General features: G+C 37.6%; 6 protein-coding genes across 9 annotated transcripts in view; 3 read left to right on the top strand and 3 right to left on the bottom strand.

Moving 5' to 3' along the window:
* The first annotated feature begins 1,504 nt into the window (after positions 1 to 1,504).
* On the top strand, positions 1,505 to 2,443 carry LOC127794312 (uncharacterized). Its single transcript, XM_052325295.1, has one exon. The coding sequence runs from the start codon at positions 1,505 to 1,507 to the stop codon at positions 2,441 to 2,443; it is 939 nt and encodes a 312-aa protein (XP_052181255.1).
* Positions 2,444 to 3,539: 1,096 nt separating this feature from the next.
* LOC127794860 (uncharacterized) lies at positions 3,540 to 17,090 on the bottom strand. 2 transcript variants are annotated; one of them, XM_052326124.1, is made up of 9 exons: positions 16,408 to 17,090; positions 15,415 to 16,070; positions 15,124 to 15,329; positions 14,338 to 14,418; positions 7,626 to 7,712; positions 7,330 to 7,462; positions 7,160 to 7,231; positions 6,003 to 6,140; positions 3,540 to 3,923 (listed from the first exon to the last, which is right to left on the bottom strand). In XM_052326124.1, exons 1-9 carry the CDS (start codon positions 16,794 to 16,796, stop codon positions 3,805 to 3,807), a joined length of 1,881 nt encoding a protein of 626 aa, XP_052182084.1. In that variant the 5' UTR covers positions 16,797 to 17,090; the 3' UTR covers positions 3,540 to 3,804. The 2 variants fall into 2 exon arrangements, with proteins under 2 accessions (XP_052182084.1, XP_052182083.1); XM_052326123.1 differs by having other exon boundaries at positions 3,540 to 3,926; positions 16,408 to 17,085.
* An 8,199-nt stretch (positions 17,091 to 25,289) lies between these two features.
* LOC127794180 (high-affinity nitrate transporter 3.1-like) lies at positions 25,290 to 26,778 on the top strand. Its single transcript, XM_052325113.1, has 2 exons — positions 25,290 to 25,562; positions 26,179 to 26,778. The coding sequence occupies exons 1-2, from the start codon at positions 25,430 to 25,432 to the stop codon at positions 26,661 to 26,663; spliced, it is 618 nt and encodes a 205-aa protein (XP_052181073.1). The 5' UTR covers positions 25,290 to 25,429; the 3' UTR covers positions 26,664 to 26,778.
* A 1,634-nt stretch (positions 26,779 to 28,412) lies between these two features.
* Positions 28,413 to 46,022, bottom strand: LOC127795157 (quinolinate synthase, chloroplastic). Its single transcript, XM_052326650.1, has 7 exons — positions 45,137 to 46,022; positions 34,947 to 35,231; positions 33,883 to 34,101; positions 33,580 to 33,759; positions 29,316 to 29,831; positions 28,829 to 28,990; positions 28,413 to 28,740 (listed from the first exon to the last, which is right to left on the bottom strand). Exons 1-7 carry the CDS (start codon positions 45,875 to 45,877, stop codon positions 28,657 to 28,659), a joined length of 2,187 nt encoding a protein of 728 aa, XP_052182610.1. The 5' UTR covers positions 45,878 to 46,022; the 3' UTR covers positions 28,413 to 28,656.
* A 5,675-nt stretch (positions 46,023 to 51,697) lies between these two features.
* On the top strand, positions 51,698 to 53,554 carry LOC127794302 (lysM domain receptor-like kinase 4). Its single transcript, XM_052325281.1, has one exon. It carries the CDS (start codon positions 51,698 to 51,700, stop codon positions 53,552 to 53,554), a length of 1,857 nt encoding a protein of 618 aa, XP_052181241.1.
* A 3,263-nt stretch (positions 53,555 to 56,817) lies between these two features.
* LOC127795268 (serine/threonine-protein kinase AFC2-like) overlaps positions 56,818 to 60,458 on the bottom strand; it is a 4,026-nt gene continuing 385 nt past the window's right edge. Inside the window, exons 2-12 of one of the 3 annotated variants that reach the window (XM_052326843.1) lie at positions 59,520 to 59,712; positions 59,110 to 59,136; positions 58,848 to 59,001; positions 58,684 to 58,732; positions 58,476 to 58,590; positions 58,178 to 58,269; positions 57,767 to 57,923; positions 57,600 to 57,664; positions 57,414 to 57,511; positions 57,224 to 57,326; positions 56,818 to 57,128 (exon numbers count right to left, since the gene is read on the bottom strand). In XM_052326843.1, the coding sequence (XP_052182803.1) occupies positions 56,973 to 57,128; positions 57,224 to 57,326; positions 57,414 to 57,511; positions 57,600 to 57,664; positions 57,767 to 57,923; positions 58,178 to 58,269; positions 58,476 to 58,590; positions 58,684 to 58,732; positions 58,848 to 59,001; positions 59,110 to 59,136; positions 59,520 to 59,712 (1,209 nt within the window). In that variant the 3' untranslated portion in view covers positions 56,818 to 56,972. Of the gene's footprint in view, positions 57,129 to 57,223; positions 57,327 to 57,413; positions 57,512 to 57,599; positions 57,665 to 57,766; positions 57,924 to 58,177; positions 58,270 to 58,475; positions 58,591 to 58,683; positions 58,733 to 58,847; positions 59,002 to 59,109; positions 59,416 to 59,519; positions 59,713 to 60,458 lie in introns of those variants that run through there. The other 2 variants (XM_052326844.1, XM_052326845.1) reach the window with 2 other exon arrangements.

Genomic DNA, 60,458 nt, shown 5'->3' with positions numbered 1-60,458 from the left:
TTGATAAGTAACAAGGGGTCAGTAGAGAGACCCATCTTAGATATAAATATAATTGGAATGAGAATGAAATTTTAACAGTATTGAGTAATAATTTATTTATTTTCAGATTGATTCATCACAAGGATATAATACATTTCTTGTTAGGTAGTGTTTGTTAAAATGAATAAAATAAATCTCTATCAAAATAATTTATCTATAAAGTGTAAAATAAATTATCTAAAATGAGAGAAAATATAAACTTATCCTAAAAGTTTAAGATAAAAAAATTATGTGATTTTTTTTTCAAAAAATTTAACAAATATAATAAAAAATATTTTTATTTGAAATACTTTTTATACCCCATCTTTTTTTTTTTATATATATATATCTTAATTAACACTACTTTAGCAAACTATTACAACTCATCCTGGTCTTCCAAGGTTATGTATAGTTGTTGGAACAATGAAATGAGTAGGGATGTGTTGTTGGTGGCCTAACCACTAACCAGAAGAGAGAGGCTGCCTTGCCCTTTGCCCTTGCCCTTTCCCCTTGCCCACTCCCTCCTTTTGTCGTCGTCACTCACATGGAGGTCAGACCAACACCAAGTGGCTACCACCTTGATTTATTTTTTCTAGCTCTTTCTAGTAATTTTTAAAGTTACTAAACACATATATAATAGGCGCATAAATCTTATTAAGTGCGTACATAAACTCTTAACAAAATTTTCCTAACTCTCTTTAAAGGGAAAGAAAACTATAATGTCTTGTTATCGTTTAGAAATTTGTTCTAAACTAAAGTGGGTCGTGAAAAAATGATAGAAAGAGGGCTTCGGACATTGGAGCTACAATGACATAACATTCTTTAAAGTAGATTAGAAAAAGAAAGCGGACACCATGGCCATGGGAAAGGCAAGTCTTTGGTCTTCACAATAATAGTTTTGACCAATCTTCTTGGCCTTGCATGTGCAGCCATGCTACCAAGGCGCCTTTGTGAACGCGGAAATCTAAACTCCAAATCTGGTGAAGAATGGCTTTTCTGCTTTTAATCATGCATGGGGAAAAGTAAATTTTAACAATAACAGAATCAAAAGTACCATGGATTCAAAAAAGCTGTTGTCTACAAAAAAAGAATAGCACTCCACAACATATCCAAGTAAAAAACAAAGACAAACGTTTTAAAAACAATAATAATTAATGCTCAAAAGTAGAAGATAAAGCCAGCTAAGTGAACATAAGCAAATGCTGCAGATAATTGGATATAAAAAGGTTGGCCCTTCACTCACTCTCACCCATCTCCATCTATATGCCAGTTTGGAAACTCACATATACCGGTCCCTTCTCTCTCTCTCTCTCCCCGCGCACCCCCCCCCCCCCCCCCCCCCCCACCACCCACACACACACACACATATATAAATAACCCTCATATGTATGTTGATATACCAACCCCAACTGGTTCATCATCATCATAATCCTCATCTTGTTGACAAGTTCTTCTTTGAAGGGCTCTGCCCCAAAATTATTCAGTGATGATGCAAGATCCAATTGGGATTCCAGCTTGCTTCACTTCAGGGGAGAAGGTAGCTGAAGATCTAGCCACAGTAACCAGGTCAGGACAGAGTGTGTTCATGTCCATGTACAGAACAAAAGTCGCGGATCGATGTCGCTTGATCACCATAACATGGTGCAAGAATTTGCTGCTCCATGGCCTTTCTGTCTCGGTAGAAGGGCCTGAAGGAGAGAGCCAGTATACCTGCAAAGTTGAGCTGAAGCCATGGTACTTCTGGAGGAAGCAAGGTTCGAAGCGCTTCGTGGTGGAGGAGAAGCCTGTTGATGTCTTCTGGGATCTCAAGGCTGCAAAATTCAATGGAGAAACAGAACCAAGCTCAGATTTCTATGTTGCTGTTGTTTGTGATGAAGAGGTGGTGCTGCTTCTTGGAGATCTGAAGAAAGATGCATATAGAAAGACAGGCTGCAGACCAGCTCTGATTGATCCCATCTTGGTTTCCAGAAAAGAACACATATTTGGGAAGAAGAAATTCTTCACAAAAGTAAAGTTTCACGAGAAAGGTGGGATTCACGACATCTCAATTGAGTGCAAGAACAGAACAAACTCCAGTGGGAGCCAGAATGACAGCAGTACTTGCCTTGGTGGGGCTGATCCAGAGTTGGAGATTAGGATAGATGGCAATTTGGCTGTTCATGTCAAGCACCTGCAATGGAAATTCAGAGGCAATGAGTGTATTCCTGTCAACAAAGTAAAAGTAGAAGTATACTGGGATGTCCATGACTGGCTGTTTAGTCCTGGTTTAAGGCATGCACTGTTCATCTTCAAACCTACTCCACCATCCACATCAACATCAACGCCATTGCCATCTCAGACAGGGAGCTCTGGTGCAGCAGAGGGGTGCAGTTCAAGTGGGTCATCACAGTTCTGCCTGTTTTTTTATGCTTGGAAGGTTGAATGAAAGTATCATAATTAAGAAAATGGTAATAATGAAACCTACCCAGTTTTCCTATGAGATAGTCATCATCAAAGCCAAAGAAAAGTTGCAAGGGTGGGTCAGTCTCTGCATCATTTGCCAATATTGCGTGTGTTAAGGATGGAGATTAGGTTTGTGTGCTGGGGAACAGAGGACGAGGAAGCACATGGAGGATGTGGGGACAAAGAGAGAGAGAGAGAGAGATTGGAAGCTTTTACAGCTGGGATTGAACAACTGAGCATATTTAGACAGGACAGATTGGATCACATATACAGGCCCAATAATTGCCCATCTGGAGGCATCTCTGTTTCTTGATCTGATCTTGATAAGTGAGCTTTTATCTTGCATATGTATGTTTTTCCCTATTCAATGTATAGAAAAGACTAACGATATTAGGAGGATAGTTGACAATAAATTCGTAGCTCATGGAATGTCTGTATGGCGTCAATGAGTATAAAACTACAACTAGCCATAACTGTGTGAACCATAAAAGGTATGCGCATCTCTGCCTTTCTTAATTAATTTTCTCTTTTTTTAATTTTTCTGTTATTTATTGGTTAAAGATGATACTACTTTCACGCAAATAAACTTTATTTCTACTTGGGCAATAGCCACATAGAGTTGTGGGAAAAAAAAAAATCATTACTGAGGCAAACTATTAGCACTCCCGTTAGTTATATTTATCGAAAACGTAAAAGGAGAGAAACAACAGAGAAGTCAGAAAAAATGATTTAAAAGCAAAATAATTTCTAATTCAATTAGGGAAAGAATATCCATTCACGTAGTTATAGAATGAGGATTACGTATAAAAAGAGAGAAAAAAAGAGAGAGCGAGCATCGAAATTTTTTTGAAAGAAATGAGAGAGATAAGACCCTCTCGAATAGGTTAATTTTGTTTTTTCTTTGCTTGTATGCGTTCTTAGTTACTGACATAAACCTTGTAATCAAATAATTTCCTACTATTCTATTACTGAATTCAATCATAAGTACAAGGGTTCTATCACAAACCAGCAAAAAAACACACGTGAACTACTACTGTGATATCATCCAGTAATTAAAGCAACAATATTGCAGAAAAAAATTTAAAAAAGTGCAGCAAATACCATTTTATGAGGGAATATAATAATAATGTCACGATACAATTAAGTTCTAATAAAATTGTTGAGCTATCACCATTATTTGTTGATACAAAATTAATGACAATATGAACACTGACCATCCCTAACAACAGTAACAATTCAGGTCACCAGGTTGACTAAGTTTACAACCATGCCAATAGACATATCCACAGGAAGCTTTAGCATTTATAGGATCAGTTAACTAGTCAAAGTATAGAGTATGTCCCATCATTTTGAACCAAAACCAAACCACTTTGCCAGGAAGAACTTATTTTTCCCACGAGGAGGATTGGCTGCTTGTGCTGGTGCTGGGGAAGAAGCTTGTGCTGGATCTGATTTAGGTTTAGCTGCTGCAAGAAAATGGCGTCAAACTCATTAAGTAATTCTGATCCACATAAATGATGTACCAGAGAAAACTTTCAAGTAAAACAATGATCATTGATTAATGACAGTTGTACAGAGTAAAGTTTTGCAAAAAGTAAGTCATTGCTCTTAACTTATTTATAAATGTATACATTATGTGATAAACAAGTAGCTAATTTCACTGATCAGCTTCCAATTTTGAGGACAGCAGTAGATGCCTAAACATATAGAGGGGAAGTAGCAGCATTGTTGAAATGCTCATATTTTCTGCACGATGAACTTGACATGGATAAAAGTTCCAACCTATTCTAGTAGCCAACTTCAATGAGCTGAAGGCTTTTCAGTGATAGGAATATAGGATGCACCAATTATTGTGGAAACTCACTCAAAGGGCACGTTTTCACACAGAAACTGCAGTGTTCCATCATATGTAATGAATGTGTGTGTGTTTCTATGTGTATAGTATGCACATCCCCAACAGTATTTACTCTATGTTCCATATATAAATCCAGTATTGAGAGTGTAGGTAAGTAATAAATCTTCTATTTGAAGATTGAAAGAATTTGTCTGCCAATGATTATTTTAGATATCTTGGACCAGTTCTTCAGAAGAAAAAAGGAGATTACTAAGTATATTGCTCATAGAATCAAGGTAAATGGTTAAAGTAGAGAATTGTGCCTATCATTTTATGAAATCGTAAAATCCATTTAAAGCAAAAAAGGGAAGTTCCATCAGATAGTTAATATCAGCTTTATTTGTATGGCTCAAAAACTTGAGAAGTACCAACATGTGCAAAATAAGATTGTAATTGAGTTGAGTATGTTACGATGGATGTACAACCATATGAGAAAAAATAAAATAAAAAATGCGATTATATGTAATAAGGTTTAAGTGGTGTTTATTGAAGATAAAATTCAGAAGTGATTAAAATGGTTTGGTTATGGGAGAAGAAGACCAATAAGACCACATGTGAAATGAGTCGATAAAATAGATGAAGTTTGTAGCAAAAAAGATAAGAGAGAGATTAAAGAAAATCTGGTCGGAAACCCTTGTAGAGGATATAATAGCATTATAGAGGATATGGCCATGAACGAACAAAGATGCCTAGAGGTCCAAGATTCATGTAACTGACTGCACCTAGTGGGATTAAGACGTGGTTATTGCCTGCCAGCTACTAACTTATGACAAACTGCAGTTCACATTGATATGCTTCATCAACTAGTGGCAACATTGAATAAAAAGTAAAATTTCCCCAACTGGTGGCAACAATGAAATCAAAGAGAAATTTCTTTGCAGTAAACATTGGAATGCGCTGCCACTATATTCATTTACTCCACAACCAACCTATTGGGTATGGCTCTAACGCCAGTAGTTAGGCAATGAATCAAACACAGAAATAAATTTTGTAATACCCACACAAGATCAAAATTAGAGAGACAGATTTAATGTAACTTGGCAACAAACCTACATCCATGGGAGGAGGAGGAGCTAAAATTCACCATGTGAATAATATGATATGGAAGAGAAACTATTTCACTCAACTCCAATATCCCAATAAATCCAAACTCACAATCTCACTGAAAATCTATAATAATTACTGCATAATGCCCTGCCACAATCTGGAAATCAGATATGCAAGTCTATTTATAGAATAAAAAAAAGAGGTGTTAAAATCCTAAACTTACTGAGTTTTGGATTAGAAATACAAATCTTATTTCTATCATACTTTGGGCTGGGTGAACTGAATTTGAATTCAAGGCGGTTTCAAAGCAAACAGTTTGTAGACATTTTATTTCTTAATTTGACTATGATATTGAGTTCTGTAAAACTGAAAAAAAAAAAAAACTTTTCTACTTTTGATTTGCAAGAGAAGAAAAACAGGAAGCAAATAAACAACTTTGAGGGAAAAGATAAGATCCATAGCACTAATTATCATTGTGTTATTTCTGACTGATTGGCTAAAATAGAAACTCGAACAACTTGATTAGTTTTTTTGCATGATGTTACTTTCCAAGTAATTTTGCATCCAAAGTGCAGATAAATGGTACAAGCTAATAAATTACCTGACATAGGCAAAGCCATGTTGGATTTTGTACTTCTCATATCACTGGAACTTCTATCTGAATTTTGCGAGCCTGCTTTATACTTGGACTTTCTCTCTTCACCCGTGTGCTCTATTGGTTCTCCAGAATCAGAGCCACCTATGATTATGGATAGATGAAGAAAGGATAAAGGTGCAATACGTATGATGCAAATAGAGATGACTTTCAGATGTGTAGAAGCTGATGAAGACTAAAAATTATCTGGATTCATGACCATTATTCTTTAGGTACATTTACAGGGCAATTTCAAAACTGAAATTCAGAGATTACTGTACATCATAGCTGTATGTGAATTGTGTAGTACTCAAACCCAAAGGAATAATGGGCGTGCAAGAGATGAATAGAAACCAAGGAATAGACTAGAAAGGAAGACAGGAAAAGTGTTTTCAAGCATGACTTCAATTTTATGTCCCACTTGGGACATGAATTCAACTATAGATCTCTAAGGGATGAATTTCATCTTTTGAAAGGGATCCATACACTAATTGTTTTCTTAATCAACACAAAATCTTTGACAAATGTTCATACCAGAATTGGTGGATTATTTTATCTGGTGGTTCCTATTTATTGAAGCATATTCTTACATAAAATACACAAGCTACTTATTATCATCTCATTCTTCTTTGTGCTCTTCTATTTTAATGTACTTTTCCTTGGGCGTTGAGCTGAGTTCAAAGCCTCGTTGACAAGTGCACAATAAAGTTCAGGTGTTGTGTTCAGAAGGACAACTGCTTAGAGCCATCTGCAAGTGTTCAACCTAATGGACATGAAATCATTCCAGAAGTATATAGGATTACTTCCTGCGACTTAGCTTATAATGATCTCTTTGCTCCAGTTTCTTTCAATTTCCCTGCCTCAGCTTCTATAGACAGAAAACTAAAACAAAGCCTTTCTCCAACTGCTTGGAGAAGAAGAGTATCGTTCATGTAGACCTTGTGAAAACCATCAAGTTGATCATTGACCATGCTACATCTCAATTACAGAAGAAGAACAAAATCATACAAGTTAAATGGTAACAAAAATGCATGAAAACCGGAGGGGGTCAGCACCAATGCTCAAGAGTACATTTCAGAGAGCAAGGCAATCCAATTACAATTTAAGCAGCACAAATAGCTTACCCTCATTAGGAGGCTTCCCATAGTTGTACCGCAAGGCTTCAAAGAGAGAACCATCTTTCTGATCCTGCATCACTGAGAAGAAAGAACAAAAAATCATATGCTTCCATTGATGATACCTGTATAACATTGCAACATTTTTTCTGTCCATCAAGAGAAAATGAAAAGCATACATTGATCATAAAGAGCACTTTGGTAATTTGGGGTACAGCCAACTGATAGCAACTGAACTGCTTCTGTATCTCTAGTTGTGGACAACATGCCAGCCAAGTTTAAATTTTGTGTGTCCAATAAAATGCCTGCAAGCTGTAAAATAGTATGGATGAGAACTCCGACAAAGCAAGCAAATGTTCAAATGTTTAGGGTAAAAAAGTTCTTTTTGACTTCTACATTAACTTTTGGATTGTGAAGGAATTGGTTAAAAAAGAAAATAGAATATTAAAGCTCAAGAAAATTTTAACTCAATTACCAGAAGCTTTTTCAGGATTGGAGACTGAAGTAAGTCATAAGCATCCTCGCAGTAATTGTCTGTAAGAATGGTGCACTGAGATCCAACCTAGAGAAGTCATAGAAAAATTGTACAAAGAGATCATTTGGGAACAGCTTTTTTATTAAACTTTTCTTTTTCTTTTTTAGCGCAAGGAGATAGGTTGCTCCTTTGTCATTGAAAGGCCAAAGATAGAAGTTGTGGAATGACCTTTTTGTAAAGTGTTAGAATTTGAGCAGGAAAAACATAATAATCTTATTCTAAGGATAAGTCTCAATATATACAGTTCTTTGGAGAGTCAACAAACCACTTCCCTAAAAATAGAACACTAAAACCACCTAATCTTAAACTTTTAAAATTAGAGATATGAGAGATAAGAGAATAAGTCTAATAATGGAATGGCTTTGACTACAACCTCCTATTCAAAGGTAAGATAGGAAGACCGGATAGAATAGGATAATATGCTTATCTCTCAACACTTCCCCTCAAATTGGTGAATGGATATATTTAATTTCCAACTTGTTAGTTATCTTCCGAAAAACAGCACCATGGAGTCCTTTTATGAGTATATCTGCAAGATAATTTCCTGTAGACACAAACAGAGTGCAAATTAGACCACTATCAAGTTTTTCTTTTATAAAATGTCTATCAACTTCCACATGTTTGGTGTCATGGCCCTAGGGTTTGAATAGGAATTTAGAAGGAGAAGAAGAAGAACAGAATGGGGAAGAAAACAGAACAAGAGGAGGGGGAAATTGAGAAGGAAAGGGGAAGGGTTTTGACGGAGAGAGAGAAAGATGAGAGTGAGAGGGAAATAGACTGATTCATTCAATTCATTGATATCCTCTATTGAGAGGGAAGGCCCCTTTATATAGAACCCCCAGCTACTGTTACAACTGTACAACTGCACCTAACAACCTATTGTTATTTGTTACACTATCAGCTACGGTTATGACTTCCCCTACAACCGTTTAAACCTTCTAACCATCCTTAACCAACTGTTGGGTCCTGACAATTACCCCCCAGTGCAGAACTTTCTTGTCCTCAAGAAAGCAAGAGAAGCCTACCAATCTTAGCTCTTTTCCTTCTCTTCCCCAGCTTGATTGGAGCAAGCTTGTAAAACTTCTGTAAGCCCGAAAATTTGTCAAAAGCTCTCATGTCCTTGTCGGTTGGAACAAAACTAGAAGCAACCACTCTCTGATTGTTGTAGTTAGCAGCTGAGACCGGCCAACCGCCATTCACACAAAATTTCCACCTCACCATCCCTTCAATGTTGGCTGTTTCATGAACTTCTTTTTCAAAGGAATCAGATTTTTCCTTTGTACCTGCTGTCCAAACCACCAGATCAATATAGTTTCCCTCTAGATAATGTTTTTCACCGACAATATCTTTTCTGGTATTGCAGTCATCCTCCTTGGCAATACTACCAAAATCCGAACACTTCTTCTGCTCAAAATCTAAAGTAAGCAGTGAATCATGTCTCCATAATCTTGACTTCTCCTTAGGCTGTTCCATCTTAAGGAACTCTTGAGACTGTAGTGCATTATTAGCAACTTCCTTCTTACTACTGTTTTCTTCTTTAGACATTCCAAAGTCCTCTTTCACTATTATAGTTTCACATCTCTGAGTTAAACTCTGAGATTTGACAATGGAGCTTCGATTCCATGGACTGTTCTTGGAATTTTGATTCCATGGACGATTAAGGTTTGAAGCTCCAACAGAAACAAGATCTGATCCATTTCTTTAAGGAGTGAGGATTTCCATTCCTTATACTAATGGATTAGCATTTTCTCTGGGAAACAAGCAAACAGGTAGTCTAACCTGATTCCGCCCACAAACATGAGCACAAAGCTCTGCAATTGGTCCTTCACTTCTTGAAATTGTCTAGAAAATTCCTCCTGTAGGTTTGCTATCGCGTGATCCATCTTACAATCAATTTTCTGCTCGATCTTCCGTTCAATCACCTTATCAATGGCTGCCATTTTTCCTTGGATGCCCGCTACCATCGACACCCTTTCTACAATCCGAACACCCCAACGCCTACTGTTACCACAAAGTCGCCTCTGTATCCGCTTCCAAGTTGAACTTGATTCGGAAGCGGAAGAAGTCGCACGGTTACAGCGACTCTGATCAGTCTTCAAGAGTCGCCTGTGCCTCCTTGTTTGACTCCACGGCGATGGACCCAATTGAGACCGTCCAATTCTTGGGTCGAAGGAATTCAGCCTTATTCAAGGCTCAATCTTGGTCCGTTCTCCTTAGGATCTAACAGGTCTTCTGTTATCCAATCACTTCGCTGAACACCTCTTGAATCTGTTTCACCTTCCTTGTTCGTCTTCAAGATCCGATCGGAACTGTTTGGTCTTGTTTGCCCACAGCACCAAGTCGGTTGCACCCCCAGATCCGTTCGTGGACCTCGTTTAATGCCAAGAACACTACTGGCCTTGCTGGTCTCACCGTGCTGGACCCAAATGCTATTGCCCAGTTCTTGGTTGGAGGAATTCGGCCGGAATTCTCTGGGTCTGCCTCGTTTTCTTGCTCTGGAAAGAATCGCCCGCCACAATTCTACCTGGAGTCCTGCGGAATTTGGGCTGGGTTCTGATCGCTTCAAGCTCGCCCTTAAAAGTCGTCAGAAGCACCGTCGGAACGCTTGACCAAGTTGTTTCCCACAGTCGCACAACAATTTCTGGTCGCTGCTCCGCTTAGCCTTCAAGACTCAAGCCAAGAATTACTTGTTCAAGTTTGCCGGAATCACCGCAATTCACCGACCGACCTTTAATTGCCAGTACTTCGCCCGGCCCGGCCTATCTTGCTACCGATATCGCTAGAGAACTTCCAGGAATCACAACTAAGGAACGTGGCTCCGCGTCAGATCTTAACAGCGTCGGAAAATGAAACCGAATCGTCCGAATTACTACTCGATTAATTCCACCGATAATCGAATCAAAATCACAGCAAAGGATTGACTGCTCTGATACCATGGCCCTCGGGTTTCCTAGAGTTTGAATAGGAATTTAGAAGAAGAAGAAGAAGAACAGAATGGGGAAGAAAACAGAACAAGAGGAGGGGGAAATTGAGAAGGAAAGGGGAAGGGTTTGGACGAAGAGAGAGAAAGATGATAGTGAGAGGGAAATAGAATGATTCATTCAATTCATTGCTATCCTCTATTGAGAGGGAAGGCCCCTTTATATAGAACCCCAACTACTGTTACAACTATACAACTGCACCTAGCAACCTAATGCTATTTGTTACACTATGAGCTAAGGTTAAAACTTCCCCTACAGTCGTTTAAACCTTCTAACCATCCTTAACTAACCGTTGGGTCCTGACACGGTCATATTGCACTAGATTGTGTGCAATATTAATGGTTGGCTTATTATCATAATAGATCTTTATGAGAGTCTTTCACTTGACTTTTAGATATTCTAAATTATATTTAATCACAATAACTCACAAATTTTGAGAGTCATTGACTTAAATTCAGCTTCTACACTAGAATGTGTTACAACACTTTACTTCTTACTATTCCATGTCACAATATTTTCTCCTAGACATTGACCTTCTGTCAATTACTGACCAAACATAGTCAGTATTAGTATAAACTTCAAGAGTTAACTCTTGTCCCCTTTTGAACAAGATTCCTTTACTTAGTGTACCCTTTAAAAAATATAGAATTCTGTGAACTGCTTTCAAATGTACCTCTTTAAGATTATGCATAAATTGGTTGACAGCACCAACAACAAATGCTATGTCTGGCTTGGAATGTGATAAATAGACAAGTCTCCCAACTAACCATTGGTAGAAGCTCTTATCTGTTGCTGCATTTTCTGGGTGATCACCAAACTGATGATTAGATTCAATGGGAGTTTCAATAGGTCTACACCCTAGCTTACCTGCATCTGTTAGTAGATCTAGGATGTACTTTTGTTGAGATATGAAAATCCCTTACTGAAAATGTGCCACTTCAATACTCAAAAAATACTTCAGCTTGCCTAACTCCTTAATCCCAAACTCCTTTATTAAATATTTCTTTAGACTTTCCATCCCTTCCAAGGCATCCCCTGTCATTATGATGTCATCCACATATACTAACAAAATAGTTACTTTCCCTAAAATAGAGTGTCATATAAACAAAGTATGATCACCTTGACTTTGTTTGTATCCCAAACTGTGGATAACTTTGGTAAATCTTCCAAACCACACTCTTGGAGATTGCTTCAAGCCATATAATGCCTTCTTTAGTCTACATACAACGCCTTCTCCTGCATTTGGACATAACCCAGGTGGAATCTCCATACAGATCTCTTCCCTAGGTCACAATGTAAAAAGATTGTTTTTACGTGAAATTGTTGCACTTTCCAATCAAGATTAGCGGCTAATGACAACAATATTCTTATAGTGTTAATTTTTACAACTGGAGCAAAAGTTTCAAGATAATCTACACCATAGGTTTGAGTATAACCCTTAGCAACTAACCTTGCTTTATATCTTTCCAATGACCCATTCAATTTATATTTAACTGTAAATATCCATCTACATCCCACTAGTTTTTTCCCTTTAGGCAAGCTCACCAAGTCCCATGTCTTGTTTTTTTTCAAGTGCCTCCAACTCCACCTTCACAGCATTTTTCCAATTCTCATCACTTAACGCCTCAGATACAGTTTTTGGTATTGGAATGGAATTTATGTTGGTAAGTAGGGTTTTACGGCTACGGGACCCAAGTAACTGTTTTAGCTTAGTAATTTCTTATTAAAATCAATTAGTGACTCTTGAGAATCCTCTTCCCCAATTTGCTATGTGTTTGCCACATACACCTGCTCTTGTCTTCTTGGTTTTCTTGATGATGCTTTGTTCTCAGCTTGAGGCTTACCATGGAGCTTCCAACATTTTTCTATGGTATGTCTAGGCTTTTTACAATAAGTACACCATAAGAAGTCTTTGTTTGACCGAGATCCATTGATTACCTTTCTAATCTCCCTTGATTGTTGTTTTAAACTAGGATGTTTCATAGTCACTCTTCTTGTCCTTAAAGTGGAGCAAATCCATTTGCTGTAGGAGTTTCAAGCATAACTCTCTTCCTTCCTTAGCACGAACAATAGCTATGGTCTCATTTAGAGATTGCAAGTCTTCTTTTTCAAGTATTTGTACCCTTGTTGCATCAAACTCAATGTTGAGTCCAACGAGACATTCATAAATTCTATCCTTCTCAACAAACCTTTTGAGAAGAGTTGCACCCTCACTGCATTTCATCTAAATACACTTATAACGATCTGTCTCTTGCCATAATTATGACAGAAGATTGGAGTATTCAATGATTGACTGGTTCCCCTAGTTTGTAGCCAAGATTTTAGTTTTAATCTCGTAAATCTAGGCAGCATCCCAAACTTTAGAATATATTTGTTTAACGGCATCCCAAATCTCTTGAGCCGTATTTAAAAACATGACCATGTCACTTATTTCCGAGAACATAAAGTTTCATAACCAAGACATTACTATAGAATCTTCTTCATCCCAAACCTCAAATGTAGGATTCCCTTTCTTAGGCCTAGAACCAAGTAAATGACTCAGCTTGTCTCTTCCCTTCAAGAATGTGCGAACTAACTAAGACCATTTCAAATAGTTTTTACCATTCAACCTATAGGTTGCTTGAATATTTTGTAGTTCCTTGGTTGGAGTAGTGACCTTGTTATCTCTACCAATAGGTGCTGATGCGGGTGCCTTAGAAGCACCACAAGATTCAATTGATGTGGACATGATCTCTCGAGTGAAAATGGGGTAGAATATTGTCCTTGCAATAGTACAAATTTGCAGGACTCAAAAACACGAAGAAGAAGAAGAATGCTAAATTCCCAGAAAAGAGCCTATAGCTCTGATATCATGTTAGAATTTGAGCAGGGAAAACATAATAATCTTATTCCAAGGATAAGTCTCAATATATACAATTTTTGGAGAGTCAACAAACCACTTCCCTAGAAATAGGACACTAACTTAACCACCTAATCTGAAACTTTTAAAATTAGAGATAAGAGGATAGAGATAAGAGAATAAGTCTACTAATGGATTAACTTTGACTGCAAGCTCCTATTCAACGATAAGATAGGAAGACTGGATAGAATACGATAAAATGCTTATCTCTCAACATAAAGCCAGGGTAAGACTGTGAACAAAGACAACACCCTCCCAACCCTCACAAAGTGAGAAGCCTTGTGCATTGAGGGCACCCTTATTTTTAGCATGGGCAAATATTTGGAAGTTGGTACTTTTTAACATTTTTTCTTGCTAGCTTTTTAGTTTTTTAAGCATAAAAAACATGAAAGCTCTAATTTTCTTATTACCACTATTAGAGCAGACCCACTTTAGAAAATATTCTTTTTCAACCTTGTGATAACCAAAAATCATAAAATATCAAATTCCACTTTTAAATCTAAATAATCTACTAAAAAGAGAAACTTAACAGAAAAGGAAATATTTTGATTATCACCAATCAACCATTCATGCTTTTCTTTTAAGCAAGCTTTTATCCAAACTTTAAAAAAGCAAGGTTTTTTTTTTCCTGTTATGGTAAAAGAGCTACTCCTAAAGAACAGTAAGAATGTGTAGAATCTATTTACTCCCTTTCACATTTGACAGGGCTTAGTGATAGGAATATGCATCCTGTATGTTCATATCAGGCTGTCTTTTATCAGACCATACTAACCTCACCATTTCTTCTAAGGATATCTTGCCCAACAATGAGGATGTGCAGTTTCTTAGCCATCATTAGTGTTTCCAAATCCACCTGATCCAAAAAGCAGTAACAATAAGTCAGCAGTTGTTACAATTATTAGCTCCCCTAACAGAGGTTTGTAACTGGTAAGCAATAATTGAAGCTAAATTTCTTGTTGAGTAAGAGTCCATGTTAGCTAAATCCAATCCTATTTCCTATTTTTTTTTTTTTTTTTGCTAAGAAAAAAAGAAAACATGGGATAATTGTTAATGGCAATCCTATTTGTAAGTGGCTATAATAACAAACTATTTCCTGGGATATCGAAACATATATGGATGAAAACCATATTGATCCCATCCCAGGAGGATGGAAACAGTCCTAACCCCAGCCAACGTGATGGAAGTAAGACACAAACAACAGTTGCTCCCTAGTAAGACTATTGGCATCTTTTCTTGAGATATGTCTCCTCATGCAAGAAGATGGATATCATGGGTTGCAGTGATATTTACACTGCTCATACTAATGCTCAAAACTATTGATTCCTTTCTTTATCTTCGAGAAAATTTAATTAGCAATGCATCAATGGATAATAGAAAGTTGAAAGATAAAGAATTCAAGTTGAGGCAATTCAAGACTATATCCCTGAAACTTCTATACTTTGGTTTAGTTCCTATGTTCAAATGCTTCATTACAAAAAACACTGCAACTTGATGATAAGAGAATATGTTCCCAATAAATTAAGGAAAACACATATGACCTATTAATTAGAACAAGTACCTCATCAGAAAACAGCAACGCTGTGGCATCAAGACCCACATGGTGAAAAAGCCAAGCTACTTGTCGCTGCTTCCACATTTTTCCCCTTCTCACGTTCATGACAGGCACCACTGCCGCAGCTTTGAAGCCACCTCCCTCCTTACCAGTCTTCATTCTGTGATCCAACAGCCAGGCATAGCAAATTGCAGCTACCATTGAACTAGTACCTGCAATCGAAATGTTAGGTAGCTACACACAACTGTTAAGTCAAAATCCAAAAACCCAAAATCAAAATCAACAAAATGACTCAACTGTTTGAAGGCCCAGAGAGCACAATTTTGGCCTTCCCATCAATCTCCCCATTCAAAATCTTCTCAATGTTGTCTCGCTGTTCCTTCAGAAACCCATTAAGATCACGATTTTCGCAACCATTAACCACCTCCTTCGTCTGATCATTGACACTAGGCTTCCGGGGAATGTTCTCCGTCGAGCAGGTCGACGACGATATCGACCTCCGGTGAGCGGATTCCACTAAGTTTCTCGGCGGCGAGAGAACTTGCTTGTCCAGGAGCGAACAGGTAGAGGACGAAATCGATCGCCGGTGAGCCGACTCGACGAGGTTCTTCGGTGGAGACAGCACCTGCGTGTCCGGCGCCGGAGCGCCGGCCGCGGCTCTGAATGTCCGTCTTGAGCTGCCGAGAATCGGCTGGGGCTGGGTGTTGTGGAAGCGGGACTTACGCGAGGTCGACTGTCGCGGTGGAAGAGGCGGAGGCGGATTAGCGGAGGCGGCAGGGGGGGAAATGGGGGGAGGTTTGTGTATGATAGTGGAGAACCATTTCTGGACGGCGGAGGCAGGGGAGGTATCGGCGGCCGGCGGTGGCTGCTCGTCGAGTGGCTCCGATTTGTTACGAGTGTGCTTCGCTGATTTGGTCAGGATCTCGCCGCTGAATCCTTCTGTTGCCCTTTGTCTGTTATTAGTTTAATTGAAGAGTGGATGGTTAGAGCTGGACTCACGTTAAGCACGGTGATGCTATTTATTTATTTATATTAAAAATGGTATTTAGATTAAGAATTACATATATATATATATATTGTGATGCTCAACATTATCATTAGTTATTCATTATGTTGGGTATTTCTTTGACCATTAACACTGAGAAAATTACGTGTATAAATAGCATTGGGACATACATATTATACCCGGAATTTATGTTTTTTATGTTTAAAAAATTATAAATAATTTTTCAAATGTACAAAATATGAAGTTATGAATTACAGACCTAGTGGGTTACGCGCGCAACGTACCTGCGAGCAGACCTAGAGCGTGGATCCCTCCGATCAAGCAGGGACGCGGACGATCTTGTCTGAGACAAGCCGGCAAACCTGGGAGATCCGATGAGTCGAGAGGGCGATTCGCACCGGGAAGGAGACGAAGCCACCAAGAGCTTGGCTTCCTCCAGCCATTCCTTAGTTAACCTACTACTCGTACTCCTCCTGCTGTCATCGAAACCTTCTTCTTCTTCTTCTTCATCATCATCTAATTCGTCACCCGTCAGGTTATACGACTTCTTCTCGACATTGGCGGCGCCGAAGAACATGTCGTTCATGAAGTCGGTGAGGTCAGGGACTCGCTGTTCAAGAGGCCGCGGAGCTGTACTACTGTCTGCAGCTAGAGCTAGTTTCTTCTTCTGCATGATTAGGGTCACTGATCGATGACGACGACGACGATGATGATCCTTGGCTTTGGCCGCCGCCAGCTAGTAATTAAGTGTGTCCTCAATGATATCTCCTAGATCTCCACCGCTTGCTAGCTAGCTAGATCGATCTCTCCCTGCTCCACAGCGCCCAAACCCAAAGCATTGGCAGATCTAGCTAGAGGGAGATCGAGTGGGAGAGATGGCTCTTTTGGCTGGCTGAGAAGGCAAGAAAAAAATTAATGGATGGATGCATATTTGAAACAGTGGGAGACGAGAGAATCGAAGAAGTTTGGCCGGCCGGCATGCATTCGGATGATATCTTCTTTCGGTTGTATTTATCCAAATCTGCATCAATCATGGGGTGGCTTTTAATTTCATTTTTCACACCAACTTGTGCGCGGATGCGTGGCTGTGGCATAGAGGTATATATAATATTTTTTCAGGGACAATAAACGTAAGATATCTTCGCTTATCTTTTTTATATTTGAGTCGCATTCTTATAAACAGTGATATTATATTATTTTATGTTAAGAGATTTTTTTTTTTTTTTATTTTCCTTTTGCAAAAACAACCAAAAAGCGGGCATATATATATATATATATATGCAGTGGAATAACCAAACTAGGAACATTAAATTAAAGAAAATCCAAAACAAAATAGTCATGTGTGTTTAAGTGGCTTAATTAATTAATTAGGTGCATGCATGGTAACTAATATTTTATGACAACAATCATTATATATATCGTACATGGCTACTTTTAACCGTAGTTTTGTAAAAAGATTATTATGAATTCTTCAATCGTTTGATTATCATGTATATCCTTTTTGTTTGTATGGGACTATATATATATATACTTTTTCTCTCATTTTTATATGTGAGGGTTATGCAAGAACATCATTATTTTGGTTGAAAATAAAATGAATGCTTAACTAACTAACAAGTAAACTTTGATAATAACTTAATGAATATATCTGAGCTCAAGTTAGTCACTGTGAAGACACTTTATTCTCAACCAAGAAGTAGATCACAGATAGCTAGCTACTTATCAAAACCACAATAAAAAAGAAAACCCAACATGAACATCTAACCCGGGACCTCAAAAGGTGCCAAATTGCCTTGCGGCTGCTCCAGCATTTGGCGGGTTTTGCTTTTGCATCGTTGATGCTAGTAGCTGCTTGCGCTTGTGCAAGCAGCCCCAACTAGAAAGGGAGCAGCCAATCGGCTTAAACATGCATGGCGCCCATGTCTAGCTAGACGTATAGCTAGTTGTTTCTCTTTGATGATCTTCTTCTTCTCTTTCTTTTCCTCCTTGTGGTGGTAAGGCAACATTGCTTATTAACCAACTTACATTGAAAAAGACCAAAAAAAGAAAAAAGAAAAAAGCTCATGAAAGTGATTAATATATTGAACTGGTGGAGTTATGAGTTCAAATTAACTTTTCTACACCTATTTTTGTAAATATATAAAATTTATATATAGTTGTTTCTCATGTATTAAAATAAAATTATAAAATTAACAGTTTGAATTTTTGAAATTTTATCAGCAAACAACTATAGTTGATCATTTTGATGTGTAATTAATTAAGCCATGATCTGAGTTAAATTCTTCTTTCCTAAACAAAAAGCAAGTTTCCATCCAAAGCTTTCCCTCACTTTATAAGAAAATCATTAAGGTTGCGTTTTCTTTATTTTTTAATTTTTAGTTTTGAGTTTTGAATTAATTTTGAATTTTTTATTTTGATAATCTATTTTTAGAAAATTGAAAACGCGTTTCCTTTGTCATTTTAAAAAATTATTTCTCAAAACAGAAAATTAGAAAACGTATTCTTTTTAAAATTTTAAAAATATTTTTTTAATTATATTTTATTTAATAAATTTGATTATTCAGTAAATTATAAATATTTAATGTTAATATATTATTAAAAAAATATATACATTTTAAAGTTAATGAATTTTGTAATATTTTTTTCCATTACAATAATAAAATATGAATAAATAAATAAATAAATATATTTTGAATTTAGAATTTGTTTTGGATCAAAACACTCAAAAATAACTTTTTATTATTTTGAGTTTTTATAATTTTTTTTATTTTTATAAATGTATTTTTAAAAACATCAAAGAAAACACGTTTTTATTATTTTAAAAAATTAAAAATTAAAAATAACTTAAAAATTGTAAAAAGAACGCAACCTAATTATTTTTTCTGCACCTGGCCAAATAATGAAATACACATAAAACCAAATCCTCGGAAAAGAGAGATGGGCAAAGACTACTAATTTAGAGCTGAGAGAAATAAATACAAAAATTATGTATATATATAATTTTCTTACAAAATTATTTATATGATTGATTATTAATATCTTTATATTGAGAAAAAAAATAAAATATTTTATAATTATAAAAATATCACTATTATATATATAATAATCCTTTTCAATAGATTTTTTTATATATATAAGAGTGTATTAATTAATTATACTAATCCACCTTTATTTAGAGCCCTCAAGCAGTTGGCCAGCTAAAACAAGTGGCCTCTTTATATACTAGCTAGGAAACCATTAATCCTTTCAAACTTAAAGTTGGTAGCAAGGTAGGTTTGAAATTAGGGTACATTGTCCAACAGTCTATGAATTTAAGGTTTTTAATTTAGATATTGTTGACATTCAAAATTAGTCGATTATGATTCGTTGGTCTGCACTGGTGTGATGGATTTGAGAGGCAGAAGGAAAAAGGGTTATCTGACTTGGTTCGTTGATCCGCTGGTCGGTCCCTGCAATAATATTCTGACGCTCAAGTAAGTAAATGGGTAAGGAAAATGAGAATATCCGCAAGTTGGTAAAAGAAAAAACATACTTGGCTCTTTGGGAGAGTTGGTAGATATATGAGAGGAGCAGGTATCTTCCAGCATGCGCTATACGTCTGCAGGTGATGGGACAGTATATCCGGCGTCGGTGGATAAGCCCATATAGTGGTAAGGTGCCGACGGAACCCTTATTAATGTGGATGGAATTTGTCTTTTATGAGGATGAGATTTAAGGTGAACGTGCAAAAATCTAGATGCTATCGCAATGATGTTGCAAAGGAATATGATGGGATTGATATGGCGCTGATCAAATGGGCCGAGAGGACGGGGCAAGATTGGGCCTGACTGGCCCAGCTGGGGTGGCTCTTTGGGTGCTAATATTCTTGGACACATGACCTTTTCGTTATGCAAGTTGATCGGCTAGACCGGTGAACTGCAAAAGTTGTTGGGAGCTCGCTCGAAGACTAGTTAGGAGCTCGCTTGCTCGAAAGGTAGCTGGGAGCTCGTTCGTGTTAAACCTGCTTGGTCATGCGATCCAAATTTGGGCTCCAACGATGTGCGAGTTTGCTTAGACAAATTCAGCTCGAGATCTATTAGGTCTTATGCGATTGGGTCGGCTCGCTGGATTGAGCCCAACCCATAAGGAGTAGAGTAGGAAATACTCGTAACAAATATCTCTTAAATTTTATATTTTTCCAAATTGGTCCTTAAAATTTTTTAAATTAGTCATAACATCCCATCCATTGCTAATAATATATATATTAAGTAAATTGACTTTTACATTTTTTGAAATTTGGAGTTTGGTCTAAACACCTATTAAACTCTATTTTTTATCAAATTGATCTCTAAACTTTTTTTAAAAGGGTCTGAACACCCCTGCCCCTCCATTTAAAACAATATTAACTAAACTAAAATAAGTTAAAACATCCCTGATATCTACTCAAATTAGTTTAATTAATTTCTTCTGGATGCCATGGTCTTTTTTAAAAAATTCAAGGATTAATTTGACAAAAACTTTAAGTTCTAAAGGTGTTTAAATAAAAAATTTAAAGCTTAAGAGATGTATAGTCAATTTACTTAACATCATTACTAAAAGAGTGTTGTGGCAAAATATTAGTTTTTATTTTATTTTTAAGTGTTAGGGTTGCATGCATATTTTACTTCCGTCGTCAAATTATCTATTATCCCTTTTTTTTATCTTTTAATTGAATTTTCTTTTTTTATTAATCCAATAAGTAATAAGAAATGTTTCATGGCATATCAATTGGTAAACTAATGAAAAAAGATCACATATATAGCCCTTTGATCATTAATATTGTTCTTTCTAATTCTTAGAAAACAATATTATTTTTATTTTTTTAATACTTTCATTTTCTCATTGAAAATTAAGATTGTACCACATCACCTACAAGTTTCAGATTTAATAAAAAAAATAAAAATAAAATAGAAAATAGTCAAATCTGGACTCGGTAGCCCCTAGCACGAGCAAGCGCACGTGTTACGATTACAAGCAGCTTCATGCTCGACCGGATGCCAAAATTAACGCCCAGCTGGCTCAGGGCAAATTGGGCGCCGTTGTTGGATCCACGGGACGCTATGCCGTTAGTCGCGACCGCACTCGCAAGTTTTCTTCTGCCCCAGCTTGAGTAAAGTCAGTCTCGTTGAGACTTGAGATCCAACAAGCTGGTGCGGCACTGCTGGGCGGCGGCGCGTCGAGCTTGCCGGACTGAAAATTGTGGGAGCAGGGGCTGAGAGGGCTCCCTTCTTGCTGCACAGCTTGTGGTTGTCAACAACAACAACAACAGTATGGTCAAACGTCCCTGCAGGATGCAGCAATCTGATGAGGAAAGTGCAAGGTTCCACCATCGAGGCAGGCCCTAGAGGAAGATGCAAATTTGTGGAGCAAGATGGGCTCGCTATAGTATACATGTAGGTGGTGTCCCGGAATAGGTAGTAGTTATATAAGGCCAGAATAGGTACTTTGCATTTTAACCATGTGGAGAAATACTTGTATAGCTTGGATGTATGAGTGCAAAGACTCAACGTGGTCAAATATTTGACAATTTGATTTATGAGCTAATTTATATACTCGATTCACCTAAATTTTTCTATAGACATCATCCTAACAATTTCAGCCAATAAAATAAAGAAAACACTTGATAAAATTTAAGGTAAATATAGATGGTATTCCTAACATTTAAAAAAAATATACAGTAATTACCTTCAAGCTTTGAGTCATGTTGCAATATTCTGCTTGTAGTTAATTTACAACCGTTAAAATTTTTTAAATGCCCAAAATACCCACCACTCCTCAATCTCTCTCTCTCTCTCCGCCAACACCCAACCAAACCACCAATTGAACTCTTTCTCGCATTCTTAGTTTAGAGATAGACCAAAGTTGTCAATCCTATAATCCCAATCAAGATATACTACTAATTTGAGCTGGCTAGTATTTGTTAATCAAGATATGAGATAAAAAAATAAGGTATAAAAAATATTTTAAATAAAAATATTTTTTATTATATTTGTTAAATTTATCTAATAACTTTTATAAAAGAAATCGCGTGTAATTTCTTATCTTAAATTGTTTAGATATATTTATCTCTCCCTGCTCTAAATAAATTTATCTTGAATTTTACAAATAAGAAAAAATTATCTATATATTCTCCATTGCATTCCAAAAAAATTAGCAAATAATCTAATAAAAATTTTAAAATACTTTTCACCCTTATCTTGATCATTTCATAGATTGATTCAGAAAGTATTACAATTTTATCTTAATATAATTTTATTTTATTCATTTTAACAAACGTATCAAGTGCAATCACAAAAAGTAAATGAGATAACTAATTTATATAAAAAACCCCCTTTAATGTGAGGAGTAAAAATTACGGGACTAAAGTCCATCAAAAAATTCTACTAATATCAGCAAATCTAGGTTACAAAATCCTCTCAACAATCATAAGATGCAAGAGACAAATCACAAAATCAAACTTGTCTCAAATCAATGAAATAACAAAGGAGTACTTAAGATGAATATACCGAACCATAAGGCAATACAAAAATGGATTGATTCGCAAGGATACCGGCCTCAAAATCAAATCTCCACCTTTCAAATTCTAAAAAAATGAGTCTAGAATGTACCCTTCAAATTTCAGCTCAATCGAATCAGAAAACGCCGCATGATCGTGTATTTGATCACAAATGCACAGGTAGAAACATAAATTCGAATTGAACCATAAAATAGTATGAAAACAAGCTCGATTCTCAAGAATCCTAACCTCCAAATCAGATCTTCACCGTCCAGATTCTAGAATCACGAGTGTTGAACATACCCTCAAAATTTGATTGTCTCTTTGATCACAGCTATGCAGACAAAAACATAAATCCGAATTTCTCCCAAAACTATGCTGTTTTCTTTGTCGTTTTTCCTTTTGTTTTTCTCACCTATTATGCATGAATTTTATAGCCTAAAAGACACAAAAAAACCCTAATCCCATTAAGGTTATTTTAGACCCATGAGATAAAAATATTAGTGAAAGAAATCGGGCCATCCTTTTAGGAACACTCAATCATTATTGGGCTATCCTCTAACTAAGTGAAAAGCCCGACCCAACAAGGTTTTCCCATCACTAATGGGTTTGAGACCATCTCAAGCCATGATAGATATGGATAGGGTTTAATCAACACAATTGAAAAGTAGACTTGGGTTGCCAAAACTTATCATATATCTCTCTTGTCCCTACCAATGGTGATACTATTAAAGAACACAAAATCAATGAGTTTTTTTCTCTCTCTAGCGTAATTCATGCCAAAACCCCCAAATCACTGGATTTTAGTTAGAAAACCCTAGTAATCCTCTAGGGTTCTAAAATGAAACCTAAGTGGTTGTTTGGATTCGATCAAAACCCAACAATGCTAGGGTTTCAACAACCACCAATGGTGGCCATTCATCAATTGTCACTAACTATAGCTACCACTCATGTTCTTTTATTCTTAAAATAATATTAAAATTAGAGGTGTTTTATTATTTTATCCCATTCTCGACCCCTAATTAAATGAATGAATACTTATTGTTTTTAAAATCTCAAAGATGTCTTTATAATTAAAACAAACCTCAAAGATAATGTTTGTAAGTTACCCTAAACTAAAATTAAAGTACTGTCTTTTCTCTTCATCAGTTAGAAGTCCTTGGATACCCTTTTCAATCTTTGACAGGGGCGTCCACTTGGTAGGTTCATTCAGACCATATATGTTAATAAAAAAAAAAGAAGGTACCATCCTTGCGTTTTCTCAAATGAGACAAATAATTGAGATGGCTTCTCCGCCATCTCATAGCATTCTTTCTGCCCCCCTAAATCTCTTTATTAATTGTCTTATTCTTTGCCCTTTCCAAATTCCGGGGCTTTAAACAACATGTACCATTGCCTTCGTCAGTACGGAAAACATTAAACCATATCAAAATCAAATTACTAGAAAAGTAGGCCACGGACATCTCGTCATGTGCATCATCAAGGAGGATCGATTCCTGCCCATCCAATATGTCAATATCAATACACTAATATAACATACTATAATACCAAAGTCAACCAATTAATTAAATCCCCAACATGCACGCCAACCCTCTTTAGTGGCAAAAAGAGCCCATTTGGCCCCATCCCTTCAACCATCTAATGAGCCATTAATACTGACTCAAAATCACACCTCATGGTGTTGCTGCCATATCATTGACCTCGAAAGGGTAACACTTAAAAAAACATCTTCGATGCACGAATCCTCTTGTATGGGACAGTTAGTTAGAAATTATTATTATTATTTTTTTATAAAATCTTATCTTAGATTTATAAAAATATTACTTTCACAGTTTTGTCGTTATAAAAACAAAAATAATTTTATTATTCCAACGAATTACATGTCCTCCAAGAGGTAATGCTAATATAAACAAAAATTTAATAGAGTATATAGTTTTTATACATGTTTTATTTTAAAATAACAGTAAATTACTAAATGAGAACTCAATTTTAATTAGTTTTTTGATTTGCCCATCCAACATATTGTTTAGTGCATATAGTTATTTATCATTAATTGATGACATAATAAAATATATTATGTGATTTGATTAACGAGATACTAATAATTCGTCAATTATGTATATATACGATGAGATGACAAAATTTTACATAATTTTAGTGAATCGGTTAATGTATAATTATCATTGATTTAGCATTTGTATAAGTTCTCAATATCTTGTCACCTTTAATGATCAAGTGATCTAACATATATAATTTGTCACAATGGAGTTTAAGATTAAAACTAAATAAAAAAAGTTAAACATCCCAATTAATAAAATTAAATTACAGTTGAGTATAAAACTAAAAATAATTAAGGAGAAAGTTTCTTGTCTTAAAAATAAAAAATAATTATAATGAATTATATATAAAAGTACTACAACTACACCAAGCAAAAAAAGAAAAAAAGAAATAGTAACAACTACAACATATATAGCCTTACTGATATATTGGGGTCATTTTTTTCCAAACCCAAAAGGTCGAAACTCGAAAGTGGTATTTTGTTGACTAATTCACCTTGTGATAATTAAAGAATAGGCTGTGTCTTTCTTGGCAATGGAACAGTGACACCTTTGTAAAAGCTCTATAAAAGGCAGCCCCAAGTAGAGCTCCAGATTCATCAACATCGTCCTCTTCGTCTTCTTCTTCTTCTTTGCCTTGAGCATTATATATTGGGATCAACACCACCTCTATTTTCTGTACTGTTTGCTGGTCGTATTGAGAAGTTACACAACATAATATAGGGCCAATCATCCATGGCCGGTTCTTATTTTCTTGTGGCTTCACTTCTAGTTCTCTCTTGCTTGGCAGAGACTTGCTGTGCAACTGTGACCTTCTCTTCCCTTCAGAGAACTCTTGTGGTCACTGCTTCTCCCTCGCAAGGACAAGGTATATATATATGATCTCTCTCTCTCTCTCTCTCTGATATATCAACCGTTAGAAGCCATGGATAACCTTTCGGTTTAATATAGGAAAACTCTATTCTTCCATACTTTTACTGCAACCTTTATTCACAAGAATGATGACAAAAAAATCAGATGTAATCTGATCTTATTTAGGTTTTGAGATTCGTTGACTTTTTTTAGATCATCCTCCGTCCTCGTCTTCAATCTAAAGCCCAAGTTCTAACTCCACTATATATATATATATATATATATATCATCCTCAACATCACATCTATCAATTTGGATCAGTAGAAAGCAACTAGAAACGAAAAGCGGTACTGATATCCTTTGCTTAGAAAACCATAATCCAATCATAACTTCCTTCAGTTGGGTTTAATCAGACATTAAGTTTGCAAGTAGTTTTGGACTGATCTTTTCAATCACCCACACTTTGATCTAAAACCCCAAGTTCTAACACTAGCAGAAAAGATCTGAACTGCAGCATGCATCATATATATCTATATACGGATAGGAGAGTTACCAAACGATGCAAATTTAAAATGATGATATAATTGAAATTCTTCTATTTAAACCATATCTGAGATGAATCGAACTTGCAGTGCTCAAAGCCGGTGAAGACCAAATAACCGTAACATGGTCATACAACAGGAGCTTCCCGACGGGAACAGACTCGAGCTACAAGATGGTGAAGGTGAAGCTCTGCTACGCGCCGGTCAGCCAACTGGACCGGGCATGGAGGAAGACGGAGGACAAGCTAGAGAAAGACAAGACCTGCCAATTCACCATTGTTAAGAAGCCATACAGCCCCTCTAACAACTCCTTCACATGGACCGTCGAGAGGAACATCCCAACGGCTACTTACTTCGTTCGGGCCTATGCTTTGGACGCCCACGACGCCGAGGCTGCCTATGGCCAGACCACGGACAGCCGCAAGGCCGCCAATCTGTTCGGCTTGGAGGGGATCACCGGCCGCCACGCCTCGCTGGACATCGCCTCCGCCTGCTTCTCGGCCATCTCGGTGCTGTCGCTCTTGGGATTCTTCTACATGGACAAGAGAAAGGCCAAGATGGCCCAGCAGAAGTGAAGAGGAGAAGGATATATAATGCGCATGCAGTTTAATATTTTATATATATATATATATGGAAGTTAAAATGCTGTTTGTTTCTAGTTTTAAGTGTTTCAAGGTCTACTTTTTGTTTTCTTGGGATTGAATTATGGGATTGGGATGTTTGTAATTTGTTTCTAGTTAATATTTTTGTTTCTATAGTTTTTTTTTATATATATATATATATATGTTTGTTTGCGAAGAAAATGTGAGACAGGAAAATGCTCTTCATCAGCAATGTATACATCATATATACATATAGGAAGGAACTTTCTTTCCATATATTAACTACCAATTTCGTGGAGTTCTTTCATAATTTTACGGTAGGAGTTGAGTTAGTTTTGGTTTGCCAAAATTTCAAGATACTATTAAATATATATATATATGGTGTGCAATCTCTGCTCTCTCCCTCTCTCTCCTCTCTCTCTCTCTCTCTGGTGGATAAAGTAACTTTTTTTTCCCTTTCTTTTTGTGTGTACGTATTTACCAAGTCAATATGACCAACTTGGGCTGCCTGCAGTTGCCTTAAAATTGTTGCTCAATATAACACAAGGGATGCTTGGTTATATAATCTAGAAGAATAGATATAATTCTATATCAAGAACCCTTAAAAGATCATAGCAAGCAAACGCCATCATCTCCACCAAAACCGGATCAAAAATACCTCCGGCCGTTAGTTATTGTTATTTTATTGCTAAATAATAAATTGTTGTTATTACACTATTATTATTTATTAAACATATATATAATATATATTGACATGTTCAAAGGTTTTATTAACCCAACAACATGTAATTATTTAAAAAGACAAAAATATTCTTCTTTCTTTTTCTTTTATCACAAGAGTTTTTGGTTTTAGAGTAAGGGTGAGAGAAAGATCTATAATTTTAGTGTACATATAATAATAATATCACTAGCAATCAGGTCATATGGTTGACTTTTTGCTAGCCATTGATGATACCATAGATGGAAGCCTAAGTCATACCTACATTGAATCATTTCCTATTTAACTGCCCATTTAATATAAGTAGATTATCACCCTCATCTTTAGTGTTCATAAACAAATCATATCACATATGTTTATTACAATTTCTTCATCAATAAATTCTTCAAACGTACCCAATTAATATTTAATAAATTTTAATATTTATTAAACTAATCAAAACGTGTGGCACACAAATAGATATAGATATAGTTATAGGAACCACATATATAATTTCCCCATCATCCTTCTCCTTCATCATTTTCTTGCTTTCCTCAGTTGTCCCTACCTGAATTTATCTGGGTTGGAAGGGAGAGTCAACTGCAGCAATTAGGCTTCCATCAGAATCTAATTCATCAGCAGGCGATTACTTCATCGGTGGGCCACCAGCCTCACCCAATTTTTTCCCATATCTCAAATATTTTTTTAATTTTTATATTCAATGTTCATTTTGGAAAAAAAATTAACATTTTATTTGTCTATGATAATTAACTTGCTGGGGTAAAATATTGAACAATTATAAATTGTGACATTGATAAAGAGGGACACTGAGTTCAATGCAGAGGATTTTTCTAATCCGACTAAGATAGGATTAACAGTATTTATTTGTTTTCATTTTTAGTTAGTTTTTTTTTTAATTATTTCTTTAAAACTCCTTGACAGGATAGCTTCGATACACCTCCCACATCTCCAATCTCCATTTTCAGGTCATTACCAATGCAGAAAATTTTGACAGTAGAGTGGTGTACAATTGAAATGCTTCCCAATCTCCTTTTAGTAATTGAGCTTCTGAGATTCTAACATAAACTATATAATATGGTGAACAGATGAGCCGGCAAATGGAAGGGAGAGACCAGAGAATACGACATGAAACAATTTGACTTTCCTATAAATTTAAAGGGAAACAAAACCAACAGAGGTCAAGTTAAATGTTCCCCAAGGCCACCTTCTCAACAACATTATTAAGTATCATCCAGGCCTTCAGCAGCTTCACTTAATAGATGACATCAGTCTTCCATTGCCACTAGGATGAAGGATCTGATGGACAAGTTTCTCTGGCAATTTCTTCGTTGCCTGCAAAAGCAGCCAAAACAAGTAGGATCATCAAATATAATGCCACATAATGGTTGCATTGCAGATTGCCAGATTTCATGAAATTAACCTGGAAGTGTCTCATGTGCAGAACTGGCTCGCAACCAACATCTGAAATCAGATTTCCCTGTCGGGTTTGCACGTTGAATCGCCCAGCTTCATAGGACGAAAGGCTATTCTCTTGATCAGGCAGGTGGTGGCACACTTTGAGGAGCGAGCCAAGAGAATTCATCTAATGTACATGGGTAGATTCGAAAATCAAAAGCTCCACTTTCAGATATGGAAGTTCGAAAGGAATACACAAAACAGGACAAAAACACAGCTACCACTGTAATGTTCATATTGTATTTGCAAACACCAACAGAGTGACTTGAGTATTGAACCATGAGAGGTGGCAACTAATCATCTCCAGTTAAATTCAAGATGGGCAGAGCAGACATCAACAGAAAGTTATTTCAAATGGATAGATTGCTTTTGCAAACTGAACGATTGTTGATCATGGTAAAAGAAAATAAAACCTATGAAGATAATATGACCGCCATAAAACAAACACTCACCTTCATATATGGGCAGGAAGCACAGCCACCATGAAGAGAACATCCCTCTCCACTTGCAACTCCCGGTATAACATTGGCTTCCATAATGTGTCCTACTTCACTGAAATTTAAGCCTTGAGATGAACTGTTCGTTGTCCTTGTTATTGAGTCAGATGAGACAGGAAAAACAATCTCAACATCAACTTTCCCTCTTGCAGAAGAGGACTCTGCAGCATCCAGCAATCTACGAACAGCAGCAACAATTGAGGTTACCATTCCTGATTCTGTTCCCAAAATAAATTGAAGGCGGTCATTCACATTTCTGTCTAAAGCCTCTTGAACCCTCCCTGTGATAAAGTCTAATATGTTCTGTGTGGAACCCACTACCCCCATCCCTCTTCTCTTTGCGTCCATTGCCAGAGAAAACATCTCTCCGGGGACCTCAAAATGTGCTGTTAGAAAAGCATCACAATACATTTCGTTTATCTTCTCTACAACTTCATGTCCAAAAAGGTGGTGCACAATGCATGTTCCTTCCTGCCACATAAATCAAACGGTCACTACAAGTTTGCACACCTTTCAATTAATTAAATAGTCATCAAATAGATGCAGATATATTTGTTGAAATTTTTAGCGAGAAATTCTAATTAGTCTTGAAGATTATTTCCTATTCCTAATATTCATTTCCTATTTAGTGTGTAATTCTATTTCTAGTCAGTTGTTAATTGTTGTTAGGTAAGAAAACCTTAACCTTGGTAAACAAGAAAACTAATCTATAAATATGATACTTGACTTATTATTCAAGGTGTGCAAATCACTTGTGAGAGACCAGTGAAAGCTAGGAATTAGGTGTAATTGAGACTTGGGTTTAGAGAGAGAATATTGAATTTTGTAGTTATAAACTTTACTACATAGTGATATTTTTCTTTGTCGTTTTGACGGACATAGTTTTTCTCTTTTAGGATTTTCGGCGTAAAAATCTCTTGTGTTTGAGTGTGCTTGAATCTTTTGTTTTCTCATCTTATTTTTTTCCCAACAAATGATATCAAAGCTTTAGTTATCAGTTGCCTAATACAAAAAAGATATATCAAGCATGTTGAATTTTGATTGTGAAAAATTCGATAGGAAGATCAATTTTGGCTTGTGGCAAATACAAGTCAAGGATATCTTGGTCTAATGCGGGTTACACAAGGTGTTAAAGGACAAATCAACTCCTGAAGGCTCTAAAAAATCTTGTAAAGAAACGACTGGTGCTAGTTTTGGAAAATCCGTGATGAGTGATGATGATTGGGAGGAACTAAATTTAAAGGCTGCAAGTACAATTCGATTATACCTAACCAAGAATGTTCTTGCTAATGTTCAAGGAATATTTGGTGCGAAAGAACTTTGAAAAAGGCTTGAAGAATTGTATCAAGCAAAAAGCGTTTGCAATCGATTTTATTTGAAAGAATAGTTTCACAAATTGCAAATGATTGAAAGTATGAAAATTTCTGATCATCTGGGGGCGCTCAATGAAATTGTTGCTGAACTAGAATCTATTGGAGTTAAAATAGAAGACGAGGACAAAGCGTTGGAACTCATTTGGTCACTTCCATCTTCCTATGCACACATGAACCCTATCTTGATGCATGGGGTCCAACTATAAGTTTTGAGGTGGTGGCAAATAAATTAATTTATGAGGAAAGGAGGCTCAGAAGTGAAAATAAAACTTCTGAGGATTTAGAACTTGTCAAAAATTGGAAGGAGAACTCCAAGAAGAAAGTGATATGTTGGAAGTGCAAACAATCCGGTCATGTGAAAAGGGATTGTCGCGCTGATGGAGCAAGTCTGGCAAATGGCTCCAAAGATTGTGACGCTAGAAGTTCGTCTCTCAATATTGTGGGAGATAAAGATTTCCTCTAAAGAGTGACATATAAATCCTCATGGCATGCTGCTAGACCACCAAAGTTGCCAGGAAAGAGCACGTGATACTTCTAGTGGGTCCACAAGTTTGCACACGGGCATTGGCTTGACGATAATGCAAGGTGTGTGGTGTAAATAATGTCAATGGTTGAAAAGCTCCCAAGGAAGTCAAGCATGGGGGTTGCATTATAGTTTTTCAGCAAGGTATTTTTTGACATTGTATCGTGAAAATCTTAAGGCGATATGTACCTAAATGGTTGTACCTTTTATGGTGGGATACGGTGATCTTGGTGATTCAGATCATGGTGATTATCGGTAATGCAAGGTGTGTGGTGGAAATAATGTCAATGGTTGAAAAGCTCCTAAGGAAGTCAAGCATGGGGGTTGCACTATAGTTTTTCAGCAAGGTATTTTTTGACATTGTACCGTGAAAATCTTAAGGCGGTATGTGCCTAAATGGTTGTACCTTTTATGGTGGGATACGGTGATCTTGGTGATTGAGATCATGGTGATTATCGGTAATAGATAGTCATGGCCGTCGTTGGAGAATGAGCGAATGTTTTTAGGAATTCTCATTGAGGTGGTGGTTTGTTGGGATTTTTAGTGAGAAATCCTAATTAGTCTTGAAAATTATTTCCTATTCCTAATATTGGTTTCCTATTTAGTGTGTAATCCTATTTACTAGTAATTTATTAATTGTTGTTAGGTTAAAAAACCTTAACTATAAACAAAGAAACTAGTTTATAAATAAAACATTTGACTTGTTATTCAAGGTGTGCAAATCACTTATGAGAGATCAGTGAGAGCTAAGAATTGAGTGTAATTCGAATTTGGGTTTAAAGAGAGAATATTGAGTTTTATAGTTGTAAACCTTACTACAAAGTGATATTTTTCTCTGTCGTCCTGACGGCCATGGTTTTTTTTTTTTAGGATTTTTCATGTAAAAATCTCTTATGTTTGAGTGTGATTGGATCTTTTGTTTCTCATCTTATTTTTTTTCCCAACAATATTTAAATCTTTTTCCTCCTTTTTTTGTTTTGATTGTTTCTGCTTGGGGCAGGGGTGTTGTATGATACGAATGAAGTAATTAACCATGGGGAGCAATATCCAAGGATAATATCAGGCACCATAATTTTAATGACTGCATCTTTCAATATTAAAAAAAAAGGCACATAAAGAACTTACTACAAGCCGGGAGTAGATGACAAGCACATCCTCTAATAAACAATATCAGTACCCTGTTTATTCATGTTACCATATTACATCATAATTAAGACATTGGTAACATAAACCCCAACAGAATTTTTTAGGATAACAAATGTTTTGCATTATTGTCATATAATTGGGGTATTAAAAAAAAAATGCTTCTTGTGCAACACTCTTTAACTAGACAATAAGATGATTGGTGGAATCAAAACATTTTTTGGATGATAATAGATGGGGTTAGAAATGAAGTTGCTGCTACAAGTTCTTTGTAGTTTGTAGAATATGGCATCAGATATGGAGGCAGGCACATCTATTCTTAAAAGGCTGGGATGAAGACTGCATTTTCTGTTATTGCAGCTACAAGAATGTGACACCCAGTGCCGAGATAATGCACTCAGACAAGGCTTCTATAAAGATTATATCCAACACACTGAAACCAATTTTGTTATCCAGTTTCAACAGTCACACAGCTGTGCATGTATTTGCTTTATAGTTGCACTCCAGAACTTCCATTTGCTGTGATATAAATTTTGTGACAAGTTGTCAAACTAATGTGTGAATACATAGTTTCAGACTTTCAGTCAAGAAAAAAGAACATCAGTCGGAAAGGAAGAGGAACATCCAGGGAGAATTGGACTAGGACATTGAGTATGATACCACAAGTAGTCTAAACTGAAGCAACAACTGGAGAAAATTTGAATATGAAAATAATATTCAAGGATTAGTTGCAATAATGGCATGCTTTACACAAGGCAAGACGTCCTGCTTTGGGACACTGCACAGCTGAAACTAACAGAGCTAATAAATTCATCAATAGTTTAATTTCCAAAAGCTGTTGCCAACCCACTTAGTGGAATTATGGCTTGTATTGTTGCTGAACTCCTCAGTAAAACTCTACTTTCTCTATCCCTCTATTGTTTTTAGAACCCCTAAATTTGTGGCTAGCATGTCATAATCCAAACTCAAATTCAATGTCATAAAATTTTCTGCCAGCACAATGAAGGAAACAACTATATAAAAAAATTATTTAAAAAAAGTTGCTGTTGCTACCACATTGAAAAGATAAAAAGGCCTATCCAAATACATGTCAAGCCAGAGCACAACATTATAAAGCCATTGCTCGGTCGTTTTTTTTTTTTTTTTTTGTGATTTCACAAGTACCAAATTTTAAAATCACCTGAAAATAGTGCAGGCGAGACAACAGTGACGTAATTGTCTCCCTATTGTGTTCTGGATGTATCTCAGCAATTTCATCATCACTCATTATAGTCATCTGTTGAAACAGCTCGACAATGTTTGCACCCATGTAAGTATCAGGCCCATACAATACATTCAAGTTAGGTACTTGAGCAAATGCCTGCATAAAAGGGGGAAAAAATATAAGGGATGAACAATCATTCCAACATGAGTTCACTCTCGATTCCTCGTGATACACTAAAGCAACAAGTAAAACATGCATTAAATGATGGTTATCACCAACCTGGAGAATGGTTTGCACAACATTAGAGGATGTGCAGGTTATTGTTGGCACAATTTCATGAGCATTCGCTTTTGTCTCCAAAGAAGTATTTATATAGATAACATGCAAAGCCGGGGAAGCCATAGAAGCTGTCTCAAGATAATTCATATACGCAGGATCTGCAGCAGCATCAGCAAGAGAACATCCAATATGTTCGCTTGACATCCTATAAACACCAACCTGAAAATAAAAGGCACCATCAAGATATCAAAAAGTAAAAACAGAGTGATACTGCAAATACTTTTTATAAGGAATACAGTTCTACCAATATTCTGATGAATGAGATGTGACACATTTAATCCATGTAGAAAATCACTTCATAACTGCAGCAATTATATATTCCCCCTTCCTCTCCTTCCCAACATTCCAACCTCTTAATTAAAACTAGCTACCAGTCAGAAGAACTAGACAAGTCCACAGGTTTTAACATATAAGAAACTCTGGTTGATGATGAAAGAAACTTAATCAGAAGATGCATAAACATCAAGACTACTTTGTGACTCCTCAGCATTGCCATATTGCTTCCACATGGGCTAACTACATCACATCAAATTTGGCATTTCAAAAAAAATTATTTAAATGCATATATTATGTAGATACACAATATAACATCTCATGTAGTCTAATGATTATCAGAATAAAGGATTATTTAACACAATTTTTTTTAAATTGAAAAATACCTTGTCTCTTATACTTTTTTTCTTTCTTTGAAAAGATAAGAGTGAGAGGGCAAGCCTTAGTAGCAACAATAAGGTTGCTCCTTTGTAACTGGAAATCCCAGATTCAAGTTGTAGAAACAATCTCTTCACAAAGCAAGGAGCTGGGTACACTAGGGACGCCCTCTTTAAGGTAAGAGTGAGTGAGCGTGTGTTTGGGGGGGGGGGGGGAGCGTGGAGATAGAGAGAACAAAAGGCACCTCAAGGGAAAATCCTAATATCTTGGTCTTAAACTTGTGTCTAGAAGTGAAGGTGCTGAAATAAGAGAATATATACACACACACAAAAAAAAGAGAGAAGACCCTATACCTGTGAGAAACCTGCTTGATCAAGGATAGCACGAACATTTTCTGACATAAAATCAACACCTAGAACTGTGATATATTGGCAACCAGCTTTTGCCATCTTGACAGCCGTATCTGCCATGACCAATGAATCAGATACATGAATGTGGGGCCAGTGCTTCTGTGCAGCAGTTAATACACCTTGGACCTCAGGGTCCATGTAGAAGTGTGCAACAACACCAATTTTCTTCTCCCTCAGCACGCTGACAAGTTCTTGAACCTTTGATGGATCAGGTAATAAAAATCTTGCCTGCAAGTACACTTCAATGTAACCAATAGTTTACTTCTTTCAGGAAATTTATCCTAGATAATGACACATTAATAAAAAACATGCCAAAAGTGATATCCTTCTCTTGCAACCTAAGAAAGCTTAGTATCAAAATTCACATCTTTTTTATTAGAAAATTAATGAGTTAAAAAATGAAGTCCAATATTATGCCATTTGTCCGCCACATAATCTTTTAGTCATCTAAATCAAATAAGAAAAACCTTAGGTCCATAAGATGACACCAGAAGAAGCATTGACAGTTCTGACTCATAATCCACCCAACATATTGTGAAAGTTAATGCCCACCAGCTTAAATGCCAATTAAGTAATGCACTTTCTCACTTAAAAATGGCAGGTGTAATGGTTTAACTACCAAACCATCCAAAACTAGATTCTTTAAACAAATACCACTTGGCAGTGCAGTTGGCAGAAGATTCTGAGAACAGACAGGAGTGGAAGAATTTCAACATCTTGTTAAATTACATCAATTTCTAAAAGACTTTAACGTGATCAGCCGCTATAACAAAATCTTTCTCACAGTTTTAAGCTTTATACTGTGTATGCACACAACTGATTATGACAATAATTACATATTAAGAAAAGAGATACTGAGGTTTCTCCAATTATAATTGGATTACATCAAGAATTTTCATTGAGCCCTTAGCACTTTGCTCTCAACTCACAAAGCACAGCACATCCAATAACAAGTTTCTTGATATATGCTCTTTGCAGATGATATTGTCTTGGTGGATGAGACTAGGGGTGAGCAAAAGTTCGGTTAAACCGAACTAACCGAACCGAAAAGTTCGGTCGGTTCGGTTCAGTTTTTCAAAAATAGTGGTTTGGTTTGGTTATATTTTTGTTTAAAAATCGATTATTCGATTCGATTCGGTTATTTTGATAAAAATACCAAAAAAACAGAACCGAACCGAACTTGTAAAAAATAGCCTCACTCACTTGAACCGAACTGGCCACAACCCCCTCCTCGCGCGAACTGAACTGCCCCCCCCTCACGAGTCATGCACGCGGGCGCGACATTTCATTTTCTCTATTCTTCGTTCTTCTCTCTCTATCTCTCTCTCGCGTCTCGGCATTTCATCTTCTCTTCGATTCGATTTCGAGTTCACAAATCTGGTGATGGCGAATACGAAGACGAAGGTGAAGGCGAAGATGAAGGCTCTTCGATGGCGATGGCGAAGACAAAGGCTCTTCGAAGCTTTGTAGATTAGGCACTGACCGAGGGCTTTTTGACTTCATCTATTCATCTGTTCTCTCTCCCTTCACCATCCGTCATCGATGCCGAAGAAGAAGATGAAGGCCGGAGACGAAGACTACGCCGATGGTTTTTCGATAAATTTGCACTCTATTTCTCTTTTACATTGAAATTTTGAAACCTAGATATACTAAAATCCCACCATTAGATGCTTTTAGTTTTTAGGTATGTGGGTCACCGTGGTTGGGGGAATCCGATGATCGGTTTCGATCATCGGAATCGCTGGCCGGCTAGGTGGCCGGCAGCAACAGCAAAGCCGGTCTCTTGGTTAGTTTGTTTCCAGTTCGGTTCGGTTAGCATGGTTTAGGTTTCGGTTAGATCGGTTTCAGTCAGATCGGTTTGTTGGGGTTGGTCGGTTGGTTCGGTTCGATTATTGCATTTGGTTCGGTTCATAATTTTTGGGCGGTTCGGTTCGGTTATAACCGATTGCACACCCCTAGATGAGACAAAAAAAAAAAAAAAAAGAGATATGAACATTAAGCTTGAATTATGAAAAAACGTCTTAGAAACCAAAGATTTTAAGTTAAGTACGTTGAAAACTAAATATGTGAAATGCAAGTTCAGTAAAGAATTGTGGACGATGTCATTGTAGACTTGCAGATCCAAGTTATCCAACACAACCTCCCCCCCCCCCCACCCCACCCCCCCCCCCAAAAAAAAAAAAAGAAAAAAAAAATCAATTTCAATATCTTGGATCTATTCATCAAAAAATGGGGAGATTATGGAGGATGTCACTCATAATGAGGGCATAATGTTTAAACTGGAGAAGTGCACCCAACATTTAAAATGCGATCATAAAATCCCTTTAAAGTTAGAGGGGAAGTTTGATTGGAATACTAAAAGACAATTTTTATTGTATGACTCAGAACATTAGACCATTAAGTAGCAAAAAGTCTAAAATATGATTGTAACCAACATGAAGAAGCTACAATGGATGTGCGACCATACAAGAAGAGACCACGACACCTATTGAAGATAAGATGCAAGAGACCTGATTAAGATAGTTTACATATGTGAAAAGAAAACCAATAAGTGCACATGTGAGACGAGTAGAAGAAATGAAGAAAGGTTGTATCAAAATTCAGAGGTAAGCCAAAGCAAATTTAGTGGAAAACACTTAAACTAACATAAGATATAATGATCTTAAGAAAGATATGGTCATGGAAAGTAATGGCCGAAGATCTAAATTCATGAAGCTAACCTCACCTAGTGTAGACACATATTGAGGACCCTATAAAACCAAGTGTACTATAGTTTACAAATGCTTGACTCCCAAAGTGACGAAGAAACCTCCAGAGAAAATTATGTCTAATAACATACCAAACAAGGATGCATCTAAATCACAACTGCAAAAACTGGGAACTGTTTGGAACCAGTACAAAAATTTGGTGTGCTCGCTGCATGCTTATGCGCATTCATCATTCACGCTTCTTACAATTGTTGCTGGTTTAGTATATTTACACTAAATATGCCAAACCACCATAGAACTTTTCTTATAGTAGACTCTTAAGCTATGTTTGGAACTTGGAATAGTGAAGGAAAAAATCAAAATAGGGAAAAAGATTTATTTAAGAGAGAGAGAGATTGATGCTAAATTTGTTATTTATTTGGTTAGATTCAAACAAATAACAACATATCTAGCTTTTATCCCACTATGTGGGGGTCGACTACATGAATTCTAGACTTCCATGTATTTCTGTCTTTTGTCATCTCTTCATTTAGACCCATACACTTCATATCAAACTTTAATGTCTCTCTCAAAGTCTTCTTGGGTCTGCCTTTATCTATTTTTTTGACTAATTATTCCATTTCATCAACTCTCCTCACAAGAGCGTCTCTTGGTCTTCTTCTCACATGACCAAACCATCTTAGTCTAGTCTCTCTCATCTTCTCCTCGATGGGCACTACTCCTACCTTATTACGAATAACCTCATTTCTAATTTTATCTTTTCTTGTATGGCTGCACATCCATCTTAGCATCATCATCTCTACTATGGTCGTCTTTTGCTCATGCTAGTATTTGACTGCCCAATATTTTGAGTCATACAACAAAACTGGTCTTATAATTGTCCCATAGAATTTTCCTTTCAGTTTTAATGGGATTTTACCATCAAATAACACCCCTGATGCATTTCTCCATTTTAGCCAACCCGCCTTAATTCTATGCGTGACATCCTCATGAATTTCTCTGTCTTTTTGAATCACTGATTCCAAATATTGAAAATGGTCTTTTCTTTGTATGACTTGGTTTTTCAATTTTATTATAACATCCTCCACTATTGCATTCTTACTAAATTTACATTTCATATATTCTATTTTCCTTCTACTTAATTTAAATCCCTTAAATTCTAAATTGTTTCTCCACAACTTAAGCCTAGTGTTCACTCCTTCTTTTATTTCATCCACCAACACTATGTCATCTGCAAATAGCATACACCATGGTACATTTGTCTGAATGTCTTTAGTGAGTTCATTCATTACTAAAGCAAATAAGTATGGACTTAGTGCAGAACCTTGATGCAGTCCCATTGTAATTTTAAATGGTTTAGTATCTTCTCTGCATGTTCTGACTTTTGTCTTTGCACCGTGATACATGTCCTTAAGGGCTTGTATATAGGCTATTCGGACTCATTTCTTGACGTAGCGAAAGCCTTCTAATAACCCGTTGATTCACTCACGAATGTTGAATTATAAGACTCAATCAATGATTCGTTGATTCTAAAGAATACAGAAAAATTGAAGAGAATTATGGAGAAAATTTCAATAGAAATTTTATTGGAATTCTGAAATCAACTGCCAAAAACATCCTATAAACATAGTATTTATAGGCTACAACTCGCAATACAATTAGGAATTTGAAAAACACCCCAAAACCCTAAAACTCGAATCTTACCAAAAAAGACAAAATTGAGTTTTCATTACAGGATCAAAATTAGATAGAAATAAAGAAAATCCCCTAAAACGGCATATTAAAATTCACTCCCTAATGGAAGTTATTCCCAAATCAATTATTTCCTAAAATAGTAAAAACGCTAATTTCGAGGCCTAAACAAAAGAATTTGTCCAAAAAAGCGCGGACCTCACCAGCAAAGCTGGTGACTTTGAATCCTCAGCCAGATTCCATTGAAATTAGCCTCTAAAATCACCCGAATCGCACCTTTCATAAAATACTAAAGCCATCTCATACACATCATTTCTTCTCTAAAATCCTTCATAATATTTCTCTAGGGACTCTATCATAAGCCTTTTCTAGATTTATAAACACCATATGTAGGTCCTTTTGATGATCCCGATACCTTTCCATTAGATGCATCAGTAGGTATATAGCTTCCATTGTTGACCTATCAGGCGTGAAACCAAACTAATTTTTTGAAACGTTTGTTTTTTTTTCTGAGCCTCTACTCTATTACTCTCTCCTAGAGTTTCATAGTATAATTCATTAACTTAATTCCTCTGTAATTTTCACAGTTTTGAACATCACCTTTGTTCTTGTATATAAGAACCAAAGTACTCTTCCTCCACTCATCTAGCATCTTTTTTTATTTAAGGATCGCGTTAAATAATTTTGTTAACCAGAAGATGCCATCTTCTCCTATGCATTTCCAAGCTTCTATTGGTATATTATCCGATCCCACTGCCTTATGATTTTTCATCTTTTTTAATATTTGCCTTATTTCTTTTGAACTTATGTGTCGATAAAATATATAGCTCATGTTCCCTTCAAAGTTACTAAGATGTCCTAACTGTCATGTCCCTAGAAGGATTAGAAGGGTAATATTGTGATAGGGATATAATAAATGGGTAATATTGTAATAGGCTTATATTAGTTTGTTAGGAGACATTTGGGTGTTTGTTAGGAGCACATGAGTGCTGTTAGAAATTAGTTAAGGAGCTACCTATGGGTATAAAAAGACCCATTGTAAGAGGAGATGATTATGCTTGAATTAATTAAATGAATTACTAATTCTCTCTCTACAATCTCCCTCTCATTTTCTCTCTATTTCTCTCCCCCATTTCTCTCTACATTCTTTCCCCATTTCTTCCTCTCCAGCATTCTATTCTTAATTCTATTCATCAACTCCTTCCAACTGTCATTCCAATCTTAGAGTTTATCCTAGGTTAATGACAAATGGTATCAGAGCAGTCAATCATTGGTTGTGGATTTGATTCCAGTTGAAGGCGACTACTGTGGTGAGCTGTTTCCCTTAGCAATTGCGGTAAGGCGGATTTTGGCGGCGAGCTAGCCAAACGAATTCCGATTGGGTTGGGGCTACTACTTCTAGATGCGGGTAGTTTCCAACGAAGGACTCTCGGTGAGGAAATCTGGTGAGATGGATCGAAAGGGAAATGTGAAGCAATTCCGACGATATTGGCCACGATTGTCAGTGATCTAGGAGGGAAGCAACATCCGACCAATTCTCAAGGAGTTACGTGATTGGGGTAAGCTGAGCTACAGGTGATCACGGCTTGTGATTTGGAAGAGTTGTTCGATTTTCTTGGAGGCGTCCATAGTAGCTTAAGTGGATTTGGATCCAATGGTTTGGAGGCTAAACTAAGCCTATGATCCACGGCCATTGAATCTCGGAATTGATTCCGATGCACGAGGAACGGAGTGCTGGCTCGGATCTGAAGGAGAAGTAGCGGATGGGCTCGCGACTAAGATTCCAGTAATCTTGTCTAGAATCGAAGACGAGCAAGCCAGGAGGATTCGTGACTAGAGCGAATGAGTAGTACGAGAGATCCGATGGAGTTGGCGACGGGACAACCAGAGGGTTGCGACTATCCAAGGCAAGCGTGAGTCCGTCGGAGGTGAAGCGGACGGCCTAGACTGGAAGACTAGACTGATAAGCTTCCTATAGGCATGACTGTGGTGTTGCGGTTTTGATCGAGAATTTCGATTAGAGTTCTGTGGGGTGTTGCTGCTTTGATCGGAAGGCACTGCGCATGCTACTGTTGTGGTTGCCTTCTGACCTGTGCTGGTAATTTTGGAATCCGAAGGTGATCCAGTGTTGCTGTCAACAAAATTCAGTGTTGAAGCGCTAGTGATTTTGGAAGTTGTGTGTAAGGTTTAAGGCGACTTGTCCGTGGCTCCGGTGAAGGGATTGAGCAACGAATCAGTGAAGAGGAATTTCGCAGGTGGTAATTCCAATCAAGAAAATCTAAGTTGTAAGTAAGGGGAAACAAGAGGCAAATTTCGGCTGTGAATTATTGTTAACCTCTTTCGAATTGCCTTGGCTATTGAATTGTGTTGAGGCCGTGAGCAAAGGAAATAAGAGGTAGATTTTGGCTATAAATTTTTGGCTAACTTGGGTCAAAGCGAAAAGGCAAAGAAGAGCAGGTGCCCCAACTCTTGAGTTGCAATTGAGGTGAGTATAGGAACTGCTATAACAGGCAAAACAGAAGCATGTATAGAACTCTCACTCCTTGGCCGTCGAAGTATGTTATTGGTGAAAATTTGGCCATGGGTAGCAATGTATATATGAGACCATTGGAGTCTCAATTGCAGCAGACGAATGCTTCATTTTCAGCTGAAATGGAGCTTCAATGAAAGCCAAAGAAGGCTACATTTTCATTTGACAGCAACAAGGATAAGCAGTAGTGTAGTCGGAAGAATCAAACATGGGGAAAGAAGTTTGAGAATGAGTTTAGCCGAAGGGACAAGGGAACAAGTAGTGGGATTCATGAAGAGTGCGAGGAATTTGGTCGTATGTTCCGCGAGAAGTTACAAGAGTTTGCAATGATACTAATCAAGAAGTATCATTACAACTTTCCTATTGAATACTTCGATGATTATCGCGGGAGTTTTAACAAGAAAGAATTCCTTAAAGTGGAGCAGTCGAAGAAGGACAGCCTTGCTGAAAGTAAATCCTTGGTGTACTCCAACTACCAGCAAGTAAAAGTAATTCCACTGGAGGAGACCCCTACTGAAGATATGAAAGGGTTTAAACCAGTGTTCTAAAAGGCGCTAGGCGCTAGTCGGGCGCCTAGGCGGGGCCTAGCGCCTAGAGCGCCTAGGCGGGGCCTAGGCGGCGCTTAAAAAAACTGCTATTTTTTTTATTTTTTAAACTTTGTGATATAATTTGATGTTATTTTTAACTAAATCAAAGTTGAAAAATATTAATAATGCAACATAAACCAATAATATATAGAATTAAGCATGAGAAATAAATTATTGTAATTAATAAATAACATTTTAATTAGTCATGCAATCAATACTATAAGCAAACAGCTAAGTGGATTTTTTAGAAATATTATAGAATATATATAATTAATAATAAAACTAAATATAAATCTATAATTATATATAAATATTAAATAGAAAAGAAAAATAAAAACAAAAAACAAAAACGGAGCAAATGCCCCAATAACCACACACAGAGACGGGGAGACGGGAGAGAGAGAGAGAGAGAGGTTACGACAGATGGAGCTCGACGACGAGGACGGGGGCGGCGACGATGACGCTGAGGACGACGAGGACGCGACAGATAAGAGGCGGTGACGATGAAGCTTGGCGGCGGGGATCGAGCTGGACGCAGCGACAGCGGTAAGCTACTGGCGGGCCGATGAAGCTTGGCGGTGTTGAGGCGACAGCGTTGAGGTGGCGACAGCGTTCAGGTGAGAAGAGAGAAATAGGGAGATGTTGAGAGATTCGATTTAATGATTTAGCAAAAAAAACCCTAAAAATGGCTGAGCCAACGAGTTGGGCGCCAAGGCGCGCAGGCCGACTAGGCGCCGCCTGGGCCGCCTAGGCACCCAAGCCGGCCGATTACTCGGGCCGGCGCCTGGGAGGCCCGACTAGGGCAATTTCGGGGCGGCCAGCGACCGCCTAGCGCCTAGGCGGCCACCTAGGCCGATTTTTAGAACACTGGTTTAAACATACTACTTTCTTGGTCTTGGCTATGGAGAAGGTTGAGGAGTACATGGAAGAAAAGATTGGGGAGGAGAAAGTGGAGGACGACACTCAATCAATTGGTAGTCTCTCACGCACTACCACTAGTGCTAAGACTCCTAATGCCATTGATCTCCTGAAACAGCAAAATAAGGAGTCTAAAGAGAACGAACAAAGGATTGCACCGAGCACCTTGTTTGGAACATCCCACATGTATGTCTTTGGCACGGGCACACAAGATAAAACAAAGTTAACATTGCAGCCCGAAGAGTTAGAGGATGGGATTGTAAGATTGACGGCACATCTGGAGCAATAGAGGACGCAGAAGGATAAAGCGAAACAAGATGAAAGGAAGAAAGGGAAGGACTTCTTTGTTAAAGGGACCGAGACCCTTGATGTTTTGCTCATTCATGTTTCCATTGGTGTGGTAGCAAGCCATAATGTTGTTGCTACTGACGAGAAAAAAAAAGAGAAGGCAAAAGAAAAGAGAAAAACAAGATAAGAAGAAGGAAAAGCGAAGAAGAAACCACTGGGTGAAGATGGGCATTGGATAAAAAAGCAACGGCTAGGTGGTAATAAATTTCTTGGGGACAAGAAACATTTCAAGGGGGGAAAATTGTCATGTCTCTAGGAGGATTAGAAGGGTAATATTGTGATAGGGATATAATATCGGGGTAATATTGTAATAGACTTATATTAGTTTATTAGGAGATATTTGGGTGTTTGTTAGGAGCACATGAGTGTTGTTAGGAATGAGTTAAGGAGCTACCTATACCTATAAAAAAGCCCATTGTAAGAGGAGATGATTATGCTTGAATTAATTTAATGAATTTCTAATTTTCTCTCTACAATTCTCTACAATCTCCCTCTCATTTTCTCTCTATTTCTCTCCCCCATTTCTCTCTACATTCTTTCCCCATTTCTATCCATTTCTTCCTCTTCAACATTCTGTTCTTAATTCTATTCATCAACTCCTTCCAATTGTCATTCCAATCCTAGGATTTAGCCTAGGTTCATGACACTAACCTAACTCTTGTATCCCCACCATCATTGAATAATTTTATAAAATACTCCTTCTATCTCTCTTTAATCGCTCTCTTATTCACTAATACATTTTGATTTTTATTTATGCATTTCACTTGGTTTAGATCCCTTGTTTTTTTTTCTCTTACTTTAGCTAATTTATATATATCTCTTTCTCTATCTTTTGTATCAAGTCATTTATATAGATTCTCATATGTTTTTTACCTTAATTCACACTTGGTTAGATTCAAAAATGAGGGGAAAAATATTTACAAAAATTCAAAAAGATTACCAACCAAAAATTTGAGTACACACGTACAACTTCCAAGGGTAGCATCAATCTTTATATTTAGAAGATATCGAACGTTGTTAGCAAATAAATACAAGGTCAAATGCTTGCATTATATATGCATGGGACAAATCCATGATCTGAGAAACAATACACATATAAGCTATAAACTCGAGCTAGAATAGCGTTTTAACTTGTTAAAACCCTAAGCTGCTCATTGAACATATTTAAAAAGCTCCCTAGTTAATTCTGTGATCTGCCTAAACACGCTCTACAAGTTTTGCCTTATATAAAACAAACAAAACACTCCACTCAGCACACAGTGCTTGAACCCATATTTTATTACAAACCAAGCTCAAACATTCCATATCTCTCACGGCTCAATGCAAAGGATATGGCCAGAGATTGCTAACCTGAGCTTCAGCATAGCTCCCCTTCGCCTGTATCCCGCCGGCCGATATAACTAGAGACGGGAACGGCTCACCGGGAGGCTTCCCCTCCCGCGCGGCGACTATAGCCTTAGTCCTCTTCTGCATCCCAATCAACACATTATGCCAAGTGTTCACCCTCGAATTACTTCGTCCCTGGAATCCTACAACATTCAAATCCGCCAAATCTTCGGTTTTCAAGCTCAAGACCTCCTCCGGCACCGCCCCGTCGAGAATCCTAACCAGGCAGGAGCAGAACCCTCTAGTGATCTCCGAATCGCTATCTGCCGCAAACCTCATCCTGCCGTCACCATCCATTGCCGCGTCCAGCCACACCTGCGCCGTGCAGCCCATCACCCGATTCGCATCGATTCTCCGACCCTCGTCCAACGGCGGGAGGAGCGTGGCGTAGCGTAGGAGGCGCTTGACGCGGTCCAAGGGCTCCGAGAGGGATTTGAATTCGGCTATGAGGCGCTCGAGGTTGCCCGTGGCAAGGTCACTGCTCCTTGACGGAGACGAAGTTGCCGCCGAACAAGCGAAAGAAGAAGAAGAGGGATTTGGGGAGTGAGTGAGGGCGAGGGATTTGAAGAAGGTGAAGCTGGAAAAGGGTTTGGAAGAAGCAGGGAAGAACGGCTTTCGTGGTTTGGTGAAGTAGGAAGAAGGGGAAGGGGAAGGAGAAGGAGAAGAAGAAACAGAGGCTCTCATAGCCACCGCTGCAGAGTTCATTTCCGGTGGAAACGAGAGAGAGAGAGAGAGAGAGAGAGAGAGTGGCGGAGGAAATGGAGGGCAGAGGCAGAGGCAGAGGAAGAGCGTTAAAATGAACGTGATCCCGCGAAAGTCACACGCAAAAACTGCGAAAGGCTCCCTCGCTTCAGCCTCTGTTCGGATCACTTTTGGCTGAATTTACTCCCGCCGCCTTCACGGTTTCCCGCAAATCTATATTCCACCCATCAATTCTAAGAAACTACTTTTGCGCCCCCCCCCCCCCCCCCCCCCATAATATCCCTTGACTCCTTTACTTCTTCATCTATCTTCCTCTTCCCTTCTTTTCTATGCTCTGCTGATTTATTTTTTAAAGCGTCCAATTATTATATTTTATGTACAATGTACTAAATAAGATCCCTTTTGTCACCAAAAAGAAATAAGTTTTGAAATCTAATTAATTTAATGAGACCCTTACAAAAAAATAGCTACACTATTGGCCTATAAAGTGTACCTACGTATCAATCAGTAGTGCATGGAGAAGACGACAAAAACAATCAGAATCACAAGATTTAGGCTTATGAGGAGCCCAGTGATTTCGTACAACCAACCAGTGGAAGAAAACAGAATTCTGTGAACTTTTTTTCTGGCTTTTTTTGTTGTTGAGTGGAGATGAATAATGAAGAGCGGGCCCTATATATTTGGGAATTCAGAAATCTCAAGGCCGGCCCAGTTAGCAGCTCACCATCATCATCATCATGCTTCCGTGACCTTTCCAGTTTCCATCTTCATTCTTCCGGGATGTGCAGATCCAAAACTTGCAAATTGTTGAGGTCTCAAGTGTGGCAGCTTTTGCGTGACCATTCCATTTGTTATAAATATATAAGCAGAGATTAGAGTTGTATTGGTAATCATTTCATTTTCTAATAGAAAGTAATACTTTTTGTATAATTTGCCCCATGAAGTGTACGCAACCCAAGAAAGTGATATTTGTAACCCCCTTTTAACCGAATGATTACTATTTATTCTACTTTTCATAATTTAATTGAGATTTTTTAATATAAAAATTAGAAAACTCTTGCTATGATTATCTATGGCTGAATGACATTATTGATCCCTAAAGAACACTCAGTCCTACACGCCCCATGTAACAGGGGAGAGGCATGTATGCTTAACAAAGAGGGAGTACTACGATAAAACAAAAAGAGAGATGCAACATACAAGAGATCAAATCTACTCTTATTAATCCCAATTCTACTTCTATCTCACTTAGCAATGGCGGACGAACAGAACGTGGCTATCCTTGGTTCTCTCTCTGCGGACACGGACAAAGAACAGAATGCCTCCTCCTTCCTCACGTTTGGGTGGCGAATAATAGCTCCTCTACGGCTCTACAGGGACGTTCCGGCGGTGCAACGGCAGCTATTAACGACTGGGTTTAATTCCTTTATGTAAATGTAATCGACAGCAATGAGCTGCAAATAACTGGGTCTAATTGACAGCAACGGTGGATGTTTCCTGATGATGCGGAGCCGATCACCTTCTTCTGTCTCGGACCAAGTACCTGCAAAAAGGGTGGGGACTTGCTCCCCGTGATCCCTCCGACGCTCAAGTCAGTTCATAGGATTTTTGAGGAGTATAATAGTAATGGAAAAATAATATATGAGTCCCTTAGGAGTCAGATCAGATCCCCATACCTGTAGAGGTTGCCCTCTATTTATAGATGTCCCGTGGCCTTTCCCTTAGGAGATAAGATATATTTCAAAAGAAGAGGTTGATCCCCTTTCCATGGGGAGAAAAGATAATCTTCCCTAATAGAGATAATTCTTGGGATATTTAAAGATATCATTGGTTGACTTAATCTTCTTCTTTATCTCTTTCCAGTTCAAAATCATAATAAAGATTATAAAGATAAGCGGGGCTCCTAAGTCTTGACACGTGGCGATCGCATATTGGTCTTTACTGGCACACATGGCTCCGAGTTAATGGTAATCTCCCAGGGGTAGTACAGTAAAATTGCCCCCCTGTAAATATTCCCACATCACTTGCCCCCACTCCTTGAGCTGATCGAGTAAGGAGGTTGGGCAGCTGAAGGAGTAGTTGTCACTGTTTTTCTGAGCCTCTGTAAAAAAATTCTGCTAAAAATTTGGGTTAGCAGTCTCGGATGTTGAATTCGCTTCTTAAGTCTCCCGGTGCCTTTTCAGTCTTCCCATGCAAGGGATGATTAGGTCACTCGAGGTGATAGTGACGTTCGAGAATTTTCCTTATCTTCGAAGCCGCTGGCCGAGGCTGTGTGCCTTGTCTTCGGGGGCCACTGGCCGAGGCTATAGTGGCCGAGGCCTCGTGCCTGATCTTTGGGGGCCGCTGGCTGAGGCTGCGTGCCTCGTCTTCGGAGGCCGTTGGCTGAGGCTGTAGGGGCCGAGGCCGCTTGCCTTATCTTCGGGGCCGTTTGGCCGAAGCTGCAGTGGCCGAGGCTGCGTGCCTTTTAGTCTTCGTTTGGCGAAGGTTCGTAGCCTCCGAACTGGTGCCTTAATTAGTAGGGGCGGTCCCCTTTGGTCTTCATTTGGCGGAGGTTCGTAGCCTCCGAACTGGTGCCTTAATTAGTAGGGGCGGTCCCCTTTGGTCTTTATTTGGGGGAGGTTCGTAGCCTCCGAACTGATGCCTTAATTAGTAGGGGTGGTCCCCTTTGGTCTTCATTTGGCGGAGGTTCGTAGCCTCCGAACTGGTGCCTTAATTAGTAGGGGTGGTCCCCTTTGGTCTTCATTTGGCGGAGGTTCGTAGCCTCCGAATTGGTACCTTAATTAGTAGGGGTGGTCCCCTTTGGTCTTCGGTGGTCGAGGTTCAAAGCCTCGAAGTCGTTCCTTAATTATTAGGGGTGGTCCTTTTTGATTTTGAGTTGTCAAGAGTTCGAGGATCATAAGTAATCATTTGTTTTTGAGCGTTCGGGGGTTCGAGGCCCCCCGAGGATCATATCTAATCCTTTGTTTTTGAGTGTTCGGGGGTTCGAGGCCCCCCGAGAATCATATCTGATCCTTTGTTTTTGCGTTGTCGAGGCATTTCAGACTCTCGATCTTCATGTGCACATGCTGGCTTGGATTGTAGTTGATGACGGGATTTTAAAGAATATCCATATTTTATTTTCGGCGAAATGCCTACTTCCATAATCCGAAATAACATCCATATTTTGTTTTCACGGTTCGGCTTGATGCCTACGTCCGCAATCAGAGATAATGTTCATATTTCGCCTTCGCGGTTCGGTCTTGATGCCTATGTCCATATTCCGAAATAATGCTCGTATTTTGTTTTCGCGGTTCGGCGAAATGCCTACGTCCGCAATCCAAAATAATATTCATATTTTATTTTCGCGGTTCGGCGAAATGCCTACGTCCGCGATAGCCATCTCTACCGCCTTGTCATGCAAAGATGCATCCTACTAACCATTGGCCATCTCTTTGAGGGTTCGGAGCTAGGCCAATTTGGCCCTTGCTGTCGTCATGGAATAAAACCCCCATGGGTAGAAAAAGATGCTATGCTTATTGGAAAAGCCCTTTATTGACGTTGTAGCCCAAAAGATAGGCCAGAAAAATATAATGTATACAGCATGAACAAAATCAAGCTTCATCATCTTGAGGTTTTTGACCTCAACAAGTGGAATTAATAAGCAACGATGATAAACAAACACGTAGACTCAATAGATTAGAAAAATTAGCAGTACCTTGCTGCCGTGAAACTTCATCCATTGATTCTGCTTGTCTTTTTTTCCTAGTCTCTAAAAGGTTTTATTTTAACATAAAGCCGCATAGGATGGCAAAATCAAGCCTCATAGGATCTATAAAATAAGATGAACATCTTATTTCTCCTGGATTACCGCTCCCAATTTCTTCTTCCATTTTTTCGGAAGCCGTTAATGAGGTCACATAAGAGCCAAGCTTATGGGAAAATAGCGAAAATTGACACATACAAAAATTGATCTTTACACACATAAATTAATAGTTGATACGCATAGTGCCTCCAGCTATTTTTTTTCTTTTTATGTAACAGTGATCGATGTATAAATATTAAACCAGGGAGCATACCGTTAATGAGGCCACATACGTGAAACCTTTTCTTTCCCACTCAATCTGATTGTGCTTCGAGTGGCTTGAGATTATACTTGGCAGACAAAAAGAAAAACGAGGGCCCCACGGTGGGCGCCAATTGATGATGCGGAGCCGATCACCTTCTTCTGTCTCGGACCAAGTACCTGCAAAAAGGGTGGGGACTTGCTCCCCGTGATCCCTCCGACGCTCAAGTCAGTTCATAGAATTTTTGAGGAGTATAATAGTAATGGAAAAATAATATATGAGTCCCTTAGGAGTCAGATCAGATCCCCATACCTGTAGAGGTTGCCCTCTATTTATAGATGTCCCGTGGCCTTTCCCTTAGGAGATAAGATATATTTCAAAAGAAGAGGTTGATCCCCTTTCCATGGGGAGAAAAGATAATCTTCCCTAATAGAGATAATTCTTGGAATATTTAAAGATATAATTGGTTGACTTAATCTTCTTCTTTATCTATTTTCAGTTCAAAATCATAATAAAGATTATAAAAATAAGCGGAGCTCCTAAGTCTTGACACGTGGCGATCGCATATTGGTCTTTACTGGCACACATGGCTCCGAGTTAATGGTAATCTTCCAAGAATAGTACAGTAAAATTGTCCCCTATAAATATTCCCTCATCATTTCCATTTTTGCAGAATACTCGCTTACTGTACTAGGGGGGATGTTGATTTGATTTTGGAAAAAGGGAATGAAGCCACCAAACTTCCTGGAAGATGGAAGATGATCTTCTCGGTCAACATGTTCTGCTGCCACGTCCTTTGATTTAACGGCCAAAAACAAACCCAAGGCAACGGATTATAGAATTGAAACCATTAAGAAGGTGATGGTCACTATTGAAAGAGATTTTAAAATTAAAAAAACATAAGGAAAGGTTGGTATTTTTTGAGTAATTAAACTGTAAAAGGACAGAGAGATAATCACAAATTTTAAACACTTTAAAATCTCAAATTCGCCAACATTACATTATCACTTTTATAACTAAATTACAACTACTCGGTTGATTACGAATCAAAATTAAAAAAAAAAAACTCTTCCGACTCCAAAAAGAAATCGTGTGCACTTAATTAAATAAAAGCATTATGATTGTGGGTTGGGATGAAAAACAGGAGAAAACTGAGAGACTTTTGGTTGATTTGGGTGGTGGGTCCTTATGGAGGACTGGATGGGCATCCCAATTTGGGAGGGCCAAATTTTAATCTTTAGTACAGATGGGCAGATTTTGAATGCATGCACCTGTCCCTGTCCTTCCCCTCATTTTCAATATAATCAGTCTTTGGGAAGAGGCAAAATGGCACTTAATGGGGTAGCCTGGGAGGCCTGCTCGATCCGCTTTCTTCTGGTGGGTACCATGCATGCTCATTTGCATTTTTTGCTTTTCTTTGTTCGTTTTAAAAGGAAATTTCTTTGGAAACGCCAATGAACCAACCTAGGAATTTGATTCGAATTGTCCAAAAAGGACCGAATAAAATATTCAATCCGAATTTCATGAAAAATGTTATTCAAAATGGTATTGACCGTTCTTGATGATGTTACTTCATTTGACCATTCTTGATGCTGCAATAGTGTAATCTCAGCCGGCCAGGCGGCCATTTTCTTTAATTTTCTTTTCTTTTCTTTTTTATTTGTCTTAGCTTGTTTCATACTCAAGTTTTCTTTTCCCTCCCCTGATGCCTTCACCCCCCCTCAGCCATTTCTCCTCTTTATCATCCACCTTCATACACCAATCTCAACATTTCAACGCCATGGCTTCTCTTTGCAAACTCTTCTGCCTCTGCAATCTCATTCTTCTTGCAAGGCCCACTTTCTCCCTGCAATCTTATGACAACACCAATTGCAATAAACTAGAGCAAGTCCCCGCCTCCGGCTACCGCTGCAACGCCAAGAAATCTTCATGCGACACCTTCATAGTCTACAGAGCTCAAGAGGGTTACCAAGCACTCTCCCCCATAGCCTCCCTCTTCAACACAACCCTCGCCCAACTCCACCCTTTCAACAACATCTCAACGCCAAATTTCAACCATCTCAAGCTCGGACAAGATATCATTATTCCCGTAAGATGCTCTTGCCTCGACAACTACTACAATGCAGTCCTTCTCTACAATGCTTCTCACTCGGGTGCCTTCGACACTGTGGCCTGTGGAATTTATGAAGGGTTGGTGAAGGCGGTGGTTCTCCGGGAGAAAAACCCGGGATTCGACCCCAAGGACCCCAGCAGCTCTATGCTTCAAGTGCCCATAAAATGTGCTTGTCCTCATGCATCCGACAGAGAAAACAGAATAAAATACCTTGTGACATATCCAGTGATAAAGGATGATAATACTGGTTCGATTGCCAAGAAATTTGGAGTGCGGGAAACAATGATCTTGTATGCCAATAGACTAGAATCACTTACCGCCATCTTCCCTCAGACTACCTTGTTAATTCCCACTGAGAATGCACCGGTATTGATCAATTCTATACCGGAAGATCCTCCTCCTAGCCCTCAACCAGTGACTCTAGACGTTTTACCCAGCGAAAATTCGTCTTCTAAGAACAGATCAACTCTGTTCCTTGTAGGAATTTTATCCGGGGCATCAGGGCTGGTGGTTTTAGCTTGTGGGGTCTTAGTGTTTTCATGGAGAATGAATCATCCTCGCAATTTCGAGCCTTTATCCGACAGGAATTCCAGGTTGTCCAATTTTTCGCCTGATCTTCTCGACGGAATGTCCAAGCTAAAGAATTCTCTGGTCAGCTTCAGCCTGGAGGAGCTGAGGGCTGCCACCGGGGACTTCAGCCAGGGTTCTGTGATCGGCGTCGGAGTCTATCGTGGCAGGATTGGCGGCGCCTACGTGGCCATCGAGCAGATGAGTTCGAAGGAAGCAGCCAACCATGTCATTGGCATATTGACAAAGATCAATCATGTCAATGTGGTGAAGCTGGAGGGATGCTGCTATGGCGCGGCGCCTTATCTGGTGTACGAATTTGTGGAGAATGGTAGCTTAAGGGACTGCCTGTCGAACCCGAAGAAGGCTAGGCAGCTCAAATGGGGAAGGAGAATGCAGATTGCGTTCGATCTTGCAGTGGGACTTCATTACTTACATTACTGCACAAAGCCTGCTTATGTCCACCGAAACATCAACAGCAAGAATGTGCTCGTAACCATGGACTGGAGGGCCAAGATTTTCGGGTTCCGATCAGCGAAAGCTGTGACCAGCAGCTGGGAGAAGGAAGAGCCCAAGTGGAACGAATGTGTGACCTCAGGGAGAGAAGGGTATTTGGCGCCTGAACATGTTTCTTATCGGCAGGCTTCCAGTAAAGTGGATGTGTACGCATTTGGTGTGGTTTTGCTGGAGCTCTTGTCGGGCAAGGAAGCCACTGCGGATGGCAATTTGGTGAAGGATGTTAGGGGGCTTCTGGAGGATGGGGCGGTGAAGGATTCGGGTGAGTGCTTGGAGAAGTTGAAGAGACTGATGGATGCTGCTGCGTTGGAGGGAGAATATGAATACCCTTTGGTTGATGCCATGTGTTTGGCACTCTTGACAAGCGCATGTCTGGACGAGGATCCCCTCCACAGACCCACCATGAATGATGTCTTCAAGGCCCTTTCCAGATTCATTTGACCAACTCACCATTTCCAATTCGACAGCCGTATGTTTATGTTTATCTTAATCTTAATCTGAAGAATAGTCATCAAAAAAAAATTAACAACTTTTCTCTTTGAAACGTCATCCACATATACATATTAGAAATTTATTACGCCATACACATATACATATTAGTCCAAACTCAAAATTAAAAAAACATGAAACATCTTAATCATGTCTGATAAAGTTATTTGATCAATTCAAAACTAATGATATAGCAGCAACACAATGATGAAAAAAACCCTGATAGATCACATTAGTAGCATACATAAATTTACATTTGTTTGACAATAAATATTAAATTTTTTATATGCTGCATTTATTTGTTTTTTCTATTTTTTTTGTAGGGAGGAAGGATTCATACCACAATCAATAAGCGATTATTGGTTTGATCTTTCAAGTTGTTGATCCATGAAGGACAACTATACATTATGAAAAACCTTGTCATTGGCTACAACAACATGACATATAAAATAATAGCCACAAATACAAACTAAATTTTATGCCAAAGACACATGTTGTAGATGCAATTGACAAGGCTTTCCCAGTTGAGAATTTTAATTTTTGATCATTTTCTAACATTTTAACTACACAAAACCTTGACGAAATTGAGTTGTTTGGTAAGTTAAATAAATATACTTGAATTATTTATATTGATTTTTGAACTTATGTAATATCTGTACTTCTATTACAGATATAATTGGGAAAGTTGTTGGCAAAAACAAAGTTAAAATCCTAGAATCTTGTGGGAGGTCAAGCAAGTTCATTGATGTTGTGATTGAAGACTTGGAGTACACATTTCTATAATTGTTTTTTCCTTTAAAATCAGTAAAAAATTATAGTCACACCAATGTAATAATTTTTTATTTATTTACTGTAGAAAGAATAAGCTCCAGTGTATGCTGTGGGGTGACTATGCGAAAGAATTGAATAATTATCTAAAAAGTGAAAAATCAGATCTTCTTGTGATTATTCTACAAATGTGTCAAGCAAAGAAACTTAGATATATTTATAGGAATAATTTTAAATATACATGCAATGTGATTAATCACATTGTTAACTTCAAGCCAATGTTTAATCACATATGAACTTAAGGTTTCAAATACATATTATATTACTAAATTGTTGGTTGACGCTTCAATCAAGGAAGTTAGTGAATTTTGAAACAAGTATGTTACAATGTTCATTTTTCAACATTCAACACTTTAATATTTTGTTCTTGTTTGTACTAATTCTTTTCTTCTGGTTCGAACTATTCAAAATCTTAAAAAGAATTGAGAACGAACGAAGGAGATTGCAGTTTTTAAAGGATAAGTAAAATTTCGTCTTCATTCATTTATTCTATCTCAAATGACCGAGCATCAAATGACCTAACAAGTGAAGATATTGAAGTGAAAACAATTAAAGAACTGTTGGAACCTATTGAGGTAAACTATTTATATTATATGTGAATTGATATTTGACATTAAAATGATTTTTTAAATATCTGATAATCCTTTTTTTTTTAAATTTTTTTCTAGGTTAGTAGTTGTTGGGTTTTTGCTACAATCATTGCTATTCAGAGTGATCAAAATTGGTGGTATTTGTCATGTACAAAGTGTCCAAAGAAAGTCAGTCCTGTTGGCAAACGATTTTACTGTGAGAAATGTGACAAATTTGACATCACAAGAGCTCCTAGGTAGAAAAATTATAATAATTTGCTAACTCATAATATTTGTTAGTAGCATTTTCTATTTGTTGTATTTGGTAATTGTTTGGTGGATTTATTAGGTTCAAGGTTCAAGTAATAGTTATTGATGGGACTAGCATTGTATCATTTCTGTTGTGGGACCGTGAATTCTTGCAACTAATTGGCAGGAGTGTGCAGGAATAGAGAGATAATTCGATAAAAATATATATCTTTAATACTGATTTGTCTACATTTAAGTAACTCAATAAATAAGATTTCGAATATAACCTAACAAATATTTTTAGAAGTCCGTTGATGGATGTTATCCAATAGAAATTGACAATCTGATTGAAAGGGAAATGTTATTCAAGATTCAAATTAAAATTCTGAATAGTAGCTAGCATTCTAATATCTACACAATAATGAAGCTGGCTAATAATGATGATTTAATATTGAAACACGTCCCAAGTTGCTATATCGAAAGTCAATTTAGTATAAAATACATTTGTTATTATTTTTTGATAATATTCTTTCAATGTTTAACATGTACTTTATGCTTCTATTGAAAAAAAAAAATAAGATTTTGATGTGTTTTCACGACTTGAGCATACCAATGTTATTGATCTGAAGGTAGGTTTTTTTTTTTTTTTTTAATTTAGAAATAATTGTACAATCTATAAAATATTAAACTCATAATTCTTTTCATATGATATGTAGAACTTGGTGTTTGTGTTTGATAGTGATATCAATATCCTGAACAAAACACCAATCAAAAGATCAAATCCTTTGGCAAATGAAGATAGCAACCCAACAACCCAAATGTCAAGTAATAAGTTGAGAAAGATTGTTAAGGAAGAAAAAGATTTAAGTATGAAGGGGGAATGTCAATTAATAATATTTTTGAGTTTTATTGTGTTTGATGTATGATTACCTTTTTTGCGATGTGTATACATTTTTAATTGTGTTAGCAAAGACTTATAATTAGACTATATGTTTTTCATCTAAAAAAATATGATTTAATTTTTAATTTGTGAGAGAGATGGACAACCAACCACAATTATAAATGTAGTCTTCAAAGAAAATTTTCAAAATTTGAATTAACTCTGTTAATTTTAAAAATTTTAATATCAAATCTTTAATAAAATATTATTTAGTTAATATATATTTAATTTAATTTAATTATAATCATTAAAATTTCATAAATTTTTATCGAAATCACTGTCAATCACCACTGCCGTGCACATGCGAGAAGATTTCTGAAAATAGTTCCTTCCACATCTTGCATGAGCTAAAGCTCAAATCCTCTTACTTTTCTTCTCCAATGAACTTTAATATGTATGATTCAAGAAAATTAACAGATTTGTAATATAAACTCCTCGTCCTATAAAATGACACGAGCAATGCCCTAAAACTTATAATATGATCTACATACATTTGAAAATATATAAATCGTAGTATCATATTCATTATTAGCATAAATCATTCTTTAAGCAATTAATAGATAGAAGCTAGTGCCTTGTATAATTTGGAAGAACAATAAGTGACACTAAACAGGTTGGAAGCAAACAGATCCAGCAGAACCAAGTTACTTTTAATGATCCAGGGTTAGCATATTTACAATAGTTGAGAAAGAGCCTTCAACTCTTTTTTTTTTTTTTTTTTAACGAGGACACAAGAATTCCCGCACACTATACACTCATCAAGGGGCAAAGCTCTGCACTAGCCTTATGTCCTCCTTAAATGGCCGCCGCTCCTCGTGAAAAACGGATGACTGAGGGCATCCCATGCTGTCAACCTCTCTGTGGGATCATACCTTAGAAGCCCTTGCAAGAGATGTATCAAATCCCCAGCTGAATGATCTACTTGCTGCATAATTAAGTTCTGCATAACAAAAACAAAAATAACACTAGTTACTAAACAGATGTTCACAAGAATATAATAACAGGTTTAAGAACTGCTGGTTGCAGTTTGGGGACCTGAAGCCGAGGAAGCTTCTGAACAGCCTTGATACTTTCTCGCGAGGTCGAACCTTCTGGCCAGTCCAACCGTCCCCTTCTCACATACTTCTCCGCGTTGCGGCTGAAGATTTAACATTATTTTGATCAAAAATCATTCCGTAAATGCAAGAGAAATTGAAACAACAATGCAACTGCTTGCAATACTCACTCTACTCTTTTCAACATGTGTTGTGGGAAAGAACCAAGCACCCTTTCCATCATGGCAAGATGTTCTAGGTTCTCATGCGTTTGGAACAAAGCATCTCCCTGCTCACAACATAGTAACATTGTGTTGAAAAAATGCTCCACAATACATAGGAAGCTACCAAAGAACAACACTAATTGTCGAACATACCGAGCACAACTCCACTAAAATACAACCAATACTCCAAATGTCACAAGGATAACTCCACCCATGCCCTGTTATGAAGGGTTGAACCGTAAGTTATTTATTTGACTTGACAATGCACCCAGCCTACCTCGTGAACAACAGAAACTAAAAAGGGCCAGGAAGAGCCATACCCAGTATAACTTCAGGTGCCCGATAGTGTCGGGTAGACACAATGTAATTCTGATCCTTGCGGTCATAAGTTGCACTGCCAAAATCAATTACCTTAATGGCACTAGATTTTGGCACCCTTTTAAAGTATGAACCATCCTTCGGAGACCGCGAAGAAATCTGTCCAAAAAGAAAACCACTTTAAATACTCAGAAGTAAATAACAAAATGCAAGAGGGAACCAACCACAGGAACTAGACCAATTAGGAAAAGAAAATTGGAAACGTATCCTAGGAAAATGTACAAGGACCTAGACCTCTTCTCATACAATTATATCACATCTCAGTACACTAGGACCAAATCTGTCATCCAACATCAACCTTGCATCAAAATGACACAGGAAGAAACCAAAAAACAAATTTAGTTAATCAATACCTTGTAATCAGGAATTTTTACATACTCTGGAGACACCAGGAGAATGTTCTCAGGCTTCAAGTCAGTGTGAATAAGGCATAAATCATGCATAACTGCAAAAAGAAGGAAATACAACCAAACATTAATTAAAATGGACACAAGTCTTTGGCTGATCAGCCAGGGCATAATGAAGCAAGACCAGTGCTGAAAGCATGACTGAAAAGAATGCTCTCTTCCAAGAAGCACCAGTGCCAATGGAAAAAATATTTGCATGCAGGGTGATAGATTTAAAGAACTGGCATAAGTAATTACTACACACATGCTATACATTCCAAAAGTTGTCTGCCAATCTCGCGAACAAGATCAATGGGAAATGAGCGGTAATTGTTTTTCCGAAGAAAATCGTATAAGCTCGGTCCAAGCTTCTCAAACACCTGTTAAAGCCATTTGAATTCATCGACAAGTCTTAACCCCCAAAATATTCTTGAAATTGGGGAAATTAGACCACCAAACCAATTTATACTTACAATACAAACATGGTTACGATAGTCAAACCAGTTCCGTATTTGCACACAACTGCAAGGAATAAACTCATTTAACAGCTGACACGAAAGTTCAATATCCCACCAAAGTAACAATAGCAGTAGTGGAACAGATTAAATAGATTTTAAAAAGAATAAATTGTACTCACCGGTTGCCACCTTTATCATGTTTTCCTAGCTGCTGCAATACATCAACTTCTATCATAGCAGCATCACGATACTTTTTAACACCACGAACAATTTTAATGGCAACCATTTCTTCCCTTTCTCTATCCCAACATTCCAGAACCTGGCCAAAAGTGCCTGCATTGGAATTGATCAACAGAAAAGATCATCAGACAACCTCAGTATTACACTTTAATTGTAAACTACTAATAAATAGAGAGATTTCTAAGAACTAAGAAGTGATACCTTCACCCATTTTGCTGTGTATCTTATCTGCAGGTACAGAACAAAGAAATAAAAATGCAATCAGAAAAAAGTAAAGAGTTGCAGAAAAATGAATTTAACAGAACGCATGACTTTTGAGGCAACATATTGCCTTAGTTTATTTTATAATATATAATTAAAAATATCATCTGAGAAATGAAAGAGGTAACATGCACTTAGGTATGTAATATATCATGAAATTCAGTAAGTCATGTTAGCAAGCAATAAAGTTTGCTTGCAAAACAGAAAAAGCCCTCTTTTAGGATGGCTAGACACATCCATGAAATCGTGCTAAAAAGCAATGGTGTTGTGTGTTGCTTCATCAAAAAGATTAAAGATGATCATGCAAATTAATAAATGAAGATTCTTTGGTGTCAGAAAAGTGTAGTTACAGCGAGAAGTTAAATTTTCGCCAAGCGCAAACATGTAATGCCCATCTTTGTCATCTTCTCGCCAAGGGGGAGAACCATTTCGAGCAACCTCCTTAACTATGAAAGAGGAATAGATATGGTCCGAGAGTGCCATTGAAGATGCAAAGCTTGACACATTCCCAACCTCTTGTCGACAAAACAATGCTAGCTGAGCCTACACACAGCCATCCATTCATGTTCCACTCAAAAGAATAATAAATCTTCACCTCATCTATTGCAACCTTTTCCATACACTTGATAGATCATCAATATTACATCAAAGATAATAACTACTGAAGAAAGAAGAAGAAGAAACCCAAAAGGTTCATCACATAAAAACACACATCAAATATTAAAACACAACCACCAAACTATTCTCATGAAAAGACTTGCCATACCTTCAACAAGATCCATTGGAACGGAACTCTATAACAAAGGTCAGAACAAGTTTTTTCCCCAGATACCCACTAGACCAATTAAAATACTTCTCACAATTTTCCCAGGATGAACATCTTACAGAAACTGGAAAGTCAACACTCTTCACAGGAAATAAACGACTAGATCTGTTAACCATTAGTTAACAGAAGATTTATATTTAGACAACTTTTCAGTAAACAATATTACAACTAAATTTTCACAGCTTCATATACATAAGTAGAAAAAGATATACTGATGTTGGGTTTACAATACAAGGGCACCTTAATGCTCCCAGAAAATTTTAGAAACAGACATACGTCTCAACAAACAGATTCGAAACAACCACCCCTGGATAATGAGCTTCCCTAAATTCTTAGCCAAAAAAAGGTAGCTTTTCAAATTTTATTACCTAACCGAACCAAAATATGAAACCATCAACATAAAAGAAAAAAGGAACCTCGAACCAGCCAAGACATTTCAACAAAAACCAAGACAGAGACAAAG

The sequence above is a fragment of the Diospyros lotus genome, chromosome 2 (genome assembly GCF_014633365.1).
Source record: "Diospyros lotus cultivar Yz01 chromosome 2, ASM1463336v1, whole genome shotgun sequence".
NCBI classification, from domain to species: Eukaryota; Viridiplantae; Streptophyta; class Magnoliopsida; order Ericales; family Ebenaceae; genus Diospyros; species Diospyros lotus.
Note: the sequence above shows the minus strand (reverse complement) of the source record. Positions and strands in the feature narration are given on the sequence as shown.

Bases quoted from the DNA above. Each gene is read 5' to 3' on its own strand.
- LOC127794312 (XM_052325295.1), top strand. From the start codon at position 1,505: ATGATGCAAGATCCAATTGGGATTCCAGCTTGCTTCACTTCAGGGGAG.
- LOC127794860 (XM_052326123.1), bottom strand. From the start codon at position 16,796: ATGCAGAAGAAGAAACTAGCTCTAGCTGCAGACAGTAGTACAGCTCCG. The intron at 7,713-14,337 runs GTTAGTATGGTC...TGACTTCTCTAG, and splicing joins TCCTTAGAAGAAATGGTGAG to GTTGGATCTCAGTGCACCAT. The intron at 3,927-6,002 runs GTAATTTATTAG...ATTTTCTTGCAG, and splicing joins CATGGCTTTGCCTATGTCAG to CAGCTAAACCTAAATCAGAT.
- LOC127794180 (XM_052325113.1), top strand. From the start codon at position 25,430: ATGGCCGGTTCTTATTTTCTTGTGGCTTCACTTCTAGTTCTCTCTTGC. The intron at 25,563-26,178 runs GTATATATATAT...TCGAACTTGCAG, and splicing joins TTCTCCCTCGCAAGGACAAG to TGCTCAAAGCCGGTGAAGAC.
- LOC127795157 (XM_052326650.1), bottom strand. From the start codon at position 45,877: ATGAACTCTGCAGCGGTGGCTATGAGAGCCTCTGTTTCTTCTTCTCCT. The intron at 33,760-33,882 runs GTTGGTGATAAC...CCTTTTATGCAG, and splicing joins TTGTGCAAACCATTCTCCAG to GCATTTGCTCAAGTACCTAA. The intron at 29,832-33,579 runs GTGATTTTAAAA...TTTATGTGGCAG, and splicing joins CTCGCCTGCACTATTTTCAG to GAAGGAACATGCATTGTGCA.
- LOC127794302 (XM_052325281.1), top strand. From the start codon at position 51,698: ATGGCTTCTCTTTGCAAACTCTTCTGCCTCTGCAATCTCATTCTTCTT.